The following is a 72089-nucleotide window of genomic DNA, read 5'->3' on the forward strand; positions in this document are numbered from 1 at the left end:
ACACATCAGGATTTCCAACGAGATTTCAGTCACTCTCACTCAGCCCTGCTTCCTGTAAGCCCACTGACTTCGTTTGTAAAGGGAGACACTGGAGCAAAGGCTGCTGCCTCACACTTGAACCTGGCAAGTTGATTCTGTATGGAAAATTCCCAAACCCAGACTTTCTGCCTTGCTTTATGAATTATTTTATGTGGAGCAACTGCAGATCACATTTACTTCCACTTAGTTGTGTCTTTGAATTAAGAGAAAATTTCAAATGGTGAATTGAAATTTGCCATTGCATGAATTGCATTCAAAGATATTGTTCTAGGTGCAAAGTTTGGGGACTGATTCTAAGTGTGTTTGGGGGTTCTAGGAGAGTCAACAGTGATCTAAATAAATTGAGAATATCCATGATGATCTTATAATGGAGCTGTCACATCCTTATAATTCAGCTCAGACACTTTTCCTATCCTTCTGCCCAGAGCAAACCCACTTACCTTTCATTTTAAAAGGAGCCAATAGAGATGCTGTCCTGTCTTCTACCATGAATAGGAGTCATTAATAGAGGGACAGTGTAAGGGTTGACTCTACCTGAACTCGGTAGCATAAAATTAGGAGCAATAGTGTGTGGTATTTTAGGTAAAGACTCCAGACAGGTTTCCACTTGGAATCACCACTTGCTACCTGTGGAGAACCATTTTCCGGTGTCTGTGTCTGTGTGTCTCCATCTGTAAAGTCTATGCTGCTGTGGGCTCGGTACTATTGGCACACTGCTGGTACATAGCAGGCACACTGCTGGCACACTGCTGGCACACTGCAGGCACACAGCTGGCACACTGCAGGCACATTGATGGCACACTGCAGGTACACAGCTGGCACAGTGCTGGCACACTGCACTGCAGGCACACAGCTGGCACACTGCTGGCACACAGCTGGCACACTGCAGGCACATTGATGGCACACTGCAGGCACACTGCAGTCACTTACTAATTGCTGGTCTGAAGAATGAGACCAATGTAGCAGTTCTCAGAGTTTCAGTGGAGGTAGAGCACAGTCAATCTGGGCAAAGGGTCCAGTTGAGACCCTCAGAAATCACAACTGTATCCTTCATTCATCCTGAATCTAGAGAGACTCAACCTGCTCCTTTTTCTCCCTCTCACCTTGCCTGTAGGAGCTGCTGCGTGGTGGGCTGGCTCAAGGCCATGGCGATGGTGAAATAAAAGGCTAAAGGGAATTTCCTTTCGGTGGCAATCCACGACTGAATGCCAGAACACAAAATGCGCTCACACTCCCTAATGAGCCCCCACAGGCTCTCACAACGAGGCCCATGACTAGGGACCAGGAATCTGAGGTCTAAAGGCAGAAAGCAATCTTTATCCTGATGCTGTCCTTGGGGTATCAGTACCCCGATACACGAACCCTCACACAATTGCTTGACTCTGGGGCTAAAAAGTTTGTCCTTCTACACAAGAAAGGCCTTCAGGTGCTAGCCAGGGGCAGCCAGGGCTGTGGAACATGACCTTGCCTCATCCCAGAGTTGGCAGGACTTCCCGTGGAGAGGGCAAATGGTGGTTACCAAAACTCCTGGGTAAGGTGTTGTAACTCAATGTCATGAGTTTCCAAAACCCCAGACAGTTGTCAACTACGAATGACAGGACCACAAAACGCAGCTGTCTCACTCCCGCCCACACACTGCTCTGCTGCCATGTTGCCACAGCACTCTCTGGCACAGGAACCATGGCCACCCTTTGCCTAGGGCGGCCCAGGCAGGGTAACATTCTCTCCCTCTCACCTTCCGTCCCCCCTCCTCTCCTCCCACCCCCGAGTGTGCAATTGGCTAGGACTCTTTGAGCTCAGTCAACGGAAACCTGGCCTCAGTAAACTGAAGTCTGGAGACATTTCCACAGCTGAAGCAATGTGGCCACAGCACATGCAGAGGCAGATGGGAAAACATGGAAAGTTCTTTATTGGTTTTACCACCATGTCTCCCCAGAGGCCAGTGATCCGATCCGTGGGTTACTGACTGGAGGACAGTTACAACCCGATGAACTCTGATTGCGTCGCTTCCGTATCAGAAACGTATGGATTCAGGTGTTAAGTTACAGGTCATTGTAGTTATGGGTTAAAGCATGGGTTCATATCCCTTTGTTGATAGGTGGGCTGACAGTGAGGTAGAAAAGAAACGGGGGTTATGGGATAAGACAACTTCTTAGGTTAACAGTAACTAATCAAAATGATGTCTGAGAGGGTAAGAGTGCTTGCTACCCTCTCAAAAGATGAGAGTTTAGTGCCCTAAACCCATGTTGGGTAGCTCACAACTACCTGGACCTCCAGATCCAGGGAATCCCATGCCCTCATCTGGCCTCTGAAGATACCCAAATGCACACACAAAAACAGACACACGCAGTGGTGGTGTTGGCGTTGGTGGTGATGGAGAGACAGAGAGAAACAGAAAGATAGAAAGAGAGAATAAAAAAAAAATCCATTAAAAAAAAAAATGTCCAAAGGGCCGGGTGGTGTTGGCAGCGCACTCCTTTAATCCCAGCTCTCAAGAGGCAGAGCCAGGCAGATCTCTGTGAGTTCGAGGCCAGCCTGGGCTACAGAGTGAGATCTAGGACAGGCACAAAGCTACACACAGAGAAACCCTGTCTCGAAAAACAACAAACAAAAATGTCGAAAGAATTGTACCAGGTATAGTTCCCTGGAGACGAACACCAGCCTGGGGCAGGGGCTGGGGGCAGGGTGTCTGCAGCAGGACCAGCTGGTGAGTGGGCAGACAGAACCGTGATGATTCCAAGGGCTCCCCGGGATGGGCATCAGAAGCGCAGCTACACCTGGGTTGCGGAAACAGTTCTTCCCCAGGAGGGAAGAACACACACAGGCTGTAGATAGGGCAAGAGTGCAGGCTGCTGACTCAGGGCCTGTAAAATGAGCAAGCGCAATTGGAGTCAGTTGTGGAGAAAAGCTGCACACTCGCAGGCTCTAAAGGGAGCCTGGGTGCTCATGCCGGGGGCTTATCTATGATGAGTTTAACTCTCTCCGGAGCCTCACCAAAGAGCCGAGGCATCTGAGACTCTGAAAACGTCAGCGACTTCCCTAAGCATATAGAGTCAGAAAGCGGGAGAGCTAGGACTAGACCCTGTCACTCGGCATATAAACTCCCTCGAACCCCCATCATCACATGACTCGAAAGAGAGGAAATTATCCAGATGCACAATTTGGTGAAGGGCATGCTGTATTTAGATGAGGCAAGCAACTGAGCATATCCTTTATAGATGAAGCATATGGGAGAAATTGGGAAGACCGGCCGGGGATGCTGTGCTGGGACTGGCCTGGACTCCTCAGGCAAGGAGAAAAAAAGGAAGCCAGCCAGCCTCTGGTTGTATTTTAGCCAGGTGTTTTGGAGAAGGGAGGTGGCTGCTGGACCCTGAGGGAGAAGTGGATTCGAAAGGACAGGAGACCTCTTCAAAGCTACTTCCCGGAAGAGATCTACTTAAAACAGAGACAACAGCAAGTGGGACCTGACCTGAAAAACTTCAACCTTCCCCATCAGTTTTGGGATGAAGTGGACGCTCCTAGCAGGCCCCACAATGCCTTGCGGCCGCACTTCTTACTGTCTTCTCAGCCACCTACCCCTGAGCCTCCAGACTGCTCCGTCATCCGTGGCTCCTCAGCAGCCACTGTTTTTCTTTGCTAGACTTCTTTCTCAAACCTGGCAAACTTATTCACACGCTTCCAGGTCCAGATCCAAGGTGCTCCCAGGTAGGATGGCTTCCGATTGTCCCGTGGCAGGGCTTGATCGTGGCTTTCTAGACAACTGTTCGAAGACACGTTTATGAAACCACAGTTCCCTTCTTGTCCATTCCTGTGACTCTCAGGGGCATTGATACATCAGCTTCATCTTTGAATCCTAAAGATCCTGTCTTTGGTACTTGGCATTTAAAGGATGCTTCTTAACCAGAACCATTTGCCCTAGCATTTTTTTTTTTTTTTTTAGACCAAGAAAGCACAACCAGCCAGTTTACCTCTGTTTCTCCTCAGCTTGATACCCCACCTCTGTCTAGAACCCCATGGTTTACACATACATGAATATGGACAATGCAGCCCCCATGTCCAACATTCATCTACCTTCTCTCACTGTAGACAGCGATGCTTGGCTACTCCTAAGCCTACAGTTGTGCACTCCAGTGATACAGTATGCTGTCAGGGTATGGATCTGGAGGAGAGCCCTGCACAGGCTCCAGAAACGCGCTTGAGCCATATGGATGGGGACTCTGCCATCTTGGAAACAGAAACGTGGACTAGAATCGAAGCTCGTGGTAAAAACGTCTCTTTAGCGCTATGGTCTTCTTGACTTGTGACTGGGGTGTGGTCCAAGAAAGGACAAAGTCAAGCACTCCAAAGCTCATATCGCTGGGTTTCTGTGGCAGCACACTTCACCGTTCTATGAATGAGGTGAGGTACAGTGGTGACTAGGGGTCAAAAGTTAAGGCGGGAGAAAGAGGACCGTCTGAAAATGCATTGTTGTAGAGGAAGATGTCAACATTCCTAGGGTCAGTTGACAAAATCCCTAGGGTGAATCACAGGAGAGATGGTAAGGGAGAGACAGGGGCAGGCCAAGTGAGAAGCAGGAGGCTCATTGGTGGGAAGAGTATCTTTGTATTGTTAGCTTAGAAAAGAGGAGCCTGTGTGGGTATGAATCAGTGTTACCCCAGATACGATATTAGGGGGACAGTATCAATGGTAGGAAATACAGCACTTAGAGCCTAGGTCAGGGGTCAGTGTTGGAGTAGGAATTTGGCAGTCCTTAGCTTGTAAATGATACTTAGTGCCATGGGTGTGGCCGGTTGTACAAGGGGAAAGTGCAGCGGGCAGGCAGCTCCAGTGGCTGACACGGGAGCCACGGAGAAGCCTGGGTTATGAGGATTTTAAAGGATACATGAAATCTAGAGGCTGCTGGATCAGGAAAGCAATCTCAAAAACAGAGAGAGAAAGTCTGCTCTGTCAATCACCGAGTCAAGTTTGGGACAGGATACTGCAGGTGCAATGTCTTAGGGAAAGCAATTTCAGCAGAGTGATGGTGGCCGAGGAAGTGGGGCAAAGATGAGGTAGAGATGGTGTTAGCTTAGTCCCTCAAGAAGTTTAGGTGGGGAGGAAAAACCAAGCAGGTCCGGCCTGAAGTTGACTTATAATTTGAGGATAGTTATTATGCTGTGGGCTCTTTCTTTCAAATGAAGGCAAACCTTCATCTCTATCCATCACCATGCATTGATGCATTGATGCATGGTGATGGATAGAGCTGAATGCAAAGGAAAAGATCAAAGACACAGGAAGTAGGAACTCAACGGAACAAGGTTTCTGGTACAGAGAGGATTCCTGCAAAATACAGAGAGAACCAGGGTCAGGAGGCCTGTGGGGTAGTGCTGCTTTTGGAATCAGCCACTAAGGAAGACGTCTGAGGAGCAGGGTGGGAGGCAGGAGGGGTGGGGTGGGGGTGGAGATAGGTTGGCCACAGCGCAGCCAGGGTGAAGCTCAGCCAACTTCTCAGAGGAGCCCTGAGGATGGGCAAGCCCTTCAGGGTTATCCCAGGTTAGAGTAGGGCCAGGCCCTCACACTCCCACACCTACCAGAGTGAGCCATCTTGGGAAGGGAATGGGGCCGAGGGCAAGGTGACCCTGTCCAAACACGGCACTTCCTGAAGGTGGGCAGCAGCTGAAAGCCATAGAAGCACTTGTAATACTGACGAAATCCTTCCATCCTGAGGAGGAATCTGGGCTTTCCACCTGCAGCAAGCAGGTCGGCTCCCACATGTGAGGCTGAGTCAGTAGGAGAGAAATACGAGATTTATTACACAAAATGGCTTCACATAGTTGGGGTGGGGCAGCAAAGTAAGCCTGAAATCTACAGGCTCAGCAGGATGTCAGTAAAGACAGACAGACAGCTCCTGGGTACAGGCCACAACTGCTGTCCACAGAGAATTTCTTCACCATCCATGAAATCTCGCTTCTTTTAAGTTGGTTGGCCCAGGTCCTCCAAATCTGGACCGATCAACCTTGTCACCTGCCTTCAGGGAGCAGGGCCCAGGGCCCAGGGTTTCCTCTCTATACTTTCTCCCTAGCAGTGAAAACACATCCAATTGACCTTATCTTCTATCTTCTTTCTACCAAAACACCATGGCGCTTTCTTTCTGGCCCTTGACCCCTGGATTTCCTTCCCTCCCCAGCACCTACCTGGACTGCTCAGAAGACAATGGGATGCTATTCACACCCCGCTAAAACTGTTGTCTCTGGAACTCCAGCCCATTTCCACTCTCCTCACACACCGTGAGGGCTGAGTACAGGACAGATGGGGAGACTGCTTTCAGAACAACTTCCACAAAGATTATAGTTGCCACACCTGAAGTGAGAGCTCGGCTTTGAGTGGGGCCTCGTGAGGAACGGTGCAAAAGCCAATGCCACATCTGAGGCTGATGTAATTCGGGGCCTGGTGAATTTCTGTTCCAGACTTTGGTTTACAGGTTTAAAATTGGTCACATGTGATCTTCAGCAGCCTGGGATTTGGGGCAGAAAGAGGGTCACTGTCCAATGAGTTTTATGTTTTTGCTTAATCAAAGGTTCCGAAGCCCCATCCTTTTTACTATTTTTGGACAGAAAGTAGGCCTCTGGTGTTTCATGAGAGTGAATACATGTACCCCAACCTTCACCATAATTAAAATGCCGAGGAAGTCATTTGGAATGACTCTGTTGTTTGGGCAGTCTTCCAAGATCAAAGGTACAACTGCTGAGATGCCAAGCTTAAAAGTCATCATCTTTACAAGCAACTTCCCATGTGAGTGATTACTCTGCATGTAACAGCAGGTTTGTATCACCCAAGCTGCAGCCAGCATGAGCTGATTCTGTCCCCTCCTCCTCTGCCATCTCTTGACTTCCTCCTTCTGACAGAAATGTACCCTAAACCCAAAGTCTACAGAAACAGGATCATGCAAAATTAGTTCTCAGGGATTGGGGATCAGGACTTGGGAAGCAAAGCATGAAACCTGATTTTAGGGGTTTGTCCTTGGTTTTAAAACAATGTCTCCTTGGAAGCCAGCTTCCCCGGAGTGGTACAGAAGTTAAATTTTCTCTTTACCTTGGGTTTTCCTGTCGTCATTTATTAACAGGACTTCAAAGTTCCTCTCCTAACAGCCAAATTGGAACAGGACAGATATGAAAAGAACCAGTAGGACGGAACAAGTTAAGAATTTGGAGGTCATGTGTGTAGACAAAAGACACAATAGCTAACATGGTTTGGATCACTTCATTTTCCACACATGTGATCTTGTCTGAAAATAGGTTTTACTTAGAGTACTTACGATTTTACCTCTAATAAAAATAAAAGATCGACTACCTCGTTTCTCTGTCCCTGTTTCTTACCTCTCTCCTTCCCAACTCTCCACCAAGGACCAGTAAGAGACGTCGTAAGGCGGGGCTCTAGACAACCTATTCCTTGCCTGATCTGCCAATCTGGCTGGGACTGAAGTAGTACCTATGACTGTGTCAAGGCTATCATCACACCTAGGCACTTCTCAAAGGCAGCCTACATCTCAGGAGGGATGTGAGGGACCGGAGCCTTCAAATCACACAGCCCTGGATGTTAGAGGTGGTCTCAGAGGATCATTTTAATAGGAGGACAAACATTTCCAAGACACTTCCAGGCAGATCACTTCTGGGCACGTTAGATGCTGCTGGAGCCAGCAGCAAGTGGGTCAGAAAGTCTGGCCCTGCCCAGAAGAGCTTCAGCAATTATTTAATTATACCCCTATCTATAGTACTCCACCTGAGAATCTGGGCCATGGAACGGGCTCAGCACGAAAGTGCTTTGGCCTGGGGTCTTATGGTTTGAATATGAAGTGTCCCCCCCACCCCCAGGCTCATGTCTTTGGAGATTCTGTCCCTAGCTCTTGGGGCTGTTTTTGAGTTTTCTGAATCGTTGAGGCAGGAGGCATGACTTTCAGAGGTGAGGGGCTGGGGGCAGTTTGGGAGGACTGTTTGCAGCCCTGGCACCGGGTAACCAGCCCTGATGCACACTCCCGCTGCCATAGACCAAGCCCTCTGCCATGATGGATACGTCTCCTGCACCATGAGCCAAAATAAACCTTGCCCTGTTAAATTGCTCCTGCCCGCCATTCTGTCTCACTGAAGAAAAAGTAATTAACAGAGTAGGAAATGCAGTTGTCCTGGGATAGCGAATTTGACAAATATATTACAATTTTTTTTTTCTTTTGGAATTGTTCCTAGAGTGTCAGCCCCCCAAGGGTATTAATCACACCTTATTTTTAGATGAGAGTTATTTACCTTGATGATAAATGACTTCCGAATTTTTCTCATAATCTATTTTTTTTTTTTATCCAAATAAATTTTGCCAAAGCCAGAGAGGTTATGAGCAGAGCTGCAGGGCTGTAAAGGAAATTCCTTGGGTGTTTTGAGAATTGGTGGCAGCTTTGGGGATGGGGGGAGGGGGAGGGAGGTGGAGGATGGGGGGGGGGGGGCATGTTCTTACAGGGCATAGAGAAGAAAGACCTGGGATTTGAACTCTCCCTTGGATACACTACTCATCTTCTTTTGACACTAATGTCCTAGTGCTGAGTTTGAGAGTGAGGTAAGTATACGCTCATGTGTAAACAGTACTCCACTCATAGAACATATCCACAGCTGAGCTCTCCTCTCTCCATAGACGCTCTGAGAACAACTCCACTCATTTAGACGTCTGGATGTAATAGTAACATCACCGCAGCTAAGTCTACTGCATAACAACCACGTGCCTTTCTCTGCATGCCTTATACGTGTGTAGTTAGTGCTCACATGTGAGCCCCACATGACAGAGGCTAGCATTGTCCTGTTCTGTATGTACTTCTTTTTTCCCATCCTTCATGATTTTTTTTTTTTTTTGGTTGTTGTTTACTTATTTCAACTAGCTTACAGACTAGCGAATTTCTTTGTGGCCTTTCCTATCCTTGGATTTTGTTTCTCCTTAGACCCTGCCCCGCCCCCATCTCCCTGCTCACTCCATCCCTGCTGGACCCTTCCTTCCAATCCCAGTATTCTCCTTTCCACGTTCACATCACATGTGCTTGATTACCCTCTCACCCCTCCTTCACAGCTTCGTTTATAGTTTCCTCATCTCCCAGCTCCTCTTAGTTTTCTGGCCTCCGCCCAACACTTACTCATGCCTAAATTTACATGTTTAACAATTAAAAACTAGGACCTATATATGAGCAAGAACATGTGGTGTTTGCCTCCCTCTGCCTGGCTGCCCCGCTTCACATAGTATTTTCTAGCTATGTCCATTTTCCTACACATTTCATTTTTCTGTACAGCTGTATAAGATTCTGCTGTAAACATATACCATGTTTGCATTACCCATTCATCTGTGGATGGCCATCGATGTGGGTCCGTTCCCGTGCCCCTGTGAATAGAGCAACAGTAGGCATTGGTGTAGAAACTGAAGCCCTGAGAAGCTAACGGACATGCATGTAAGGCCAACTTCAGAATCGGGTTTTCCAAACCTGGGACTCTCGATCCTGAGTCTCCATTCTTGGTGCAAGGTTCTACTGCATCTGTTAAATCATTACCATCACACTTGATGTACTTCTCAAGCTTGAAGTGCACCCATACGTGCGTGTGTGTGTGTGTGTGTGTGTGTGTGTGTGTGTGTGTGTGTGTGTGCGTGTGTGGGTGGGTGTAAGCACACACTCCCGAAGAGAAGTATCTAGGTAGGGTCAAGCCTAGACTGGATGTGAACTCCTCCAGCTACTCATACTCCGACCACACCCCCTAGTCTGCATATGGAAGATATTTTCCAGATAATTTTCTTGGGTACAAACAGAAGGCCCCTGGCCATCCATCACCAGCAACCACGGCTGCAGGCTCTCATGGGTATCACTAAGGACCGAAGGGCACATGCAGTTTTTGAATGGACCTGAAGGTACTTGTTCTTCCTAGTTTGCTGTGGTTTCATGCTAGCTGTCTCACATAATCCCATCTAACTGACGATGACATGGAAAAAGGATGGCTCCGCAGAGGTCACCCAGCTAATAAGTGGAGAAAACTACCCAGTCAGCGTCCTTCCAGCTACACTGCACAATCCCCTCTCTTCCTCTGGGAGTGAAGCTGGTGTCTACACTGCCCCCTGCTTTGGTTTTCCCTTTCACCCTCTTTTGGGAGGCCTCCCTAACTCCTGGGGTGAAGAAAGCAGAGAGCTGTATGACATCAAAGAGAAAGCATAGAGCCCTGCGGCTGGGCGGCTGTCGTGGGTGGAGTCCCTGCCTCTTGGCCTTGAGTGCCCCAGAAGCAGCTAAGTGACCCATTTTTCTTAGTCCTGCCCACACGGCTTCTACTGTTAATTGTGAGTGGCCATTGGCTGACTGTAGCAGCACAGTTCCAAACGACCTAGCAGTGATCACCCTGGGACAGGGTAGGAGAAGCTGTCAGCAAAGGCGCGCTATCTACCTGTCTGACTCCCGGCCAAGAATGAACACCCATTCCCAGGCCCGTGCCATTCTTTCTGTTCTTCAGTCTTACTATCTGTCTGTCTGTCTTCCAAAGAAAAGAAAGAGAACTGATGTTTAGACTTATGAAAAAGTCTCTCTCTCTCTGTCTCTCTCTGTCTCTCTCTGTCTCTGTCTCTCTCTGTCTCTCTGTCTCTGTCTCTGTCTCTGTCTCTCTCTCTCTCTCTGTGTGTGTGTGTGTGTGTGTGTGTGTATGTGTGTGTGTGTAAAAGATGGCTTAATACTGTGCACATTCATCTTGTCATTGTGCAGATAAGCTTGGAAAGTGGAGCTGGGAGGATGTGTGGATGTATCTCAGGCGAAAACAGGACTTATTTGTGTAAATTTTGCCCTAAGGGGGAAATATCTGTTGAGAAAAACAACATAAAGCGTTAGTTACATTTTACTCTAACTGTGCTGGTTATGTTCAATATCATCTTAGCATCTTTTACTTAATCAGTCTAATTCAGTATATTATGACATTCCTCCTCCTCTTCCTCCTTCTCTTTCTCCTCTTCCTCCTTCTCTTTCTCCTCTTCCTCTTTTCTCCTCCTCCCCTTTAGTTCTGGAGATAGAATCTAGGATTTGCTATATGAGCAGTCTGCCTCTGGGCTATGTCCTATCCCAATGTCTTTCTTTCTTTCTTTCTTTCTTTCTTTCTTTCTTTCTTTCTTTCTTTCTTTCTTTCTTCCTCTCTCTCCTTCCTTCCTTCTTTCCTTCCTTCCTTCCTTCCTTCCTCCCTCTCTCCCTTCCTTTTAAATTAACCTCTTCCCTTTGTCGTGTGTAGATGGACTGAAGACTCCCCTGTGAACATAGGGCCTTTCCCATCACCCATTGCACAATGGTAGACAGGTGCCATTCTTTCTGGCCACCCACTGCCCCGCACCCCTTCCTCTTTTAAGGGAATTCTATACCCGAGAGTTGAGCTTCTTCTGCATAGGCTGAAACTTCCTGCGACCATACTCCTCATCTCCCTCACAGACACGAGTCAAGCTTGAGTACAGCTGTGCACGCATGCGTGCATGTGTGCCTGATTAAAAGACGAGCCAGATGCTTTCCATCAGGGGGTGATTTGAGAAAGAGAACACCCAGAATTCACTTTGGCAATAAGTGTTAGGCACAGGGTAGCCACAGCTGGGTCCTAGAGACAGCCGAGTCAATAGCCTCAATTGGCATCTGAGGAGGAAAGCCAACAGGACAGGTGGAGGAGGCTGTAGTGTTCGGGTGTGGCATGGCTTAGCTGTGGCACCTGTACTGAGTGGCTGTACAGTGGCGTCATTGCTCCTAGCTATATAGTCCACTTTCAACCCATTCTCTGGGTCCCTTAGAAAGTCTTTGAGCTTCTCAGTGTCCTTTCAGTAAATTCCTGTTCTTCCTAAATTAGCCGGAGCCTATTTCTGTTGCTCTCAACAAAGCATCCCGAGAGATGCAGTGTGGAAGCAAACAGGCTATGAATATTTGTTAAGTGACTAATTAAGAATTTCTGACATGCTCCCCTGTCCTTATGAAATTCAAGACCTGACCTCTCAGAATATGAACAAACAAGGGGGGCAAAAATGGACACAGACTATTTAAAGAACAGAGAATTAGGGGAGTTTTGCTGGAGGGAGAAAATTCATGTAAAGAGCAACGAGAAATGAGGTTGCAGATTTCAGTTGGGGAGACAGCGGGAGCAGGGCAATGTTTAAGGAGCCACGTGGAGGAACCTCACATTTGCGTCCAGAGTTGGGCACATGTGTGCAAAATCAAGGAGGCTAAGTTGTGCCTACAATCAGTCTCTCAGGGATGTCTTTAGCACAATATTGGATGTACCATGTAGAACTTATACACAAACACACACATAGATTATTCACAAGGAATCAGTAACTTGGGTCATACATTTTGGAAATAGTGGGCCAACTGGATTTTAAGAGCTTCCCCTGGCTAGGTGACTTTGCAAGAGGGACACAGAATTGATAAAGGGGGAAAGTGTCAAGAGTCATTTGAGATATAGCAGAAGATTTTACTCATCTCAAACTGTTGATAGGGGAAGACTCCACCCAGGGGAGCCATCCTGGCTTCCTTTACCCATCCATCCATGTGCCTATGCATACACTCACTAAATCAGTCCAGACGAGCATGTTGCAAGCCTTGCTGCTTCTTGGGGTGACAGAGTCTTAATAGGAAAATGAGCCTTGGTCGATGGCATGCCCTTGCCTTGAAGTCTCAGTACTGGAGACAACATCAACTTCAGTAGGAGTCTAGACTATGTGTGATGTGGGCTCAAGGGGTGTCCTGACATTGGAGGGACAGTCTCCAGAGTAGGAGACTAGGGTCCCACTCTACTTTTGTCTTCTGTGGCTGAATCACTGTTCCTTCAACCAGCTGTACCTGGGATGCACAATGCCCAGCCCATGGACTGGTATCAGATGTGAGAAGTAATCACTAACAAGTGCAATAAGGGGTAATTCTGGCCTCAGTTTACTTATGTGTGAAATGGCAATAGTAGTATTCTCACCTTTAGAAAGAGTCAATACACAGTGTGGTGGTTTGAATAGGAATGGCCTCCATAGGCTCACATATTTGAATGCTTGTACACCAGGGTGTGGCACTATTTGACAGGAATAGAAGGATCAGGAGGTGTGTGTTGTTTTTCTGGTGGCTTAGTGACTGCACCTGAATCTACTGATATTTTAACTACTTGTTGCACCTGTGCAGCCCGAAGACCACACTCTATTGCCTAGATCAAGGCCTAGTGGGATTCCGGGCCTACCCATGGCTACCGAAAGTCATTTTTATCTAAGTTGTTCTATTTACCAAAAAAGACTTGGGAGTGGGATGCTGGGGTGAAAACCTGCTAGCTCAGAGAAGCTGAGAAGCAGCCAGCTGACCTTCCTTTTCAGTCAGAGACCCAGCAGGAGAGAGAGCCTCTCTACACCCTCACAAACCAAAAAGGGCCCCGAATCTCTAAGTCCTTCCCTACTCCTTTCTCTGTCATTTATCTGCATTGCTGCGTCCTCCATACTCTCAATGGCTAATTCCTGTCAACTAGTCACTGGCTACATCCCCTGATCCAAGGTTAATTTTATTAACACAGTCTTGGAATTTCACAGTGTCATCAAATATCCCACAAACAACAGGTGTGGCCTTGTTGGAGGAAGTGTGTCACTGGGGGTGGGCTTTTAAGTTTCAAAAGTTCATGCCAGGTCCAGTTTGCTCTCTTTCTCGGCCCGTGGATCAGGATGTAGCTCTCAGCTAGTGCTCCGGCACCATGTGTGCTACCATGCTCTCCATCATGATGATAATGGACTAAACTTCTGACACTGTAAGCCAGCCCCAAATGAAATGATTTCTCTTATAGGCATTGCCTTGGTCATGGTATCTTCACAACAATAGAACAATGACCAAGACACACAGTAAATGCTAAGAACAGGTATGCATGTCTAAGCACTCATGTATGTTACCTGTCATTCACCTTATTACACTATATATGTATTAACTCTTAATTATTTCTTCTTAATTAGGAAATAAGTTTTCTTGACAATCTTTTTCTTTCTTACGTTTTCCAGTGAAGATCTCAAACTCAACATTTAAGACATTATCTCTGTAGAACAGTGGTTCTCAGTCTTACTAATGCTGAGGACCTTTCATACAGTTCATGCTGTGGTGACACACCCCCCCTCAGCCATAAGATTATTTCATTACTACTTCATAACTGTAATTTTGTTATTGTTATGAATCTTAATGTAAATATTTGATATGCAACCCCCAAAGGGGTCACAACCCACAGGTTGAGAACTGCTGCTCTAGATAATTGTTTGGGTTCACATATTTGCCACACAGTAGCTGATGCTCCTCCTGAGCCTATCTGTTAGATCTTTGCTAAAGGACACACTTGGAAAAATGTTCAAGGGAAGCTTAAGCTCCAAATCTCCCAACAGAGCTACACCTGTATTTTTTTAAACTCAAACCTAGATATTAGGTGCTTAGTTTGGATAGATATAATAGTCAAGTCCAAAAAAAAACAGGTCTTGACCATTCCTAAGTAAACAAGGTTGTAAATGCAGGTTACCACAACCTCGGTAGATACACCAGAACTCCTTCTGTAAGTGAATTACAGGGACTCCCTGTACTGCCCCTGGGTCTTTAACTAGGGTATTTCTTACTAGCCTTCATCCATAAAGGAGTTTTCTTTTATCCTTATTTTTTTGTGATTTGGTCAAGGCCAACAATCAATCTTGATCCCCATCTCAGGTATCAGAAAATAATCAGAAACATCGATGTCCCAGGTGCCTCGCTTAAAGCTATGTGTGTTGGTTCATTGGTGAGCTTAGGTGTGGTGGAGATTGCACAGGTTTGTCTCTGAAGTCCACCATCCAGAAGGACTATTCTGTTAGCTGCTGATGTCCCCTAAACTCTAGGGAACTGACTTCCACTCAAGGCTGGGGTGAGGCCAAGCTAATAAGCCAGACGGTCTTAAAGCAGAGGGTCATAGGAGCTGAGCAAAAGCGTCACAGCATTCACTCCTGGTTCTGAGTATAACATCTTAGTTGCTCAGAAGAAAAGAGCCTTGTAGGCACAACTGTTGCAGTCTGTAATCCCAGACCAAATGGGATACAGAGCCGAAGATGCTGGTGCGTGTGAGTTCTCAGTGCCCATGATTTTGTACACACCCTTGATTCTCTTTCCCATCAATAACCAGTAACCTCACGGGGATGGCATTTTTCCTTGCTGTTGTGAGGAATGGCCAAGGTCACATTCCAGAGAAGGATGGTTGCCTTTCAAAGCATACCAGTCTTGGGGAGAGATAAAGAGAGAGTTAATATTTGAAGACATGGCCAACTTCATCAACTAATAAACACATCTATCTCTGCTGCTGTGACTTTGCCTCCTTCCCCAGAGAGGTGTTGATGAGAAAAGGAGTAAGCCTGTTCGGACTAAGAAAGGAACGAAGGTTTTATAGAATTTAATCGAGGTTTTCCATGGCTACTCTTTGTAGTCTGAGGCTGTGTGGGTTTTATGGGCCCTCTAATGAGTGTTTTTTTCTTCTTCTTCTTTTTTTACAGTGCTGTGTGTCTTGTTCAAATTTTGAACAGCCTTTCTCCTTCCCAGTTCTAGAAGGAAGGGAGAGGGCAGAAAAGAGTCAGGGAGGATGTCATCCACCATCATTGTTTGAATCAAGGGATCTTTGATTCAGAGCCAGATGGGAATTTGTAATCCAGCTCTCTCCCTTCTTTATTCAACTCAGGAATTAGGTGCACAACACGCCGACAGACAGTTCCACAACTTTGCTTGGATGTCTCAAATGCAGGAAGCCAAATACTGTAAGCAACTCTCAATACTGCTATTGGAGTGACTTCATTTTTTTAAAAAATTGTTTTTTTATATTGATCCAAGTTGGCTGTTCACAACATTCCTTCATTTATCTGGTTCTGTCTCAGGAGTCATGTGGGATAACTCTCCAAGGAAGGAGGACAAGTAGCAGGTCAAAGTGAAGATGATTGTTGCTTTGGAGCCAAGTGTTCTGACTTCAAATCCCAGTTCCTCCCTGGTTTCAATGTGTAGTTGTGTCTCAGTGGAGAGATTAGAACATCATTTGTCCCTTGGTAGACACACAGTGCCAGCTATTGGCAACATTATTTTTATCATTTCATCTTATATACTCTTTAAGAAAAGTCATACACGGAGCACTATAATGAGTGCATTCTGGAGTTATGTTCAGTGACTACCATGATTGATAACTAATGTCTTCCCAAGGTGAGGTAAAAGAGAATCATGTCACATGTGGCAGATAGTTGTTATCTTTCATCCAATCCTACTTTCTCAGGTTAGCCTTTGTGGTGGTTTGAAAACAAAACAAACAAAAAGGCCTCCAAAGGGAGTGACATTATTAGGAGGTGTGACCTTATTGGATTAGGTGTGGTCTTATTGGAGGAAGTGTGTCACTGTGGAGGTGGGCTTTGAGGTCTCATATATGCTCAAGCCACGCCCAGTGATACAGTTTATTTCCTGTTGCCTGCAAGATGTAGAACTCTCAGCTACTCTCTAGCACTGTGTCTGCCTACATGCTGCCATGTCCGACCATGATGATAATGGACTAAACCTCCGAACTGTAAGCGAGTCATCCAATTAAATGTTTTTCTTTATAAGAATTGCCATGGTCATGGTTTCTCTCCACAGCAATAGAAACCTTAACTAAGATAGACTTCAAATATCTAATGAAACAGGAAACTATATCTCATCTCCACCTCCTTTCCTCCAGGATAAAATAACCAATACAATTACTAAAGACTGTAAGTTATAGAAGAGGCCAAAAGTTGGGTTTTTGATGAGTCCCCAAAATATGATTAAAATAAGGAAATGGGAGAGCATTTGATCTTTTCCTTGCCTTTTATTAAATACCTCTAAATGCTCCTGGTTGCTTTTGCTGCTAGCCAGCATATAGTGTGCTGGTATAGAGAGAACCTAAGACAGGAAGCCTGGAAATGTAACACACTGGATCCCATTCCCTACAAATTCATGTGCTCCTCACATTGGGTGGGTGTGGCTGTGGCTGTACTTGGAGATGGAGCCTTTGGGCCCTAACTATTTAAGTGAGGTCTTACAGGTGAGACTCTAATGAAACATAACTGGTGCCTTATAAAAAGAAAGAGATGATCGTGGATGGACGCACACAGAGGAAAGACCAACAAATACTGAGCATTATAAGACAAGGAAAAAAAAAAAAAAACCTCCCTAATCTTACCAATACCTTAGTCTTCCAGACGGCAGTACTATGGTATAAGTTCCCATTATTCAAGCCACCCCACCTGCAGTATTTTGTATGGGACCTTCAGTAGATGGGCACAGGGAGCATGGACTCTGGACCTGATTTTGATGTTCACTGCAGATATTACCTTGGAGTCCTCTGCCACTGTACATCTCAGTGCTGAAAAGTGTCGTGTCCCTCCTGAATTATCATCATATACTTTTATCAGTCTGTCGGAGAATGTGTAGTATGCTCGGAGTGATAGGAAAAGTTTTGTGAAAGGTGGACTTATAGGCTTCAACTGTGCCTCTTTTGGGGGACTCACTGGCCCCTTAAACAGTTATCAAACATTTAAGAGCAACTTCACCTTTCTCCACAAGGGTCCAAGACCATCTCACTCTCTTCTACTGATTGAAAATAGGAGTCTCTTGCCTCCATCACAAATACTATCCAGGCTCCTGCTCTTCTTCAGTACACATTTCTTCTAAGATAGAGGTTAGGATAGTGGGTGTAAAGACAAATAAAGACAGGTATGTCTGTCCTAAAATTCCTAAATCTTACCATGTTTAAAGTTTCCCCAAAAGGCTGGGCAGTGGTGGTGTACGCCTTTAATCCCAGCACTCGGGAGGCAGAGTCAGGTGGATCTCTGTGAATTCAAGGCTAGCCTGGGCTACCAAGTGAGTTCCAGGAAAGGCACAAAGCTACACAGAGAAACCCTGTCTCAAAAAACAGAAAAAAAAAGTTTCCCCAAAAGAATCCTGGGGTGATGGGATACACTAGTAAATTTTGGAAGTAGTGTAGTCCACCCACTCAAGCATTTCAAAAACCTTTAACACCTTGAACAGTCATAATTACCATGCATTTATACTCACTAGGGTTTCAGTAAGGACTGGTGGTGACTAATTGCAATAATAGCTCCAACCGTCAAACCAATATTTAATTCTTTTCTAAAACAGTTCAGCAGACTTACTGTCCAAATAAAATCACCTCTAGCATTTAATGTTTTGCCTGTGGATCTCTCTGATTAGAGCCAGAACTTTAGAATGTACCTTCCCAAATCAGCTAGTCCATCAGTTGTACTTGGAAAGAGAGGACTGGAATTTAGAATAGTGTGCTAGTTTTCTCAACTGCTAGAAAGTGGCATAATTTACATTCAAACTCCCATGCCCTGGCTCCACCCTAGGGCCCTACATGGGCCTCCACTTTGTAAGGTCAACTCTTACATCGCTGTGACCAAAATACTTGACAGAAACCAGGGAGTAAAGATGTGTCTGGACCAATGCTTCAGATGGTTCACTTCATGGGAAATTGTTCCCATGTGCCACATCAGGGCAGAAGGGATAGCTGTTCATATCATGGCTGATCAGGAAGCAGAGTAAGATAGGAAACAGCCAAGGATGATCTACTCACAAGGACCTGCCCTTAGTGACCTTCTTCTTCCAACTAGACTCCATCTCCCAAGGTTTATGGAACCTTCCACAATGACACTACTGGCTAAGGACCAAGCATCTAAAACTTGAATGTGTGTGGGAGCAGTTCACAGGTTCCTGCCGTAATAATCAACCGACCCCAGATGGTCCACAGGGCACATCCAAACATCAATGTGATTCTCATGTGAATGAAGAGGTAGAGAGGAGCAGATATGGTTGATAGCTGTGTGCTATGCTTCTAACAGAGGGAACTACTTTACTTCCCCATTTCTTTTTTGATTTGTTTTGTTTTGTTTTTGTTTTCAAGACAGGGTTTCTCTCTGTAGCCCTGGTTATCCTGGAACCCACTCTCTAGACTAGGCTGGCCTCGAACTCAGATATTCATCTGCCTCTGCCTCGTGAGTGCTGGTATTAAAGGCATGTACCACCACTGTCCAGCCTCTTCCCCAATTCTTGATTTTAATCCTAGTCTCAGAATAGGAGAACAGCTTCTGTGGAGGTCTCTGAAGTTGACAAGGCTCATCCACTCAACATCCAATAACAGACAAGTATCCAAAAAAGAAAGGAAAACATCTTTCCCTACTTGGTCCTGCATGACCCTTAGTTCATTTAGGTCTTCTATTTTAATATAGTCTCTACCTGTGTGTTTTCAAAAGCCATGAAATACTCCAAGTTTTAGGATCACCAAGACTGATGGTTTGACCTAATTTACAAAAATATTCCCCTAAAGGATCAGTTGATTTCCTGTCACAATAAAAACAGACCTTGTTAGAAGTCAACCAGTCTTCAGGACAGGATTGAAGTCAAATGATGCCTTTGGCTTTGGGACTTGGCTGCTTTCTCAAATCTCTGACACTCCCAGATTACACCCTCCCCGCTCCCTGCCCCACTGCTCACCCCAAATGAGCAGACTCTTTGATTTTCCTGCTGATAATGTCCTCAAAAGAATCAACCAAAGTATTGTTATCAGCCGTGGGTTTCGGTTCTCATTTGTGTCTATATTTAGACACAAACAGACACTGTTGGAAGAAAATAGTCTCTTTCCAGTGTCCTGGCTGGGGGAAGGGCTTGTTTTTAAGTGAGTTAATGGAGTGTCTCAGCTGGAATTCCCCAGCGAGGTCTTGATGGGGAGGGAAACAAGTCAAAGTTTACGGACTGTGGACTTTGCTGTCTGATGGGATGACTAAGATGTTGATGATTAGTTCTCAGGCTGATGGCCACCTACATGGTCTCCAGAGATCTTGGGCCAGGCTGAAGATGGGACAGGGCTGGGGACTCGGTTCATGGACGTATTTGAGAAAAAGTCCAACTCTTGTGTCCTACTAAGAGTCAGTAGGTAGGCCTGGTATTGATAAGCACGGTTTTAAAAGAGCTGATGCTAAAGAATGTCCATCCATACTAAATAACAGCTGAAGCCTGAGGGTCTAAATTAAAAAGATCCTGGAACTCTTGGCTATCCAACCCCATCATGCCAGTTTCCTGTCTCTGCTGGTTTTGAGAAATTATTTTTCTTTCTTTATATCATTTTCACGGAATAATTTCTCCAACAGAATTCTTTCTGTTTTTACTATACTGTGTGCAGGGCCCAGGGCACATGGTTATCTTACTACAAGTGAGAAGGTCCATTCGCTGATTCAGAGTAGACTACTTCTTAGGTGGGGAGGGAGGGTCAATAAGGTGTTTTCCAGGGGAAACCCCAGCTAACTTGCGCTAATGTGATCCTTCTCCGTCCATTCTCTACCACCCCCTAGCTTTTCAAACACAGTGTTCAAAGCCCCATTACCCCTCCCACTGCCTTCCTCACCATGTGATTGAAGGGATTCGGGAGATTCAATCTCCAAAAGAATCTGCCCTCACTCAATATTGGTGATGCACAAAAATCACTTTTTCTCCCCAGTTGCATCTGTTTTGGGGGGAAGGGGGAGCAGGGACAAAAGTGTAAACCCTTAGAGAATCAAAATATTCAGCAGTTTAGAGAAAGAGAAGTTGGGACGTAGGGAGAGATGGAGAAACCAACATGAAGCAGTGTGCACCCTCTCCAAATTTCTATGTGTGGACCTCGAATCGGACTTCTGGTACTGGCCCTGACTGGATGTTTGGGCTACACCGATCTCTAAAGTAGCCTTATCATCACATCCCGTGTTCCCAGAATTGCACAGGTCTCTTCCAGTTGGCAATGGTAAGATAGTTTTACTTTTAGCTGCCTGAGACTTCTGTCTCCACACTCATTTCCCTGTCTGCTTCTCTGTTTTGTTTCCTTGTTGTCCTGTAAGGGTTCAAGTGGGGATGAGGGCGGAGACTTCACCGTGAACATCGACTTGGCAACGATTTCATAAAAACAGCTCTTGTCTTTAATACTTCGAGATGTAGCTGCACTTTTCAATTCCGATTCTCATTTAGGATTCCCAAATTCTTTGGGAAACAAAAACTAAAGGGAGGTGGTATTCCTGCATCCCTACAATCTCATAATTCTCTAAACAATGTCTTCTTTTCCGTCTATCCTGACATTCAAGAACTTCCACATATTGTACATTTAATGCTCCGTTATCTGAGCCTCTGTTACAGTGAACACAAATTGTAGCATAGAGAACAGATAGCACGTGCCGGGGGAGAGAGAGAGAGACAGTGGGAAATTAGTGACTCAAGCCTGCAGGAAGAGAACAGAGGCTTGAGAGAACCGTTAAAATTTCTTCGTGTCTATCTGGGGCACTTGGACAAAGGGGAGGTCCTTAAACCCAGAAGGTCAAAAGAGGAAATGCAACTTTTTTTTTTTTTTAAGGCTAAAATGAAACATGGTTATAGCTGGTTGAGAAGCTGGATGATAGATGAGCCTGAACTGGAAGTGGGGGTAAAGACAAGGGAGGTGACAGGGTGGGGAGCAGAGAATAAATTAAGGAAAACACATGGTCTTCTGAAGAGGACGTGGAAAAACCAGTTCTTCTAGGATAAGGCCTTTTGTATCTCTCCCTCCACCCCCACCCCCACCCCAAACGGGAAGCTCAGCTGGAGATGTGAGGAAGCTGGAAGAATACCATGGAAGCCCAGGTTACCTGACAGGAGGGAAGAGCCCCGGGGGAAAGCAGACAGCGGGGGAACAGGGTCACGTTTTTCTTGGCATTGGGATATTTTCAAATGAGTTATTTTTCAAAAGTTTCCAAGGAGGATCCTTTACCAGTTTCCAGCCTCCGTTTGGGATTTGAAACCTACAGGAAGCAAAGACCCTTCCCATGACCTCTTTTCTTCCTCTCTAAATTAAATTTGGATGCAGAGAGGGTAAAGCACGGGCTGGAGGCTTTTGCAGTGCCTGCGAGTATGGTCTTTCCTTAGCACTGGCAGGGACTGGTTCTGCTCCCAATTAAGGGCTGTTTTGGCAAGTGAGGGACATTGTTTTGGGGTTTGGCAAGTTGTTTAAAGATTTGGCTCTCATGTCCTTTCTTCTGTAAAATAAGAAGTTTGGGCTTAAACCATTGTTTCTTAACTTTGTGGGAAGGTGGTCTGAGACCCCTTCTGCAAATGTACTGAAGGCTGTGAAGCTATACCCAGAAGCATGCGCATAAACCAGCTCACACGGAATTCTTCAGGCAGTTCTCAGGGCTCTAAAGCACGGTCAGTCTCTAAAGCACGTGGTGTTCCAAGTCATTTGCCTCCTCAAAGAAGGCTTAGACTTTTTAACCTTTTGAATTCTGGCATTGAGCAATGGCAGGTGAGCAGAAGTGTGACCCTTCTCAGCTGGAGAGTCTTTCCCTTGTGTGGTGGGTCAGCAACACTCCCAACATGGTTTTTCCTCAGTCCCAGCAGTTAGGATGGTAGTGACATAGGACCAGTGTCCCCAGATAGTCTTGGATTATCATGTGACACGTGGAAGAAGTAAGCCTTTGCTGCAGAGGCTGCGTTATTTCCTGGGTTCATTGTCACCACAGTATAGCATAGCACACACAGATTGACACATTCCCTGTGTCATCTGTCATCCCTTCATGGTCTCTGATGCTTTCTCTGAGTCCCACGTTACTGATCCTAAATCTAAGTATTTCTAGTCTTTTTATTTTTTATTTTTTTGCCCAGAATGTCTTTAAGTCTGTGAGATGAAAATTGAAAATGCAATTTTAGTCTTGAGCCACCTACCTCCTTAGTCTGGCTCACAAGAGATATTCAATTCGGAGTTGTTGAATTCAGAATTCAACCAGGCTCCACTTCGAAAATCAATGAGCTACCAAAGACTTGGTTAGGTTTTCCATAGGGTCCCAGGGGCAGAGGAGCATGAAGGGACTGTCTGTGAGCACGCCCACTCCATCTCATTTTCAGAAGAGAAGAGAAATCCAGCAAATAAATACCAGCAAACTCCTAAGTGCTTCCAATGGCAAAAGTCGGTCAGAAGGCAGGATGTCTGTCTGCACTTGGCTTCTGTTTATGGATTGTGAAGTTTAAACAGAGCCCTCCATTTAGAATTCATCTGGCCATTAAAACTGCTTCCCAAGTTATTATCTGCAAGGAAGTGGACAACGTTCGAATCTTTCTCTGCAGCGGGCTTTATGGAGAGGGGTTTTGCATGTGTATAATTTGCCGATCAATTTTACATTGCCAAAACAGAAAATGTCTGTCAAACACAGGATGAGGCTCATTAGAGAGATGCAGTATTTCACAATGGAGGGGAGGATAAACAGACTGCCCAGAAAGAAGGAAACAAGAGACTATTCAGGAAGCAAGTGGAAAGGGCAGAAAATGATACGGTGGTCACAACAGACCCACAGCTACTGAATGTCACCGCTGTTTAGTAAATGCTACTGAATGGGTCAAAAAAAAAAAACAAAAACACTTTTTTTTCAGTAATTGGTGGGTGATGGTAGCTCATGATCAAGGGCCTGATAAGTGAGTAGTCAGCAGAACAGATGTCTCCATCTTCTCCCGTCTAGAGGGTGTGCGATTTTCCCAGCTGAGCATTTCTGAAGTTACGATGTGTCCACCTAACATAGAGACCCATTGTTGAATGGTCCCTATTCTCCACAGAAGTGGCTGACTTGACAGCATAGCCTATTGTGAGTGTGTATGATAGAGAGAAAGCAAGGGAGGAAGGGAGGGAGGGAGGGAGGGAAGAAGAAAGGAAGAGAAAATGTAAGTAGAGTCTAAGTAATAATTAAAAGGCCAACTATTACATACAGAAAACACAGACTTGCCATTTAAGATGCTTTAAATTGATTTGAATGCATCTTCGCGTGATTCAGAATTCAAAAATGAAACAGGGAAAGTCCTCGTCTTGATTGTATTTCCATCTGAGAACTTGTTTCCCAAGCTGTTTCCCCAGATTCTTGTGTGTCCTTGCAGAGTTTGCCCCTTTCAGCGCTGTCCCTTCGTGTTTAATCTGACCATGGACCGTGCTTTTCTATACCTTGCTCTTCTGTTTCTATGGAGACGCCTGTATAGAGTTTCCAATCTCCCTTTATAGTTGGGTAGTGTTCTGGTTTATATATGTGTAATGGTTTACTAGACCCATCTCTTTAGATGAATATCCTGGGGCCAGGGAGATGGCTCAGTGGGTGGAAATACTTGGTGCCAGGCCTCATGGCCTGAGCTCAAAACCTGGGACCTTAGGTGGAAGGAAAGAGCCAACTCTGCACGTTGTTTTCACATGCGCACCACACACACACACATGCTAAGATATAATACTTTTGTTTTGTTTTGTTTTGTTTTGTTTTTGGAGCTGAGGATTGAACCCAGGGCCTTGTGCTTGCTAGGCAAGTGCTCTACCACTGAGCTAAATCCCCAACCCCTATAATACTATTTTAATGAGCATCTTAGCCCTATCAAATGTCTTGCTATTAAGCACACCACTGGAGAAGGTGACAGGACACTTGCTTCATTGTACAAGTGTGAGTAGGAGCCATCACTGTGCCAGAGAGTGTGCGCTTCTCCAGGCTTAGCATGACTGCCTGTTTGCCCAGAAACTGCCCTTTATACCCTTGTTCGTGCAAGACACTGCCCATTCTCTACCTATATATATAGTCCTCATTTTTATCTTTAGTACTATTATAAGACCAAAAAAAAAAAAATCACCCCAACCTCAATATACATGAAGAGCCTATTGTTCATCTGCATATAGTTCAATAAATCTTCACAAATGAAACACACTGTGTGAACACCACACAATTCAAAAACCAGGGCAGGACCACAGCCCCAAAGCTCTTTTTATTACTTCCTTATAAATAGTCCAGTAGCTTTTGCCTTTATTTGGATGTGAAGCAATGACCATTGAAAAATAATAATTTTAAATTGGTTTCACAGAGGTCGGGCATCTTCACACGCTTTCAGGAACTGCTTGTATTTCTTTTTCTGTGGGCTGGCTGTGCCTCCCTCATATCTTTGGCCCAGTGATAGATTAGGATGTTGGTGTTCCAGTCCTTGATTTATGGAAGCTATTTGAACGACAAGGAAATCCCTGTCTGCAATGAGAAGATAGAATTATGGGGCAAATTCATCAACTGAGGTAGGCTCTGAGAGTGAGTCTTCAGAGTGTGGAATTCTAGAAATGCAATAGTGAATTAAACAGCTCATCCACTGGAGACCAGCACAGCCCTCGGTGTTTTTATTCATCTAGATAGAGGCTCTGTGGCTGTTCCCCACTCTCTTCTGTTCAGTCCATTTCTGCTCCTGTCTGTTCCCAAAAGCCTTGGGCAAGTAGGTAAAGGACTTATCATCAGGTGTCAATCAAATGTTGAGGGTGGTATGTGACCAGCGCAAAACCCAGTCAAAGGAAAAACCTGGGAAATAGGACCATCCAAAAGGACTTGGGGAACTATCTGGGAAGAGGCCTCTAGCAGGAGAGAGTTTCCTGGTGACAGACCCCCTCTGCATTCCCAGACGGCTTGTCCAGCTCAGCCCCCCTCCTCCACCTAAGGCCACCATCACTGCGCTCTCTGCCCACAGACACTGCACAGAACCAGCCCCCTGAGGAGTGTTCACACAGGAGGGCGGTTTCCTCAAAAACAAAAGCAAGTGGGAAGGTTTTTTTTCTTCTTTTTTCTTTTCCCACTCTTCTCTCTCCCTCTGACTGGAGGGTAACCTCACACCACATGCCTTCCAGCAAACACTCATCACCCGATAAATCATGTGACCCCTTCTGTTTACTTAGAGGTGCTGGCCCTGGCCCTGGCCTCTAATCCAGTCGCTGGTCTGCAACCAATTTCTGAGTGGTTTTCGCTGGAAAGGAGAACTTGTGAGGACCAGATAAGGCAGCTTACTTATCTGCATGGAGAAACCCCCTGGGGCCAGGCAGGGAAGATGCTAGGAGAGGCAGAGGAACCCAACACAGAGGTTAGGGAGCCATGGTCCAGAACAAGCAGCCCTGAGGAGTTCCCACACAGTATTCAGAAGCTGCAGCCGGTCTCCCAGAAGGGATTTTCAGGTCTGTTTTTGCTGAGTGCTTGGCCAAAACCTCTGCTTGAACTACTTTAAGCCTAACTTCTTTCTTTCCTTTCTTCCTTCCTCCCTCCCCCTGCCCTCCCCCCCCCCTTTTTTTTTTAAAGACTGCTTCCAATGTGAAGCAGAGGTTACTTTCGAGGAGGTAGAAGCCTGGCTCTTAGGCTCGAGCAGTGTATCTGAGTGGGCTTGAGAAGGCCTGGAACTGACTGACTAAGGATGAGCAGATGCTTCTGACCCATCCCAGGACAAGAAATATGAATGGCCAAGAAGTTAGACTCCACAGACAAGGAGGGGCAAGAGTCCCTAGGAGTAGTGTTAGGGTTACTGACTTTGGACAACTATGATTCTCAAATCACCATTTAATAAAGTTGTAGGAGATGGTATGCCAGGCTATGACATGAACGAAAAACCTGTATAGTACCATTGTCCCACCTCTTTTAGTCGGTGTATTACCTATCCAGTCAATGCCTAGTTTCTCAAGATAAACAGATACTTCATTCATTTTTGTTTGTGTTTGTTTTGAAGATTTATTATTTTTATTTTATTTATTATTTTTACTTTACATGGGTTTTTGGTCTGCATATATGTTTGTACACCACATGGGTACAGTGTCCCAAAGGCCAAAAGAGGGCATCAGACCCCCTTGGAACTGGAGTTACAGATGGTTATTAGCCACCATATGGATACTGGGAATTGAACCCAGGTCCTCTGGAAGAGCAGTCAGTGCTCATAACTGTGGGGCCAAATCTCTCTATAGCCCATGTTCATTTTATCTGTTTAAAGCATTATCCACTTGGATAGCTCTCCCAGAGCAGATGTCGTGTAGAAGGAGCATGGGGCTGGAACCACATCAATGTGCTGATGACTTAGGACTGTACAGAGCCTGAAGAGTGTGGGATGGGCGAGGGAAGGGAAGAGTGAGCTGAGGATTTTTCTGGGCAATTTTTTCAACAAAACCATTGCTTCTAATTTTCAGACTTAATTTGAAAATGTGGCCGGCCCACTGCCTCTGGACTCCATTTTTTTTTTTTTTAACCTCTGAATGAGTTGGGAACCAAGAATTCAGCTACAAGTCGGTCCTGAAAGGCTTGAGAGAAGGCTAGTCTCATGGCCAGAGCCTGGATTGCAGGCCAAACCCTCCAGATCAGGAGCCTCCCTGAAGGCCTGTAGAGACAGCTCAGGATGCTAACAGGGGAGGTATGTGGTACCCAAAGACATCAAACAGTAGTCCCTCTCCAGTGGAGATCATGACCCCATTGTGTCCACTTTGACACCAAGACAGTGAGACACTTTTATATAAGAGACCATGACGGTTCAAACACTGTCAGTGGTGACCACTGCAGAGGGTAGACCAGAAGGCCATCCTCACTGCTCAGAGCTTCCCAGCCTTGATAATGCAGAGCGCTTTCAGCTGATAGGTAGTAGGATATCAAATTCAAACCATTTTGAACAAGGCATCATTCTGCACAACACAATGTCAGGGGGATTCTTGGTGATCCTCTTCTCCCCGTCTTGGTCAGGGAAACAACATGGCTGCTTCCACAGTTCCAGCGTGGTAGCTCACATGGTCATATTCAAAGATGGGAAGGAATGGAGTTTTGCTTCATGTGCCTTTTATTTAGTTGGGGGGACGTTACCATACACACACCACACCACACCCAGCTCAAGATAGTCCAATCCACCGTCATGTGACCATTCTACTCTGTAGGCAGACAGTATGCTTAGGTCTGCTACCCTTGTTACATAAAGTTTAAACTGGTTATCCGTGTGAACCTTGGAAAGGGCTGAAATTCTCTGTGTATTCCTGCTGTCTGCAGCCTGCGTGAATAAAATCATGATTGTATCAGCAAACAAGAGACAAGTGTGATGGCATCTGAATGGGCCCCAGGTTGCATAAAATCATCACCACTGACAGGCTTCTAGTAATTTCTAAAGAGTTTCTGATACCTTCAAACTGGACATTTTATTTTATTTTATTTTTTTACCCTGAAGCTAATAAAGCCTGAGCCATGGGGCATCTTCAAAGAGTCCGGTGTATTCAGCAACTTTGCAGTATCCGTTAGACTTCCAGTCTGTTCCACTCTGAGTGCTTATCGCTTTAAAAGGGAGATTATTACCACAGAGAATGGACTGGAAACCGCTTCGCTGACAGGTTTAAGAGTCTTAGTAAAATAAACAGCAGAAAAGGCAAAAGCGTGCAAAATGGTAGGCTTCTCTCTCCTCACGGGGCTCAGCCGGGCAGAGTGGGAGCCTAGATCAAAACAAAACAGATGAGTTGTCAGACCAGACAGAGCTTGTACTGGGTGTAGAAGGGAGGCTGGGGCAGAGGCTGAGATGGGCTTTTCCTTCCAGTCTCCTCCTTCTACCGAGGCAACCGCCACACCAGCAGGCTGCCCACCATCCCTGCCCATCCGGTTTACGATTCAGACCTTCAAAGAAGCCTAGAGTTATGGTTCTGCTTTCTGGTTTTCCTATGCACAAAAGCTACACAAAATGACAACCACAACAAAAAGACACTGAGTTTCGCTTGAACTTGACTTCTGGGGCTAATTGAAGTCGTCTTTTCTTTGAATCTGGCAGAATCTGAGGTAGAACCGGTTCATGTAAATTTACAAGCAACTTGAAGAGGAGTTTTGTGTGTGTGTGTGTGTGTGTGTGTGTGTGTGTGTGTGTGTGTTCCCAGTATTTTCCAAATACATTGTTGAGAAGATTACTTTTCTGTCTTTCCCTGACAATATTTAGGTATATTGAGAATTAAAAGTGCTTCCAGGAATCAATGCCGCCTTCTTCTTCTTCTTCTTCTTCTTCTTCTTCTTCTTCTTCTTCTTCTTCTTCTTCTTCTTCTTCTTCTTCTTCTTCTTCTTCTTCTTTTAAATACTGGCAGCAGTATTTCCAGCCAGCTCAGAGAGAAGTAGTAAATGAGAATTCCTAACTCAGACTCCCAGGATGGAGAGGTGCTACTTTTTGCTGATGTTTGCAGCACATATAAGTTATCACTGAGCCCGTGGTCAGTAGCTGATGACGTAATGCTTCTGTTCTCAAAGGTGTTCGGATCATTCAGGTAGAAGCTGTCCTTGAACATCCAAAGTTCAAGAACTCATAGGAGGATCTGAGGGTACTGGGGAGCAGAGGGACCAACTCGCTGAGAGAACTGGAATCTGTATGACCCCACTTGACTCCTCTCACATCTACCCTCGGGCTCACTGGGCCAGCAATGGCGAAGCCCTTCCAGAAGGTACAAAGTTGTCAGGCGGGAATTTGAACTCTGACTTTGTGCTCCTCACGTGACACTTGGTTCTTTTGTCCGTCATCACCATGACAAAATGCTAAGCTGGTTTCTAAAGTGAAGAGTTTTAGTTAGCTCACAGTTCTGGAGACCTCAGCTCGGGGGAAGGCCTTACGGCAGGCAGGCAGGCCCCCGTGGCAGTTTAAATGAAAAATGTCCCCTACAGACTCAGGCAGGCATTTGAATAAGTGGTCCCCTGAGAGTGGCCCTTTTTGGGGAGGTGTAGGAAGTGCCAAACTTGCTGGAGGAATATGTCCCCCGGAAGCAGGAAGCGGGATTTGAGAGCTCATAGTCTTTCCCTACCTCCAGTTCAGGGTCTGTTGTGGAGATAAGATTTGCCAGCTTGCTGCCACGCCTCCCTCACCCTGCCTTCACAGACTCCTCTCCCTTTGGAACTGTAAGGCCAAATACTCTTTCTTGCAGAAGTTGCTTTTGGTCATGTTGTTTTATCATAACAGAAAAGCAACTAATTCAGAGCTTAATGGAGGGAATGAGCCAGAGAGCTAGATAACATTGCCACATGGCCACATAAAGACTAACCCCCTAGCACTTGAACCCTTGGGAGGGGGTAGCATCCGAATAATAGTGGCCCTAAAAGTAGAGACTCTGTTTTCTAAACTTTGATTTCCTCAGCTGGAAAGAGAGCTACAAAGGACAGCGTGACCAGTCCAGTGCCCAGCCTTCATATGCTCTTATAAATGCCATTACTGATATTGTTTAATCAACCATCGCTAGTTCCCCAGGGCCAGAACACTGCACAACAAAGAGATTTGGCTCAAGGTCATTTTGAACCTATTTTTCTGGGCCATAGATCCTGAATCCACGAAAACTCATTTACTTAGCCATTGACCTCAACCCACTCCCTCAGTTCCCATAAGTGTAGGTTGAGGTTAGGTCAGTCAAGGACAAGCTCCCAAGATGGGGGTAGGGAGCTTCGCCTCATCACTCTTGCTGCTTATTATGTAATATATATAAGGTTTACTTTATACTAGCCAACCTACCCACCCCCAACAAAACAAAAATGCATGGGAAATAATGAAGGATAGGTTTAAAGATGGAGTCAGGTTGCAGGCGTGCCTCCTTCCAGAGCCTCGGTGTAAGATGGAGGACATAGCTCCCCTGGTAGAGCTAGAAAAGGCATCTACAAACTGTTCACCATAGAGAGGTGAGTGGCAGTTGGTGCCAGGATTCTGGCTGTCAGTCTTACTAATGGGTATATAGTTTCCTAAAGTGTGCTGAGAGCAACCACTCATTAAGGTGTGCCAGGCTGTCCTCTGTGCCCTCTACATGTGGTATTGGCTTCAATGTCTCAACCCTATAAGGCAGATAATATTAGTATTACCTCACTCTAGTGATGAGGGCAATGAGACTCTGCAAGGTGACAACAGGTATCTATCTCAGGCAGTGTGATACCAGATACTCTAACAGGACCTTGGGTGACCTCTCGGATGACCAAGTCAGTTAGGGGAGAAAAGACAAGCCTACTTTGCCAGCCTCCCCTCTGGATATTTTGTGGAATAATCTGGAGGTATTTTGGTTCCTCCAACATGTCTTAAATACGGTCAGAGGAAGACCTATGTCCTTCTTACAGGAATTTCCCACTGGTCCTCCGTCAGAACACGGTCCAAGAATGATTCGTGGTGAACAATGCCTTGAGGAAACCGTGTGAGAGTTCCGAGGAAAAAGGCAGAAGGCCAATGTCCAGATTCAGGCTACACTGACCAGACTGGGTCCTGTAGCGATGTTCTGACACCCAACAAGAGCAAACATGTCTTTTTTTTTTTTTTTTTTTTTTTTTTTTGCCAGAGCTGAGAACCGAAGCCAAGGCCTTGCGCTTGCTAGGCAAGCACTCTACCACTGAGCTAAATCCCCAACCCCGCAAACATGTCTTATAAACTGAGTGTAAATGCTTGTCACAGGAGGCACAAAATCCTCTCCAAGAACAGTCCAGGAACAAAATGCACCTGTGGTAAAAGGCCCTCTGCCTTTTCTCCTGGAGCCTCTCCCACAGTTCCCCCAAGGCATGGCTCACCATGCATCATTGTTTTGACTGTGTTCCAACCGTCCTTCTGGGATGAGACTAAGTCTTAAAACATAATATACTAATAACATTTTTAAGATGTTATTTTTAATGATGCATATATGTGAGTGCCTGTGTGTGAGTTGTCCACGTGAGTGCAGGTGCCCAAGTTGTCCAGAAGAATACAATAGGGTACCTTGGAGCTGGGGTTACATGTGAGTGTAAGCAACCCAGTGTGGTGCTAGGATCTGAACTCAGGTCTCCGTGAGAGCAGTGTATACTCCTAATTATTGAGCCATATCTGTCCAGCTCCACCGACAGCCATCTTAAGACTTCTTTTTAAAAAGGAAAAGTCCAAAGTTCTAAGATAAAAACCTCAGTCTCTTGGGAAGGCCATGTGGCTTCACACAGCGTCTTCTGTGACCTTCCCTGCAAGTAGATGAGATTGAGAATCACTGAGGAGATACACCTCTAGATTTAACTGGGGAAGAAAGAGCCACCCTGGATGTGGATGGCGCCATGCCGTAGGCTGGGACCTGGGACTGAATGATTTGGAGATGGTGAACTGAGCACCCGACTATGGTTGCCATGCTGCCAGCTGCTCCAAGCTCTTGCCTCCACAGCATTGCTCCCCACACCTCGCCTCCCCTTTCAGATCAACTGCGCACTCTAAGGAACCCTTCTGTAAGTTTCTTTTGTTACACCAATGAGAAAAGTAACTAATCTGCCTTTGAACAAAAGCAGACTCTTAGACAGGTCTTGATACACTTTGCCAGGTGACCTCTCTGGGCCGTGGCTTCAGCACATGAGAAAACAGACAAATTAAACAACACAGAGTGAGCTATTGGGAGATTGCCTGATTCTTGCTGTGGGTCTGATGTTTTTTTTCCCCAGTGCACCCTACTGTCAGGTGTGGAATGATAGAAAGAAAAGGGACACAAATGGCCTGTAGGAAAGGACGACTTTGCCTTCGATGGGTCCAGAAGACCAACAAGGGTTGAGCTCTGCAGGCCACTGGTTGAAATGGATGCCACCACTGGCTTGCCATCTGGGACTCAGTTCCTCACCTGTCAATACGGGGAGGTGAAAGTTCCCGAGTAGATGTCACCTAGCCCACACCCATCCACCCACAGACTAGTGCCCGTTTACTATGTACGTCCCCAGCACTCTGGGTTCCCTGACTGGAGAAGCTCCTGGCTTTACGATTCAGTGTTACTAGACTTTCTAGGGGCTGGAGGGCCAGGGTGGGAAAGAAACGAAAAACAGCATTCAAGATGAGTCTCCATGAAGTCAGTAATAATAATAATAATAATAATAATAAAAGAGTTGTTCTCCCTCACATGCTCTCTGTGAAAAGGAACGAATCTCTGAGCTAACGCCTTTCATGGCAGCTGTTGTTTGTACACTGCCTGGGTGTCTTTTGACCCAGAGCTCATCACACAAACAATAGCAGAGGCAAAGGAAAGACAAGCTATTGTTCGGTCCTATTTATAGCCCAGTGTTGGAAACAACATGAAAATACCGTTAAGGAAACTCGGTAGCTCTCTGCTCCAGGGTATGTATATAGTTTGGGTGCCAAAGGCATGGAAACCAGATGCTGGAGGAGATGATCCCCTGGAAGAGCAAAAGGGAAGCATGTTGGAATTCTACAGAAAAGGGGAGATGTAGGTGGAATCACTCTGTGATACCCAGCAAGCCCTTAAAGAGAGACCTTATGGTCCTCTGTTTGCTAGCTGTCAATCCAGACACAGCTGCCTGGCGCTTGTGATGTCTAGGACTCAATTGCAATCTCTCTCTCTTCCACAGACTCTTCATGTGTAAGACAGAAAAATTAACAGTGTCTAATTTACAGAGCCATGATGAGAACCCACTTAGGCTTCAGACGTGTAAGTCACACGTAAATTATACAGAACTCTGCATGTACCAGGGTCTCAGTGTAAGAAGATGTCTTCATCATCCATAGATCTAGATGAAGGAGCACCCTGAGCATCCCCCACCCCCATGCGCACACAATCCTCATTATCCACAGATCTAGAGAGAAGCTCCATGAATCCGGAATTACAAATGTCTATCGTCACCGCCATTTCAAGGAAACTGAGGTGCGGTCTCCGCCACAGGTGTGGCTCCTCCTCCGGGCAAACCTACCTGAGGACACTGCTTCATTCTCAATAAACAGACTCTGGACAAGGTTCTATAAACAGGAAGTCTACGTGCCTTCAGGCTGGGGAATATGGTTGTGCTTTGGTTGATCTCTGGGTACCATGTTGTTCTCATCTGTGGGACTCCTTTGAGCCTCTTTCCCGTATCACCAGTTGCCACCCTTTTAGATGACAATGTTATAGTGATCAATGAGTTGAAAAGAAAATTGGCCACCTGCCATATTTCCCCTCTAACTCTCTTCTCCCACTTGTCAGCACCAATGATGACCAGCGCTGTATGTAACAAGACCATGAATAAATGCGTCTTCAAACAATCTAGAACTTTAATTAGGGGAAAAATCAGCATGTTGTAAATTTAACTATTTTAAAGCAATTAATTCAGTAGCCTTTAGTAGACTCCCATTTGGGGAGACCATGATCCATCTGGTCCATACCATGTCCATCACCTCCAAGAGGGCAGACCCATTAAGTGGTTACTCTTCATGCCTCCCTTCCCCACACCCTGTTGTCTGTTTCCATGGGCTTATCTCTTCTGGATCGTTTATGTGAACAGAAGCATAAAATGTCTTGCCTTTGTGTTTGACTTGGTTTTTGCTTAACAGTGTTTCAGAGCTTTAGCCATATGGTAGCATGTATCGATGCTTCATTCCTTCCCATGACTGAATGACATTGCATTGTGTGTCTATTACTATCCTTGGTGTGCGGATTTGTCTATTGGTAGACCGATTCCACCTCTGCCCCGTTGTGAAGGTTGCTTCAAAGACACTGGTTTATAAGTACTACAATATCTATTTTGGGTTCTTTTGATCAGAATTACGGGAGTCATACAGCATTTCTATCTTCCGGACCCCCAGGAATCACTGCACTACCACTGTTTCCCATTTAGAAGGAGGATCTTTGGTCTGAAAAAAATGAGTCTTTTTGGTTAAAACTTTCTCCTTTCTGGATCAGATTGAACAGTGAGGTGGAGCGATTGCCCAGCAGGAGGAGGAGACAGGATCTCCCTGATGCTTTTTTAACCAGCTCTGCTCTTTGCAAACTGCATTCTGCTAAACCAGGGGGAGAACAGGAGGGGTAAGAGAGGAGGGCAGCACTTACAGCTCACCATACGCAGTGGTTTCAGATCCTAATCTCTCCCTTGAATGGGGACCATGACAGTTATTCCTCATAGCAATTGCCCACAGTCTTGGGGTCACCCAGGCATTTGTTGTTTGTTGGACTCCAAGCAACTAGAAGGGAAGTGTGTGTGTCTAAATCCTTTAGATCAGGCCTTCCAGGACCATCTGCCCTAGATGCCAGCAGGTGGACAGGGCAGTAGGCAGAAGAGCCTACTCCTGAGGGAAAACCCAGAGGTTTAGGACACGTCTGCTCCTGGGTGGATGGAAGAGGTCAGAGTGTCAACAGGAGACAGGGTAAGCCAGGCGGAGCCTGGGTCCAGGCCTGAAATTCTACAGTTCCCTAAAAGGATTGACCCTGAATGAGACTGGGGTGCTGCTGTGGTTTCAGCGTTTGTCTTCATGGGCTGTGATCGTAGCCCACATTCCTCCTCAAGTTGCCCAGTGGTATGATGAGAACAACCGAGTCTCAGAGACAATACGCAGTCTGTTCTTTAGAAAGGGTCACTTCTTGCTTTCTTGGAGTAGTGAGTGGGTGCATAGGGAAATCCCAAGCTGAGCATTTCAGAAGAAGTGTGAATATGGCCGCTTTCATCGCCTATCTTTGCTGGGGGCTCCAGCCACTCTTTCCCCTGAGATGTGGGAGAGTTCATGGAGAATTTGGAGAAATCCCAGACCCTGCTGGGGTATTTTCATAGCCAAGGGAGAGGCGGTTCCCAGTAAAGTGTGGCACTTTTCTTCATAGTGCTGAGTAACTTAGGTCTCAGACCACCACGGAGCAACAGGGGTTCTTCGAATAATTTCTTTGTTCCTTTGGGTCAAAGGTCAACTTTGTCCCTCCTCTATAGGATAATCAATCCGAGGACCTTGTGCCTTCAGGATAGAATATCTTTCTCTGTTTGCCAAGTCATTGCCCCTCAGGTGGCAAGAGAAGAAATTCCTTCCCAGCTCTGCCCCTGCTGCTAAAGGCAGAACACTAAGAGAAGTTTGGAGATGGTGATGACGGTGATAATGATGATGATGGTGATAATGGTGGTGGTGGTTGGTGGTGATAACAGTGTGTGTGTGTGTGTGTGTGTGTGTGTGTGTGTGTGTGTCTGAAAGTAGAGCTTTGGTTTCCTTGGGGTATCCTGCACAGGAGTCAGTACCTGGTACTGCAAAGCACACACACACAGCGAAGCTGTGACCTGACCTCCCCAATCCCCGTTTTGGACATTGTGCGACTTGTATGAAGGACATCCTGGCTCCCAGCTGACCACCAGCTCCTTCTGTGACCTGGAGACCCCATTCCCTCTTGTCCTGCCCCGCTGGCCACAGGTTCTCAGAGTCCCCTCTCTTCCTCCTGCAGCCTGGCCTTCCCAGACCTTTCCCTCAATAGATAGCTCCCCCAAGGCTCTCTCGGGGTCCAAACCAAGCATCCCAGGGACTCCACAAATGAAAGGAGATATCTTGTCATAGAACAGCAGCAGGGACTAGTGCTCCCTGGGGAGTCTGGGCATCTCAGAACCCAGGGATGGCTGCTCTCAATTCTTTTATTTGTCTTTGCAAAAATAACACCAGTCGCAGGAAGTTAGGGGGCCACATTTCAGGACTGTCATTATACTTGTTCCTGGACCATCCTGCCAAAGAGGTTAAGTCTTTGCGCCTGGAACAGCAACTCAAAGCTCTAAGGGTTTAGTAGGGCGACAACCGTCTGTGTCTTTTTGCTTTTGACTGAAATCCACCAGGGAGGAGCCACCCCGGGGGACTGTCGGGAAGGGCTGTGCCAGTCGGTTCCCATCACAACCTAAAGCACCAAGCAAAGGCCAGGGTGCACCGGGCTGTCCCCCCCTCCTCGCCCCCAACCTCCCCGGCAAGAGTGCGAGATCAGAGATCAGGGGGCTGAGCTGTGCCAGCATGTGCCTCAGTCCTGCCTACCGGGGCGGCAATCCGCACCCCTCCCCACCCCGCTGCTCTGGGAGCTGTGCCGTCGCCGGGGGTCAGTCCGTTGCCTGAGTGGCAGCTTCTAAGGAAGGAAGAAGCGTTTGTCCGCAGATGGCTTATCAGCCGGCTTTCCCGTGGCGGAGCGCCACTGTTTTCCGGGGACGGCTGCCACCCCCGGGATTCCCAGCCCCGGCTGCCGGGTGCCTGAGAGCCAGAGCGGGATAAATAGGCCATTGTGAGGCCGCTGCGATCCAGGTTTCTTATCAAATGATCCACCAGAAAGAAGAGAGATTCCGCCCCTCTGCCAGTCACCTCAGCTGCTTTTTGCCTCTTCGCGGTTACAGTCATTTCCAGTTTTTGCAGTTTTCCAGGGAATATTTAGAACTCGACTTACTGGTCGGCGTCCTGTAGGAGGTAGGGACCTCAGGGGGCGTGCCGGCCAGTAAGTGACTTGCACCGGGGATTGTGCGTGTCATCATGCTTCGGGGCATGATGCTTCTACCTCACTTCCCAACGCAGACACATTAGGAGACAGCAGCACTGTATCAAATCTGCAGAGCTGTAATTTGGGGGCTTTTATAAGCATTTTTTTTTTTAAAGCTTTGAACTAACTGGTTTACGGACGACACTTGAGAGGAGAAAACACAAGTGGAAATTGTTCATTCAATGGAGACTACTACAGATTGTGGCAATTTGGGGGAAACCCAGCGGGATTGATAGTGTCTGCTTTTGTAGCTGAAGCAGCTGCGTGACCCAGGAGGGCCTGTGAGTTCCTAGTGCCCTACTTGTTTGCTAGACGTTGCTAGGCATGGCGGGTGCCCTCGGAAGGGGACCTAGGCCTGGCTGAATGTTCTCCGGTCAGTCTTCAAATGCTTAATGTTTGTTTCCCAAAAGGTCCCTGCATCTCCGCTCTGTGTTGTGCTCACATGGAGCTAGTTATATAGCCAGGACAGCCAGCAGGAGCTCCAGTTCATTTGAGTGAACCCTAGTAATGACTTGAGCAGTTCCCCTTTGGGACAATAGTCCTCAGTTGGTCCATAAGCTGTTGACTTCTTTTTTTTTCTTTTTACATTGGTTGTTGCAACGGTTTAAGATTGGGCTACAGACTGATGGGGTTCCTAACATGGAGGACGCTTTCCGAAACTGGCTCCCTAACAGAAGCAGAAAGTCTGTGCAGACCAGACTGGCTCCATTCCCCCTGCTCACGGGTCTTCTGTTAGGAAACTTGGACCCTGTACACACAACAATCTAGTGCTTTCCAAGATGCTCATCTGTGCTGGGGTTCCTTCTCTTCCATTTCCACTCTGAACTGCCTAGCTTCCAGATGTGCAGACTAAGCAAGGGATTTGAAATGGACTCATCCTAGGAAACCCCTAGACCAGTGGTTCTCAACCTTCCTAATGCCACCAGCCTTTAATATGTCCACCTTACGTTGTGGTGGCCCCCAACTATAAAATTATTTTTGTAGATACTTCATAACTGTAATTTTGCTACTGTTATAAATCATAATGTAAATAACTTTTGGATATAGAGGTTTGCCAAAAGGGTCATGACCCACAGGAACCACTTCCCCAGACAATGGAGAGCATGGGGACTTGGAAAGAATAAATCATACCCATTGACTGTGTTGTTTATTTCATCTAACACTTTTTATAGTGTTGCATGTCCCCCAAATTCATAGGTTGAGGTCTTATCCCCAAGTGTGATAAGATTTGGAAGTGGGCTCTTTAGGAGGGAATTCACTTTAGATGAGGTCACAAAGGTGGCGACCCCATGGTGGGGTCAGTGTCGAGACACAGAAAGGAAGAGGCATCAGCGGTCTTCTCTCTTTACCACGTGAACACACAGCTAAGACAGTTATTGGCCTGTAAGAAGGCATAGGGCCTTCACCAGGACCTACACTGGCTTGTGCCCAGATCTTGGATATCCAGCCTTCAGAACATAAGAAATAAATGTCATTGTTTGTGCCACTCAGCTTGTAGCATTTAGTTATAGCAGCCCATGCTGAGTAGATGCCCAGATAACTCTTGAGAAATGAATGTGTGACTGGGCATTCCCAAGAGACAGGTCGGTAAAAGTGGGGTAGTACCACATCAACAGGAAAGGTGCTGTTTCTCTAGACATGGTTTGCGTGAGAAACACTTATCTCTGTTTGAAAGGATCAAGCAAACTGAGCCCCCCTTCTTTTGCTTGCTTGTTCCTTTGCTTATTAATTTGTAATTTCAGTTTTCATTTACTCAACAAAAAGTGTATCAGGCAGACAGATATGACATTGGGATACAACAATAAAGAGATAATTTCCTGCCCTGGAGGCAGTTCAGAAAACTGGGGCTATAAAACAGATGCTAAAGAGTGGGGTGAAACACAGAACAAAACATCCAGCAGGTATGTTGCAGGGACACAAAAATGCTTAGCAGAGTCTGTTTGCGCATCACTCATGAATTCCCTGGGAACCCAATGTCATTCTTAATGAACTTCATTCTGTCAATAGATAAGAGAAGATAATTAGGATGTTTGGACACTGTACACATGTTTTCTCAGTTGAGACAAGCGATATGATTAATTGAGTCTGCCTTGAAAGTCCATTATGTAGAAACTGAGAATAAATTGTTGGAGGCCATGAGAAACATAGAGAACAGTGGGAGTGTGATCCAACCATTCTCCTAAGCTTATCTTCTCAAAAGCGCATAGCCTCCAGCAGCCATTCTTCCTCAGGTTGGCCTTCCTGTCAGCACACACTGGGGAAAGGGGAAGAGGTTTGCTCTCCCTCATTGGTTGCATCACTGTTGTTTGCTTCAACAACTTACAGATGCCAGGTACCCCAGATGACTTCTAGAGGATGCTAATAAACCGCTAGCATTGATGGGGGGTGGCAATGGTGTATTATAGTTGAATTTTTTAACTCTTTACTCTTTGAGGGCCAGCCACCCAGCTACCAAATAAATAACAGATGCTTATTCTTTCTTACGAATGTCCGGACTTAGCTTGGCTTGTTTCTAGCCAATTTTTCTTAAATTATCCCACCTACCTCTTGCCTATGGGCTTTTACCTTTATATGTATACCTGTCTTTACTTCTTACGCCGTGGCTTGCTGTGTAGCTGAGTGGCTGGCCCCTGGAGCCCTCCTCTCTTTCTCATTTCACTCTCCAATCTCCTCTTTCCAGATTTCTCCTCCTATTTATCCTCTCTGCCTGTCAGCCCCGCCTATCCTTTCTTCTGCCTAGCTATTCGCCATTCAGCTCTTTATTAGACCATTAGGTGTTTTACCCAGGCAAAGTAACAACAGTTTCACAGAGTTAAACAAATGCAATGTAAAAGAATGCAACACATCTTTGCATCATTAAACAAATGTTCCACAGCATCAACAAATGTCACACATCTTCAACTAATATTCCACAACAGGGTTTAGCAAAGCAGTTTGTCATGGTTCCTGGGGGAACCAGGGAGAGGCTCTAAGGGCATCAAATGTAACCCATTTGACACTCTCTAGCCTCCGTAGAGAACCAACATTCCAACCTAACCAAAACATAAATAAATTAATTCAACTGTACTGGTCAACTACCTGGCCAAGGGAACACCCCTCAGGAATGTGGGGTCACCCTAGGAATGTAGGCTTATCTTAAGCCTTACTAAAAGAGATGGGTGGACTAATTATCTCTTTAGCAAGATACTGTACTTTTGTTTCCAGAATTCCTATCCCCTAGCTCAGTTCCATGACCCCCATGATGTTGGTTGGGTCTGCCCAACTTCCTGAGTCCAGACTTTCTTTTTTCTTATCTCTTTCAGATGCTGTCCAGAACCTAAGTTTTTTGTTTGTTTGTTTGTTTGTTTTGTTTGTTTGCTTGCTTTTCTGGTACTTTGGGCTTCCTTACTCTTTATTCAAAGTTCCTATCCACACCATGTGGCTACTTGTCTGCTATGTGTCTGTCTTCCATACCAGCTTAACTATAGCAGAACCCCCCTTCCCCAACACACATACCCCGGACCCTTTTCTATGTTCCATTTTCCTCCTCTGGGCCCCTGCTGAGATTTACAGCTTAAATGTCCTAGGATTTTCTTTTAAACTCTGATAAAATTGTCCTCTTTGAATAAACTTTGACTCTGCTTGACTTTCAAACTTTTCCTGCCTTTTACAAATTCATTAATTGGTGGGGATAACAAAACCATTCCTACACACCGAGATGGTATCAAATTCTCCTCATGGAAGACTCGACACTTCTGCTCCACTTCTTAGTGGCCATGCTTGGTCTTTTCATGTCACAGAGACGCCAGCTTTTCAGTCCCATTTCCAGAAGCCCCTCCAGGTTGGTGGCGCTAATGAACCCAAGACTAGATGTCACTTTCTTGGCTTGGGGTCTTGGAACCCTACAAATACATTGAAATAAGAGGAAGGTGACCCTGTTGGGCCAGCATGATGACAGGAGCAGGTCACAGCTGAAGGAGAAATGCCTGGGGCTGATGTCAAGTATGACACAGAATGCTAGAAATAGAATTCAGGTATTCTGAGGGCTCCTCAAACATTTGTCCCTATGTTTAGAGCCTTCAGCAAGGTTAGTTGGGGGACAAGCGGAGCAAATCAGCTGGCAGTTCTTAAAGGAGATGTCTTCTTTTTTTTTCTCTGTAAGAATCTGAAGGCAGAATGCCTAGACTGCACCTCAGTCATCTCACAAGGTTGTTTGTGGTTAAATTTAGCTCCTTCAGCCTGGATAGTCCCTTGATCTGGCCTTGACCTGAATGTTTGGCAAAGTTGTGAAATGAAGGCAAGACTAGAGGGAAACAATAAAGACAATGAAAGGACATCCAGGGCAACACTCTGGGGCTCTCAGGTGTGGGAGTTACAGCCCACAGAGCACAACCTCAGCTGGCCTTCTAGAAGGCAATCTGAAATGTTATGCTATGGTCATTCACCATTGATATTGACATAGTATCTTTCCAAGTAGCCAGGGCTGGCCTGGAATTCATACCAACTCTCCTGCCTTGGCTTCCTAAGTGGTGGGTTAACAAGCATGTACCACCATGCCTTGTTTTATTACTGTCACTGGGATAAGACAAGTGAACACTGACTCTGATGGAGTCCAGGAAGGGTGTTTTCATCCTACAGGGCTGGAGAGCACTAACTTCCGTTGGGTGGGGTCAGATTTGAAAAGAGCAGAAACAAGAGAAATAGGAACAAAGGCCCCATCTCCGACTTTTTGGAAATGACAGCAGCCTTCCCTTGCTTGGCATGGAATCACCAAGTCACCACAGTATTAAGTGGGTTGTGTGTTTGTTCTTTATTAATTCGTTGTGAGGCAATGACTAGCCATGGTGCTGTAGACAAATAAGCCACAAGTTCATCTGCTCTCTGGGAGTTTATCATACCCATGGGAGATTAAGGAGAAAATGTACATGAACTTGAGATTCAGATGCATTGGGAGCTTAACTGAGGACCACTGGGTGACTCGCTGAACCACTTTGGTTGGTACAGAATGAGCCAGAGAAGATTCAGTTTGTGCTCAGTACTTTCAGGGAGCTCAGCAGAAAGGGGGCTAGTGATGAGGCCAAACTGTCCACGCCAGGCAGAATACATACCCCTAAATCTCCCACTTCAATATAAAGATTGCCTTGAGGAAAAGACACTTGAGAAACAGCAGGTGCAAGAAGGGGCCTTCTAATCTCCCCCATGCCTGCCTTTGCTTATAGCAAACCAGAGATGAGACTCCTGTGTGAAAGATGCCCTCCCTGTACCAGAAAAAAAAAAGAAACATTCTTTGATGGGGATCCGAGCCAAGAGAATTCTGTACAAACAGACCTTGCTAAAATAGTTATCTTTCTTTAGTTTCCAAAAACAATTGAGTCATTTTGCCAGGCTAGCTTTTTTCTGTTGAAAAAAGTGTGTAGATTCTACATTTCTCAGTGTCATTTCCTGTATGCTCTCCTGTGTCATACAAAACAAAGTGAACTGGTATGCTTTGGTTGCATTGGACTCAACAAGAATTTCTGAGAGAATAGAGTTGAAGCATTCACTCTGCTTACCCCATGACTGTGCTCAAGGCCCTCCCCCAGGCTTGGCATGTATCTTGTGGAAAGATGGCATTCCAGTTGCTAACAAGTAGGATTAGAACTCTGCAGTGCACTGCTATGGTAGTGATGGGAGTGGGCTCTCTCCAACATCCCTGGGATGTGCAGTCTGAATAGTCCTCATCTCTCCATCATCCACTAGGTTCTAGTCCTGTGGTGTGGCCTCAGCATCCTTCCTGAGACCAAGTACCAGTAATAGAGATAAAGGTGAGAGTTTCCAGAAAAAAAAAAATTGTCTGAAAAAGTCTGTAATAGTGAGCCACAGAGAGATAGTGTCTATTGAGAACCTAGGCTTATAGTTGATAACAGAAATAAAGGCATACCGATATATGGGTGATTTTTGGCACTGTTAGGGTCTGTAAGTCCCCCCATAATAACATACACAGGCACTGTACAGTCTATCCAATGTTCCTAATAATGAACAAAAGTCTTAAAAGCAATAGGCAGAGAAAATTTCAATCTGCAACAACTGAGCTAAAATTTTATATTTCAGCTATTTCTGAGTATTGACTAAACACTTAATCACCCCCCTAGCCCCACAAACAATCTAAAGAAAAAGGAACATGCTCCTCTACCACATTTCAGTCCATGTTCTTAGGCTTTCGTCAAATGTCTGTCAAAATAAAAGCTTTATCCCAGTGTTCATTAAACTTACCTGGCCACGAGACACTGGGATTGTGAATCATTTGTTAACTTCATACTGGACACTGATAAACACAAATGTGTTCAGAACACATTCTGAGGGTGCTAGATACATGTTCTATGCGTTATTCCTAAAGTACGAGAAAGGCAATGACTCTGTACTGTCTTTACAGACTCTAACCTCTGCAGGATATAATACCAAAGTATTCACAAGTAATGAACAGAACCTTGATAATAATTAACCTTGATAATAACCCACTAGTTCAACATTAAACTCCGTTGCCTGAACAATGTACTTATTGATAAAGTTAACATTTTAGTTACAAAGTTATCATTTAAATTGAATAGCAACTTAAGAAATGGACTTATTACATCAGAACTTACCAGTGAGACTAAAGAAAATGAATGATAGATTTAAGGACCCCATGCTCAATTATTAACATTCTGTCTTACTCAGAGTCAGGTAGTAGTAGAAGAGTAATAAGAATCTGATGTGCACACACAGACACACACACACACACACACACACACACACATACACAGACACGCGACACACATACATAACCCAACATACAACACATATACACAACACACACAGACACACACACACACTCACACACACACACCCCTGAGTGTGCTGTGCATCATGATTCTCCATCTTCAACATTTACATAATAGTAGCTGCTTCAGATTGTTCAAGTAACCCAAATGCCCACTAAGGGATAAATAGACAAAATGTGGTATGCACACAGAATGGAACAATTATGATTATCGTTATTCTTCAGCCTTAGGAAAAAAAGGAAATTCTGAGTCAGGCTATAATGACTTTGAGGACATTGTGTTAAATGGGATATGCCAGTCACAAAGAGATGGATGCTAGCTTCATCTGTATGAGAAAGTACCTAAGGTGCTCAAATTTGTAGAGGAAAAAAAAGAATTGTGATCCTGGGTTGGAGGGGTGGGGGTGGATGAATAGAAGAATTATTTCCTTGTTTGTTTAATTTTAATAATTGTTGTTTAATAGACAGAGTTTTATTTTATGAGAGATGATGTAATGGATATTGCTCAACAGTGTGGATATATTTAATGTTACTGGCGTGTACATGCAAAGGTTTGATATGGGCTGAGGCCGTAGCTTAGTAGTACAGTGAGTGAGTGCTTGCCGTGAACAAGGCCCTTTTTCAGTGTCAACTGAGATCTGTCACCAAGTGTCCCCCAGAACAATTAGGATGACATAGCTTGTTACTTTGGTTTCACCTCAATTTTAAAAAACGAACACGTGCCACTGAACACACAGAAAGTCAGTATTTATGGGGGAATTACAAACACACATCTTATCATTTTTCTTTATGTTAAGCTACTGCTCTGAATTTGTGTAACAAGTTCCAGAGGCTGCACATGAAATAACACCAAGATACTATATGCTACTAAATTGCTCACTTAAAATAGTTAAGTTGTTAAATTTTACATCTATTTTGGCACAATTAAAAAAAATCTATACAAGCTTAGAAGTGTCACAACTACAGAAAGAGAAACCTAAATGGACTTCATTTAAATATTTTTGAATATTTAATTACTGGAAATAAATGGGGTGGGTGTGTGAGTACATAGCATAATACACTATGGTGGTGGTGAATGTAAGCAGACGTTTTCTGTCCCTACAACCCAGTCCCAAATAACTGACTCAGAGGCTTATATGAATTATAAATGCTCAGCTAATAGCTCAGGCTTGTTACTAACTAGCTCTTACAACTTAACCCATTTCTATTAATCTATGTACTGCTCGAGGCTCATGGCTTTTACCTCTATTCCACCTTGTGTGTCTAACTCACTTTCTGTTTGGCTGGTGACTCTCTGATTCCTCCCTTCTCCTTCCCAGCATTCTCAGTTTGGCATTCCCACCTAACTTTATCCTTTTTAGCTATTGACCAGTCAGCTTGTTTATTAAACCAATCACAGTGATATATATTCACAAAGTGTACAGGATACTTACTTGTTTGTGTAGTTATAAGACAGGGTCTCATGTATCCCAGGCTGGCTTGAAAATGGATATGTGACTGAGGATGACCTTGAACTTCTAATCCTCCTGGTTCTACCTCCTGAATGCTGGAATCACAGGTGTGAGCCACCGTGCCTGGTTCTGTATGCTCCTGGGGATAGGACCCAGTGTTTTCTACATTTTCTACATGCTAGGCAAGCACTCTTCATTGAGGTCCATTTCAGGTAACCCCATAAAACACACACACACACACACACACACACACACACACACACACACACTTTCTTTTTTTTTTTTTAAGTTGACTGCCCATATGTACATCCTTTGAATTTCTCCTGAACTTCAGAAGATAAAACACTTTTGGAATTTCTATAATTCTCACTGAAGGTGGTAGTATTTCATTATTCACTATGGTAGAGAGCACTGGTAGTCACCAACATCTCAGATGTTTTTGGATTTCTAGTAAATACTTCATTTGGATTCCTGTGTACCAGGGAAAGTCATGGGACCAAGTCCCATCACAGTGCCAGCACTTCACCTACAAGCTGTGATCCCTTTCCTACGTGCTTCTGTTGCTCTTTTGCTGGCTAAGTAGAGTGGATTCCAAAGACTGAGAAGATGGAGCTGAAAGATGGAACAAGCCTTCATGCCCCGAATGACTGTATGGAACCAGGTCCTGCTGAGCCCTGTAAAAGGACGTGACAAAAATAAGAAATAAACTTCTTTGTTGTAAGTCACTGGGAGTTTGGTCTTGTTCGCCACTTAGACACTCTGATTAAAACAACCACGGAAGGTGCAGCAGAGATAGGATGTATACTGACAGACCTGGAAGCTGGAGGGTCAGGTAGGCAAGGGAGGTGGAAAGTATGTTTCCTGTTGCTTAGAAACCATGTAGCAAATGTGTTTACAGAAACACAGACTATTCCTGGTCAACAAACATCTTAAGGGAAAGGCACTTTGCTGGGTCTTGGACCAGAATGTTAATGCCTCCTTTGGGCCAAACAGAGCAGATGCAGGCAAAATCAAAGTGAAATGTTTCTCAGGGGAAGGCGGAGTGGAAGTCAAGAGGGAAGACTCAGCTCCTTTTAGAGTTGTTGTTGTTGTTGAGACAGGGTTTCTCTGTGTAGTCCTGGCTGTCCTGGAACTCACTCTGTAGACCAGGCTGTCCTCAAACTCACAGAGATCCACCTGCCTCTCTCTCCTGAATACTGGGGTTGAAGGTGTGCATCACCATTGCCTGGTCCTTTTAGAGTTCTTGTCCCACAGTCTCGAGATTTAAAATTTATTATTAAGCAATGATTAATGTTGACACAACAGGTTCTTAGTAGCTCCCCCCAAAAGTGTCTATGCTGTCCTGCTTCTAGTCTCTTCCTGCCCTGGAATCCTGGCCTGTGACACAGTGTGGACTCCCATTGGTTAACTTCACTCTGCAGGCTGGAGACCTGGGATCCACAGCCCAGAATTAACAACGCGCCTTGCCTTGACTTGGAGGGAAGCCCTGGCTCCTGCGCAGGTAAAGATCTTTGACCAATCATGCTGCTAGTCCTTTGTCCTTTCCTGTGTAGAAGGACCTCCCAGAGTTGTACTGATGAGTACAGTATATCTCCGCAGCTTTTATGACTCCCGGTCAAAGTCTAGAGAGCACATTTTGTTATGACTCGTTCATAAGAAAATGTAACCTCATCATGTTGCCCCCGGTTCCACACACTCGGGCCACTGGTCCTCTCGCATTAACGTGGTGTAGGGCCTCACTCTTGTCTCCTCACTCCCCTGCCTCTTCAGTTCTGAAGAGAGTCTAGTTCTTTCTCGGCACTTGCAACTCGCTCCTCTTCTGTTTTTGCACACTGTGCGCCTAACCTCCCTCGAGGCTCGGTCTAGAAGGCACCTCCTCAGAGACGCCTAGAGCAGACCTCCCTATTGGTCACCTTTTCTGTCCTCTCTGCCCTCTGAGCCCACCCCCACCTAAAGCAGCTCTTCCTATTGGTCACCTTTTCTGTCCTCTCCACCCTCTCAGCCCGCCCCTTCCTCCGGTCATTGCAGCTACATCAGCCTGGTCCAGGTGTGCCCTGAGAGAGGTTACCTGGCCTCACATGTTACAGTTCCTGCTTCAGAGTTTCTCTGATGCTACAGTGCCCTCATGACCTAGAAATAGGAAATTAGTTTATGGGCCTGCGGGAGCTAATGGATTGACGTCCATCACTCATCCATTGGGTGGGGCATTTCTGAGGTTATCTACATGGCTTCTTGGTATCCAAGCAGAAATGTCCCCATGGCCCACAGCATTGTCCTTAAGCGACCCACTAAATCTTCAGTGACTCCTAGTGTTAACATTTTTCCTTTGTTTTCTTTTTCCTGGCTGTTGTCTTTTGGATCCGCTTACAAAACAAACTACCTGCACGCAATCCTTTGCCCAGCTCCCATGAGAATTCAAGCTGAAAGCATCTCCCTTCCTTATTTAATGTCATACGATCTCCATTTCTATGTTAGCACTTACTGGAGCTTATATTAACTCTATTTATTTCTATGATTCTATTATATTTGTATTCCATCTGGACTAGATGTAAAATGTCAGGGGCTGGAATCTCCTCTATCTTCAACTGTATCTTCAGCTCCTACGGTGCAGTTTTGACAGGTATGTTACTGCTAAATATATATCAATGGATGAATAAACTTAAAAACATGTTTTAAGAATTGCACTTGCATCTTAGGCCCTGAGAAGTCATGTGGCATGCTAGTTCTGAGTAAATGATTTAGATTCAGCCTTTCTGCTCATGACTCACTTACATTATTATTCAGTCACTGTAAGGAAGTTTCCATACCAGACTGGGCTGCTATCTCCCATTTGTTGATAAGAGTACTTGGTACACAGGATGATTATGGTGGCACACACCTTTAGTCCCAGCACTCAAGAGGCAGGGGAAGGTGGATCTCTGTGAGTTTGAGACCAGTCTGGTCTACAGAGCAAGTTCCAGGACAGCCAGGGCTGTTACACTGAGAAACCCTGTCTCAAAAACCACACACACACACACACACACACACACACACATACACACACACATACACACACACACACACACACACACACACACACACACACACGCTACCTATGGAGCACTTAGGACAGTGCTTGCTTGGTATATGATGAGTACCTAGGACTGTTTAGTGCTTTCTAGAATCTTCTCCTTTCTAGAGTCGTTTATGGAATTCAGATTGAAATAGTCATATTTTAATATAACATTTAATATTCATCAGGTCTTCCAAATATGTCATGCCTTTTGACATCTTATCCAGGAATCTCGGGTTGAACAGCATTGGAAGAAGGATACATGTCTGGGAATCAAATGACTTAAGTATGTGATGCTTTAAATATCTTACATGATTTCATTCCTCCCAAGATGCGCTGTGGGAACATATTTGAATTAATTAAGAAATAAAGAAAGCCAATGTTTATGTGCAGCATGTTAATTTCCTCCTCCTCCTTCCTCTTCTTTTTGTGTCTTTTAAGGGTTCTGTTATTCCTACATGTTGCATTTAAAGTTGTAAATTAGACACAGCATTTCATGCTCTGAAGTGCTCTTCTAGGATCTGTACTAACTACTGACTCAAAGACCAAATGTTACTTTAAGAAATGTTGCTAGGGGTCTGGAGAGATGGCTCAGAGCTTAAGAGCACTGGCTGCTCTTGCAGAGGGCTTAGGTTAGATTCCTAGAACCCACACGGCAGCTTGTAACCAACTGTGATTCCAGTTCCTGGGGATCTGATGCCCTCTTCTGTCTTCCAAGTGCACCAGGCACACATGTGATGCACAGACATACATGCAGGTGAAACACCCAAGCATATAAAAATTTTAAAAATTAATACTTTTTTTTTTTGTTTTTTGAGACAGGGTTTCTCTGTAGTTTTGGAGCCTGTCCTGGACTAGCTCTGTAGACCAGGCTAACCTCGAACTCACAGAGATCCACCTGCCTCTGCCTCCTGAGTGCTAGGATTACAGGCATATGCCACCACCGCCTGGCAAAATTTTTAAAAATTAATACATTTGGGGGGGCTTTCGAGACAGGGTTTCTCTGTGTAGTTTTGGTGCCTATCCTGGAACTCGTTCTGTAGATCAGGCTGGCCTCGAACTCACAGAGATCCACCTGGCTCTGCTTCCTGAGTGCTGGGATTAAAGGCATGCACCACCACCGCCCGGCTTAAATTAATACATTTTTATATAAAAGAAATGCTGCTCTGTGGCTGAGGAGATGGCCTAGCTGGTTAAGTACTGGCAACACAGCAGATTTAAGTCCAGATTCCGGCACCCACCTAAAATTTGGGTATGGTGGTGTCAGTAATCCCAAGCCTGGAAAGGCAGAAACAGACAGATCCCTGGGCCTTGCTGTCCAGCCTATTCAACCCATCTGAAGAGCTCCAGATTCAGTAAAAGACCCCATCTCTGAGGAAATAACCTGCAGAGTGAGTGAGGCCAAAACCCCTGCCTTTTCCTCGTCCAACCAGGCCGAGGCCTCTCCAGGTTGGGGGACCTCCTGCCCCATTAGTTCTGGCTTTCTGTGCAGGACTCTGACAAGGAACTGTGGGTCTTCAAGTCTGAGGACTGTTTCTACTTTGGTTCCATCAAAGTTCCTCTCTTCAGAGATACCCCAGAGAGGAAAACCCAGCAAGATTCTTTGGTCAGGGTTCACAGGCTAAGCTTCAGACAACTTTTTGAAGTCATTCTTAAATCAAGGAGGGAAAGAAAACAGAATTTGGGTTTTGTCCTGTTCAAAGGTTCAATGCAAGACAAAGGGGGATTATGTCAGCACGTGGGAGGCAGTGATGGTGATGTCTGGATGTTATTCTTGGGAGGCTGAGGGGAAGGAAGAAGGCAGTGCTGAGATTCTTCTGCCATTGTTCCTTGAGCTCCCTATTTGCAAAATTGCTCACCCACTCCCCTCCTGGTTCCTTCTTCACTTTCCCTTCTGACTAATCCCCATCTGTATCAGAGCCAAGGCAGGTGGCCAGGTCCTGTGGGTCAGGCCTGGGTAAGGCAGGCGGCGAGGCAGCATGGCTCTGGGACACAGGCGGCAAGGACCGAGGGATTGAAAGTCTTAGGAGTTTTCTTCTAAAAACAGAGGTGTAGTGTGTGAGAACGAAGCCAGAGTTCTAACCCAGGGGAAGTATGGAGGGAGAGCTTAAGACAGGAAGTGGGCTCTGGCTCTCAGAGCTCTAATTTGAGTGTTTGTTTGCTTGAGTGGGGACAAGTCGTCTTCTCCTTGGTTTTCATTTTAGTTTGGAAGCTGGTAATTCTACAGGAGATGATTTAGGCCTTTATGTAATCTAGTTCTACCAATGTTTTAGCATCATATAGTTTCTGACCCCCTATACACACACACACACACACACACACACACACACACACACACACACACACGTGCGCGTGCACAGAGTCAGCAAGGAAGCTGTATGGTAGCATTAGCTACTGAAGTATGATTTTTGTGTGATTATTTTTTAAGCATATGAAAGTGATATTTAATCCTATTCTTTATTCCTTCAGGCTGGACTTACCCTAACCTCTGTACGTGTAAACGGACAGTAAGGTTTTCTGAAATCATGGGTGCACATAAATGTAAGAACAACAGTGCGCTTAAATAACAAGCTACTTCTGCAGAAGTTCCTCTTGGCTCTCCCATGGCCATTTTGTTTAGTTATCGCCTCTGATTTCTTGCCGCCCTGCCGTGCCTGTCCACATTGCAGCTCGAAACAGAATTTTGAGAACACCTCGAGGTGTTTTCAAATGAAGTCAGCAAACAGCTTTAGCCGACACCTTCAGTGTGGCACAGGGACACAAGCCAATACAAACAAGGAGTGGGAGAGAGGTTTGCTGATAGCTCTGGGCACTGAGACCTCACGACTGGTTGGGTGAGGCAGACTAGAAATCAGGCAGTGACATGCAGGAGAGCCAGGGAGGGTTCAATCATGTTGCTTCTTGTAGACGCTCCCTTCACAAGGAAAGCAAATTCTAGAAGAGGTGGAGCCCTCCTTTGGTCAAAGCTGGGGAAGAAGCTTGCCACCGCCAAGGTGGGCTAGGGACCCGAGATGCTGACTCAGCACCTTTTGCCTGAGGTCTCAGCGTGGTAGCAGAGCTTGGTCTGCGCTTCCTTGCCTGGTTTTATTGTCAAGAGCTGCAACAGACACTCCAGCAATAGCCAGTGTGTTCATTAGTATGCGGATGGTACCACTGCAATGAGGTTCTTGAGAGTAGTATGTTGACTAAGTGTTTGCTGAGTACTTTATACTGTTGAGAATACGGTGCCCTGTTCTGATTAATATTCTTCAGTTCAATGAGAAGTGGAGCTCTTCAAGAGCTACATGGTAATCCTCAAAAAGTACAGATAAAGTACTTAAACAGGGCCTAGACCAAAGTTGGAACACATAGCAGTTGCTAGCTCTAGCCACATTCCTTGTTATCCCACAATTCCATGGATTCCTGGTGGCTTTATATGGGAAGAAATCTGTTTTTATGGTGGTCTAGCCTCCTAGGGGAACACTTTGCATGCAGGGCTGGTCACAGGTTAATAGACAACAAACAACCCTTAACCAGAATAAGACTCGATATACAAATACTTCACCTGTCTTGTCTCTTGGGTGAGCCAGTCAGAGACATGTTTTACATCATTCCATAGGGGTTTCCAAAATGCCTGACCTCCAAATGTCACTATTAGCAATGGTCATTGGCACATCCTGTACTGCTTCTTCATTTTCCATGGTTCATTTCCCCGACATTCCTGACCTCCTGGGATCACCATCCCAACTACAGATGGATATTCAGTATCGGGTTCTGGGAAGTCTGTGCTAAAACACTGTGGCCCTTGCTGCACCCTTCTTTGGTTATAATGATGTTAGGATGCACTCTGAATGCCTGCCCTCCCTCTTCCTTTTCCATGTACTGCTTCTTTTCAATGTCTTCTTCCACCTTCACACACAAAAGAACAAAAAACAAACAAACAAACCAAACACACACACACACACACACACACACACACACACACACACACACAAGAATGGATCAGATGCAGGCTTTTGTGCCCTCCATATCTAGTCCCCGAACACAGACGCATACACATACATGCACACACAAATATACACAGAAACCCAAGAAAGGCAAACCACAAAGATGTGGGATGTTGTGTTTGAGGCTTGCTATCCTGCCTGGCTTCCTTCAACTTGTTCTGGTTCCCTGTGGGGACTGCACATATGGCATAGTGCTTAGAGCTGTGCCTGGGTTCCAACGGCTCATGAAATCAGAGATAATCAGTAGGCCCTAGGCCCGAGCTCTGTATCCTGTTGTGTGGGATACTCATTCTCTTTCCACTTCCTCCCCAGGCAGCAAGGGGGTGGAAGTGTTTTCCATGAAGACAGGAAATATCTTCACTACTGCTTTGTGAACTGGGTTCACAAAGAATTATCCTAAAAGAGCAGGGCCATTGGGTGAGGAGAGATGTGTGGGCTGGATTTTCAATGAGCAATTAACAATAGTGTTCTGTGGCCACACCCTGCAGTTTCACACAAGGGAAAAAACCAACTTGGCGAAATCCGTCTGCATTACCGTCTCTAAATGTGCGCTCCAGTGTTCCCTTCTTCAAGCTGTGCTATCATTTCACTGTCTTAGTTGCACAAGATTATGTGCCAAGAAGCAGAAGGCCCTTCCTTGGCTGGCTTTCATTGTGTACCAATTTCAGTCATGACAGTTGAGCTATTAAACAGAAGCAAAACAGTTTGAATTTCAATCAGTGTGGGCTCGGAACTGTGAGTGACTTGTAAGATACATGAACTCGAGACTGCTCGCTCTTCTCTTCATAAATCACCTTGTATGTGTGTTGGTGACCAAATGCATCTCATCTCACAAAGTTTCTCCAAGGCCGGTCACCTCGTACCTGTCAATGAATTCACTCACAGACGGCAAAGTATGCCATTCTGAGTCTCCCTGTCTTCCAGTGATAACTCATGGGGCATTCTACACCATGAATCATTGGCGGAGGGAATCAGCCATCAAAATTAAAGTGAAGAAAAGAAACGAAAACACAGGAAGTGAGATTCCAATCAGATGTCAGTGGAGCAACACAGCATGTTGACACTGGGCCATTTCAACTTCCCCTAAGCATGCAGAGGAAATGCTCCTCACAGGTGGAGACTCTGCCCTCTTGCTTCCTTTCAATCTTCTTGCAGCAGTTAGTAACTGGTGTACGAAAGAATGGCCCAATGGAACATCCAACACAGGTCAGAGACCCTCTGCTATTCCCCTTTCCTCCATTTCTGGATTCCCTACATCCTTAGGAAGTTCCAAGAAATCATGGGGATCGTTTTACTGAAGTCACTTTTATTTCTGTCTGGTTTGTACTTGCCCATTAAAGTGCCGGGGTCTCTTGGCAAGCTTAGCATTTTTCATGTAAATAATTAATTCCTCCCAATCTATAGAAAAAATAGGGCCTCAACAATGAAGGGGAAAAAAAAAAAAGAAGAAGCCCCACAGTTTCACTACCGTATATATCATCCTGGTAGGTTGGTTATTTTAAATTAAGTCTTTGGAGGTCACCACCTGCTGCCTGCAGGTTTACCTTGGCACTTGCCTAAAAAACCAAACCTGTTGCCAAAGAGAACACAATGGCCTTCCGTGGCCTCCCTGAAGTTACATTATCTATGGTGGTAGAGAGGAATGTAACTGTATATGGTTGGACTTGGATTCCAAAGGGAGTAAGCTGTAAGCTAATATCCATTCATCTTCCTCCAAATCACTTTCTACCCCTTCTAAGTTGCCTCTATTCCCACCCATGAAGAACAGTGGAAACATGGAAAAGACACTGGGTGTTGGGAACTCACTCTCTTTGCAGGTTACATACATCTGCAGATCTTTTTCTCCTGGTAATCTGTCTTCATTAGTTCACTAGTCAGGTCTTCAGAGGGAGAAGATGCTTCCTCCCCTTAGCTCCCAGGATTTTTCTCCCTAATCTCACAAAAGCCTTGTAGTGGGTATTATCTTTCAATTTCATGGACCAGGAAGTGGGTTCTAAGTCCAGACGACTCTCCTGAAGCACCTGCTGGCCGTGAAGACCCCTCTGATGACCAGATGCACCTTCCTGTCAACTCCTAGTCTTTGCCTTGTTTGGTTCAGGCTCCACTTCCTATTCTGAGACAGTAAATTTCTATGCTTCTGAAATATTCAGTAAACAGACTAGTAGTAATAATCATTAACATGGTTAACAAGACGCCATGTAACTCTAACCAGCTGCTAAATCAGTCCAATCTTCACTTGCTGTGAAATGAGTAGTACTTATCCCGGCTCATATTTTAAGTGTGTCAAAATTCAAACAGGAGAGCAGATAGCATGCATTAAACCCTTCCAAGTTAAAAAAATAAAGGGGGGGGGGCATTCAAATTATAATTATTCTTTTTCTAACTTTTTGAGTCAAAACATTTACTCACTTCCATTAATCCTGAATTGTTACAGCTACCTTAAATATCTAGAGTTGAAAACCAACACTTTATCTCTGGCAGAAGTTACTATCTGCCTTAGTTAAGGCTGAGGGTGGGCATGGGGGTGGAAAAGTCATTGTTTTGCAGGTTTATATGGAAAACCTAGCCCATTTCCAACATTCTTGGGAAAGGAAAAGGGAGGCCGTCCTATCAGATGTTTTGGAAGGAAGGTCGCTGTGGCGTGAGCTGCAAGTTCTAGATGGGAACTTTCCAAAAGCACTTGTATTGATTCGTGTTGAATATTCATGAAGTTGAAACTTTCGGTCTCTAATTGCCCAGACTCCCAGGCTGGCACACTGCAGCCAATAGCTTTCCTGAGGGTGGTTCAGCGGTGGTGTTTTTGTTGCACTTGGCATTGTGTGTGTACCGAGAGCCCCTCCAGAGCCTGGGCATTTAAGGAGCATTGCCTCCAGGGGCTGTTTACTCTGGACTCTGTCCAGGATGCCAGACTCCTCTGAAGACACGATGTCTCCTGACAGAAGCAGAAAGACAGCTCACCCACACAGATTGTCCCCCTCAGTGTGCACCTCCCCGCTTGGGTTGGGTTTTGGCCCTGGGGTGATCTGGAAGACCCCAGGGAAACTTGAAGAGACATGGGCATCTCATTCCTCGGGCCCTCAGAGAAAGAGCCATAACAGCTTCCAAAGAGGCCAGTAGAAATGTTTCCTGGGGCAGCTGTGTCCCGAGGTTCCCACAAAGTTCACACAGTCATTTAGTCAGTGACTAGATGCAGCTACCTGCTCTCATGAAGCCAGGACTTAACTACAGGAGTGCTGCCATGCAGAGAGTTTAAGGGAAGGTACTGCCCAGCTCCCCTATGGAGCTTTCTAAAAACAAAGGGTGTCTCCTTCTTTAAAAGGAGAGAATGTGGCCATGAGTCAAAACATCAATTAAATGTACAATTGGCTCTGTTTACAAGACCAACAGAGTCCTGCCTTATTTACTGAATAATACCAACATCAACACCAGGCTATCGGGCCCTCACACTGACCCCTGGAACTCAGTTCAGCTTCTTTCTCCTTCAGCTGTAATAATATTCACTGTGATGTGAGCTCCACCAACATCTTTAGCCAGAGAGGAAGTTTGTTTTGGCTGGTGGTACTCTAAAATGGGGAAAATAAAGCTATTTTTCTTGTTCTTCCTCTGGATTAGGTTTCCGTTTTGAGTTAGATATTATAATTACCTGTACTTATTTACATGTGGAAAATGCAGCCTCACATGTTTAACCACATCAGATGATACTTGGAGATGATCATAAACCATTTCCAGGATTGCGTCATCTATTTTCTTATTGGATTGTTTCTCTGTGCATAACATTTACTCAGGAATCTATGTGGCAGGTGTGAAAACTCACTTATAAGAATGCAGGTTGGAGAAGCTAGGAAAGTGCTACCCAATAGGAAAGGCAACAGTTGGAGTCAAGAGGGGCACATGTGTGCAAACGTTTTCTTATGGGGTCTGACAACATAGATGTAGGCTTGTATGCCCTGTTTGCTTTCATCACATTTGCTCATCCTTGTCACTGTCCTCCAAAAGCAGCCAAGGACAGCTTAAAGCGATGAGCAATGTGGTGTTCCAATAAAATGTTATTTCAAAATGGGCAGCTATACATAGGCATGCGATTTGCCAACATTTGAATTATAGCATAATTCATCCGATGTATGCATGCATGCATTTGATGTCACATTTAGCTGGAAGTGGTGTGAGCAAGAGATAGGAGCCGGTCAGGTCACATTTAGAGGCCAGTCATACCAAGAGGAAGGTGTGGCTTCTCATTATCGCTATTTCTCCAAACCATAACCTGCCTATGTGAGGGTATGACCACAACGCCAATCCTTTCTGGACAACAGCTTTGAAACTGGATGTCTGAATTTTCATGATGGAAATGCATTATATCTATTCTTCAATTTCAGCCCATCTCCTAAATGACATTAAGGGCAAATGATAGGTAGCCAGACAGAGATCAGGGTCTTAGAGGCCATTGAGAATGTACCCTTTCCTCATGGTTAGCATTAGATCCTACCTACTGTTTCCCTGGTAACACTAGGAAGGTAAACATCAGTTTTGCTCCTGATTAGGCCTTCTGGTCAAAAGAATGGACTATTTCTGGCCCTGGGTGAAGGCATGGCACTCTGATCTGCTCTAAGATTAAAACATTACATAGTACTGTCTCCTCCCTTAATTCAACTGCATCTGTCAATCACCTGGCCAAGAAGGATGATTTCCCCAAGCCATGCTAAAGAGATGGGAGGAATAATTATTCCCTCAAGAAGTTAATGTTCTCATACTTCTAGAAACCCCTTTCCATGAAGCCACTTACAGAGTTTCGTCCAATGCCCCTGACCACTTTTCTGAGTAACTTTTCCTTATTTCTATGTATCTCTTGTTCTTTCAGGTATTAGCCAAAAGCCCCAGTGTGCTCTTCCAGAAACCCTTGGCTCTCTCCCCCATCTCTGCAGCTTACTCTGCCTCTTCTGCCATGCAGCTGCTTGTGGACCTCCATTGCAGAACCCGCCTGCTTTCTTGAACCCTAACTTGAAAGGCATGTTTTAATCTCTTCTCCTTTCCCATCCCCCTACCCCGCCAAGCTGGTGCCACGACTATAAAGCTTGCTCACCCAGTTGTTTTCACTTACACTAGGATAAAGTTGTCCTTGAGTCTATTTCTAAATTCTCTTAGTAATGAGACTGGAAATGTCTCAGCATTTCTATTGTTGTGATAAAGCTTCATGTTCAAAACTAGGGCTGACTGAGGAGGAAAGGTGTTTCTTTCTACAACTCTCAGGCCATACTCTATCTCTAAGGGAAGTCAAGACAGAAACTCTACCAGGGCAGGAACCTCAAGGCAGGAACTGAACAGAGGCCTTGGAGGAATGCTACTTACTGGCTTGCTCTCCACAGCTTCCTCAGCCAGATTTCTTATACTACCCAGGACCACTTGCTCAAGGGTGGCACTGATCAGAGTGGGCTGGGCACTCCCACATTAATTTTTCATCAAGAAAATGCCTGACAGGCTTGCCCACAGGCAATCCAGTAGGATATTTTCTCAACTGAGGTTTCTTCTTTTTAAATGACTCTAGCGTGTGTCTGGTTGACAAAAAAACTAGCCAAGAGATAATATAAAAGGGAATTTCAAATTTCCTGGTAGGATCAATGGAGGAAAATTCAATTAACAATATCCAAAAATTGATAAAAGGCTATTTAATATGAAAAATTAAAAAGAAGTCCTGTCATCGAGAAGTTCTAGGGTTGCCTGATTACAGCAATTCAGTGTTAGCTATAGGCAAAGAGAGCCCCTACTACCAACACACACACACACACACACACACACACACACACACACTTACAGAGACATACACACTGTACACACACAGACAGACAACACATACACACAGGCACACACAGATACACTAGACACACTGACACAGACACATGCACACACACACACACACACACACTTACAGAGGTATACACACTGCACACACACACACACACACACACACACACACACACACTGCATGTATAATTTTACAACCTTGGGCAGGTAACCTTTCGCCTGACAAACAGACAGACAGATACACACACAGGCACACATACAATGCCCCCCCACTACACAGACAGACAGACAGACACACACACACACACACACACACACACACACACACACACACGCACGCACACATAGATACACATATGCTGCATGCACGATCTTCCAACCTTGGGCAGGTAACCTTTCACCATGGACTTATACTTATGGTAGAAATGAGTATGACATTGTAGTTTGGATATGAATAGCCTCTCACAGGCTCGTATTTTGAATGTTGGAGGAGACAGGTCACAGTGAAGAGTTTCTTGATGGTAATTATCTCTGTTTTCTGGTTTGTTCTATTTCCGTGTTGGTCATCATTTGGATAGTCCTCCTCTGGCACGTGTTCCTGTCTCCATGATGTGGTACCCAATACATGGGCCAAAGTAACCATAGATCAGAAGCTCTAAAACCACGAGTCAAATTAAACCTTAATTCCCATGTTTCTCTCAGATACTGTTCACACACACACACACACACACACACACACACACACACACTAGCGAATATAGATGGCAAGGATTTCCCCTGCTTTGTATATGTGCACCATCAAAGGCTAGTGTTTAAGAGGTTCTAGAAAGTTCTTACGGAGAAGAACTTAGGTTTACTCTCTTCTTGCAGCTGCCAGCTTTAGGGAATGTGTTTTGATCTTAGATCAGCACCCAGTCTCACGCCTTCCATATAGTGAGATCTCCATAAACCTTAACTGCAGATAAAAAAAAAGAATCTAAGAGCCTGTGGAAGACTGGAGTGAAGAGAGCAAGGAAGGGAGAGGGGTAAATAACACATCACCTCGTGATGAAATGAAGTGCTTGAGAGATATGAGTGAGGCTCTAATAACTAACCTGTGCTTTAAATACATGTAATATATAATGTATGCACGATGCTCTAAAAGTCAATTAAATATTCACTTTGGCTGGATGATTTCCAGAAGCTCCTCCCAGATACAAGGGAGGAGATCGTGTGATTCTGAGCAAGGGGCTTTGTGAACCTGGAAGTGGAATAGAAACAGATGAACTCAGCCTCCAGGAACGACAGCCGTTCTCCCAGGGCGGTCCCAGAAGGTGCACATTTGCTGTCCCTTTGTCACCTGGAGTCTCAAAAAACACCCCCAGCATAGACCAAGCCGGCTTAGACAGTCCAAGGTTAAAACCGCCACTGCACAACCTGAATGCAGCGGGAACTATAAGAACCAGGGCATCTGGTGGTCATTTATAAGTAATGCTCGCCTTTCCAATGGGCTCTGATCTCCCAAAGATTCCTCTCTCCCATCAGTGGGAGCATTGCCAAGGCACAGATCTCCAAACTGGGCCAGAGACACTAGAGTCGCTGGCTGCAACCTCTTATCTCCGATTCTTCTAAGAATGTGGGACGCTGTGTAGAAGCATTTATTTCTCCTCACCAGGAGTAAACTAAAAGTTAGTGTCCATTTGGGGGCTGAGGAAGGCTTTCTAGAGTTTTAAAATGTATTCCTTTTTATGTGTGTTGGTGTTTGGCTGAATTTATGTCTGTGTGAGGGTGTTGGATCCCCTGGAACTGAAGTTACAGACAGTGGTAAGATGCCGTGTGGGTGCTGGGAATTGAACCCAGGTCCTCTGAAAGAATAGCCAGTGCCCTTAACCTCTGTGCCATTTCTCCAGCCTCCTGGCTCCCTAGATTTTAATGCAGGTGGCTCCTTCAGCTTTTATGTTGTCTAACTGATAAAATAATTACATGGTGAGTCCAATACTACTTATTACCTAACACTGAATATCCTACATATGCACTGAGGGTTGAGGGTGGGCCATTAAAACATGACTGCCCTTTCTTCACTGAATCCTATTGAACTAGAAAGAGCCGTTGATGCCATCTCTCCCTTGCACCCTTTCTTCAGATCAGTCCCTCAGCACAGCCGCGGCCACAACAGTGGTCTCTGAAGGGCCAGTTCAGTTCTATGGGACCAGGCAATGTCACTGTAAACAAGGCAAACAGTAGTCTGGCAGCCAGAGCTGTGCTGAGGCGCCAGGTCTGAGGACTGGTCTTGTCTCCAGTAGTCCGTGGGGTTGTTATGTTCTTTCCCTGCTGAGTTAAACTGGAAACATGTGAGGCTCACGAGTTCCCTTACTCTCAAGAGTAAAGGCAAGTCTCTCCAGACTTGCTATCACTCAGGGAGAGACAAGGATTTGAAAGAATGAAGTTCAGAGAATAGCCCTCCAAAGCAGTGACCTCTATTTTTCTAGAAAGTTCTAGCAGTCACAATCCTTATATCAAAGCATACAGCCAAACTGACATGGTAATGCATGCCTGTAATGGGAGAACTCCGATGGCTGAAGCAGGAGGATGGCAAGTTCAAGACCAACCACAAACTTGCGCTACCTGGTTGAGAACCCATGTCAAAAACAGAAAAGGAAAAATGCATAACCACACAAGTCCTTTCCTGCCCTGGTAGAGGACAAGTAATGTAGACTGTAGTCGGGCTTCTGCACCAGAGGTTTCCATATTACTTCTGAAAGACCTTCAAACAGCAAATGATAAAGTTGGCCCATTGATGGTGGGGAGAGTCATAGTAAACTCATAGCATGAGACGCAAGAAAGCTACAAAGTAGTACTTTTCCATGGGGTGAAGAGAGACACTTTTCGCTTTTCATTTTGTAAATGGACACCTTGACATAGACCTGTGCAGGGTCTATGTGGAGATAGGACTCATGCCTCTTTCCAAAAGCCAGAGTTGGACTTGAAACGCCTGTTAGTTCACAGTAGGACTCTACAGCTCTCTCTGGTCCCCACGATTCTTCCTGTGGCCTCCATACCTTCCCGTTGACTGCTCTGGTGTCTAATTGGATTGGTTTCTCTAATTAAAGAAGGAAAGTTCCTAAGGATTCATATCAGCATGAAATCTTTTAAAATGCATATTTTGTGTTATAGTAGAATTTCATATCTGGGATACAAAAAGTCCACTGCTCTCAAAGAAATTGAGGCACGACAAACCATTTCTGCTGGAAATAACCTTGAAAGTGGGGCTTCAAAGAGGACACTTGACAGGGCTCAATCTAATCTCCATGGCTGGCTTAGGTTAAGATGGCAGGATGAATCATGTTTACAAAATGTTTAGAAGTACTCGTGGGCCAAGAGAACAGGGGAGAAAAGTGGATAAGGTCACTTGCCACCAAGCCTGATGACCTCAGTTGAATCCCCAGAACCACACGGTATGGTAGAAGGAGAAAAAATCAATACTAGAAAGCTATCCTCTGGCCTCCATTCCAACACACAAAATAAATAAATGGAACAAAAATATTTTAAATAACAGGTCTAAGGAACTATCTCAGTCAGTAAAATGGCTGCTTCTCAAGCATGAGGATCTGATGTTCTGATCTCCAGGACCCATGTAAAAGCTGGGTGTGGAGGGGCAGGAGCCCTTGCCCTGGGTGGTAGTGGAGAGAGACAAGTAGATCCCTGGAGCTTGCTAGACAGCTGGTCTAGCTAATTGGTGGGTGCTGGGTTCAGTGAGAGATGCTGCCTCAAAAAAATACGGTGGAGCATACCAAATGTCAACATCTAGCCTTAACAAGCATGCACACACAGGCATGCGTATACATTACACACACATAGGGAGAGACACACACACATAGGGATAGACACACACACAGACAGACACTCTGTGGTAGTATTGTGTTCCCCAAAATATTGTGCACCCTAATAAACTTATCTGGGGGTCAGAGAACAGAACAGCCACTAGATACAGAGGCCAGAAAATGGTGGCACACACACACCTTTAATCCTATCACTTAGGAGGCAGAGATCAATCCTGATCTCTGTGAGTTCAAAGCCACATTGGAAACAGCCAGGCATGGTGACATACGCCTTTAATCCCAGGAAGTGATGGCAGAAAGCAGAAAGGTATATAAGGTGTGAGGACCAGAAACTAGAAGCACTTTGCTGGTTAAGCTTTTAGGTTTTTGAGCAGAGCAGTTCAGCTGAGATCCATCTGGATAAAGACTCAGAGGCTTCCAGTCTGAGGAAACAGGATCAGCTGAGGAAATGGCAAGGTGAGGTGGCTGTGGCTTGTTCTGCTTCTCTGATTTTCCAGCATTTAACCCAATACCTAGCTCCAGGTGTGTTTTTATTAGTAAGTACCTTTAAGATTCATGCTACTGACAGACAAAAACAGACAGAGACAGACAGAGGCAGACAGAGTTAGACCAGCAGCCTGAGATCAGGGTGTTGGTAGAGTTGGATCCTTCTGGGAGCTGTAAGAGGGGGAATATACCTCTGCCCTGGATTTTTTCAGCTGTTAGAAAGCTTTGGAGCTCCTTGGCTTGTTACTGAGTGGCTCCAGTCTGTGCCTCTCCTCTCTCACATTCTTCTCCCCCTTGTCTCTATGTCTTAAATCTCCCATTGCTGTTGTATAAGGACACCGGCCTTTGGGCTGAAACACCCTCTAAACCCAGGGTAATCTCTGTAGACTCTTAATCACATCTGCAAAGATGTGTTAGCTAAATGAGGTCACAGTGAAAATATTGGGAACCAGGACTTGGACATATCTTTTTGGAGACCGCAATCTAATCTGCTACCAAAAGTGTTAGTATAGTACTAAAGCTGATAGACAAAGCCTTTTTTCTATCCCCAAGCTGCAAGTAAAATCAACAAATCGATTCCACTTCGTGGGAAGGACGTATTCCTCGTGGAACTTAGTGGACCCTTAGCTTTGTTTCCCCCCTGCCCCCCATGGTCCTGTGATTATTGGCTATAAAATTAGCTGCACATACAAGTGGCCCTGCCTTGTCCCAGCTGGACCAACCCAGAGGTAAGTCAACCCTAACACATGTGTCGAGGTAGAGTAGCAACCTGCAGCTGTGAGGTCTGGGAGAGAACCATATCAGAGCTTTCTGTGAGTAAGACACAATGCTCAGCAGCAGAGCGGTGCGGGTCTCTCTGGAAAGGAACCCATGCTGCTTATTGTCCGTGTGGCCTTGGGAAAATCTAATGGAGTGATCTGGTTTCTCTCTCTGCAAAGGAAAGGTAACAATGCCTTCGATATCTTACCAGGGTGTTGTGTGAATTTGCTGACACCCGTAAAGCTCCCTGGAAGTGAAGAGGCTTACATAAGTGCCTGGTATTATTCACACAGCAAATGTTTCCTCCTGAGAAGAGAGTCACAAACGGGACCATTGTGTGGCTAGTGGAACGTGTTCAAAAGTTTCCGTTCACAACTAGTAGATCAAGTTGTGGGTGGCTGTATGGACCGTCTGTGCTCATGCCAACTTGCATCCCCAACAGCAGCACAACGGGCTATCTTGTAATGAAAAGCCCTACTGTAAGAGACAGCCGAGCCACGGCGTCAGTCACCAGGACAGTCCTGTAGGGCAGGCAGCTTCACATCTACCCTTTCTTACAAGAGAAATGTGACAATGGCAGGAACCGCGGTCACATGGGACTCCAGCATGGCAGCACTTGAGACGCAACTCTCTTCTTCCAGCACGCTGAATTCCCAAGGCTGAGTGACTGAGGAAGATTCTAATTCCCCTCCTCCTTTCTTCCCTCCCTCCTTTCTTCACTCTCCCCCGCCCGCCCAGGAAAAGCCAGAGTCGTAAACTAGACAGTGTGTAGGGTTTAACTAGCTAGGGTTCAGGTTAAGGGTGCATTGGCTCTGGGTGTAATTCACTCGGAGGTGTGGGAACTGTCTAGACAGAACACCACTGGCCCACCCAGCAGACAGGAAAAGATTGCCTTTCCACCATTGCTGACCCTGGAAGTTCTCCAAGATGTGTGTGTAGGGGGAAAGGCCTTCTTTTAGGAAGGTCTAGGACTCCCCTTTGGGTATTACGTCTGGAAAGGCAGCAGCAATTTTCAATCAAATAATGGAAGACTGGCGACTGTATCCGTTACTTTTCTCATTTTTGTGCCGAAATACCCGATGAAAAGCATCTTGAGGAGGAAAGGTTCTGTGGCCCCCGGGGGACAGTCTGTCGTGGCAACCCTTCCTCACGGTGGACAAAGTAACAGTGGCTGGAGTACAGGACCAGCTGGTCACAGAGCATCTGCCATCCGGAAGCGGAGAGCTGAATGAATGAATGAATGAATGAATGAATGAATGAATGAATGCCAGTGTTTGGCTCCGTGTCTCGCTTTCATTCAGCTGGTGCTCCACCCTATGGGGTGTGCCACCCTACAGAGGATGGGTCTTCCCACCTCAACTAACACCGTCTGGAGACTCCCTCACAGATGTGCCCAGAGGTTCCTGTCCTAGACGATTGATAGTTTAGACAGTTATTGAAGATAGCATCCTTGTGTGTTTGTTCTGAAGCAAGGCCTCACTCGTTCTAGCTTTAAACTCCTGACCCTCCTGCCTCAGCCTCCTCAGTAGCTGAGATTACAGCTTCACACGACCACAGCTGGATTGATTGGTAAATTATAGAAGAACTGAACCACAAGTGACTTATCTATTCAACTATTTGAAAACATTTTTTAATTGTATGGACAAAATGGCATCCCCTCCCCTCCCCGTCCTTCCTTCCAGGCATAACAATGAGCTTAAATCTTAAAAACAGTTAAAGACCTTAGGACAAGAAACCAGAAAAGAGGACCAGTCTTGGTAGTTTCTATTTGAAGTGGGGCAAAATCTTTTGATTTTACTACAGAGGACTTAGAGGAGTATTTTGTAAACCAGCCACCTCGGCAGAAACATTGCCAGTTCATAATAAAGGGATGGCCGTGGGACATGTGAGCAGAGGTTGCCACACTTCTCAGATACTTCATTGGCAAAGGTGCTCTCTTGTTTAAGAATGATTCAGAGGGCTTCAGCATTACCCCAGGGCCTTTTCTGTAGAGTGGACCTTGGTTTCAGTAAGTCAGAAAGCAGCTGCCCAGAGCCTGTGTGGAGGACCCCACCTAACAGAGTAGCAGAAGGGGTTGGGAGTTGCTCCTGAGTGTGGAAAGCATCAGGTTAGTGAGGATGCTTGGTTCTAATTCAGAGTTAATCCCAGATACTTGAGCCTTAGTTCCAATGGCATTTCCCTTGCTAGGATGTGGAATTACTTGGGACTTACCACAAATCTCTTCCTTCCAATTTCTCCACTTTAAAATGAGATTCCTTATCTTATGCCTTCCCAATAATTGTGTTTTGAAAGCATACAACATCTGGTTTCATTCTCTCACAGCTGGAGATTTCTGCTTTGGGTTAATGACAACTTGAATCTCATTCACATCTAATTAAGATAATATTTAAATGCAGTCGGTTATAAAATTAGTTCTCGAATGAGTTAGGAGTTTTTAATCAGTGGGATGAATGGGTGTGTTTCCATGCAGGAAGGATATGAATGGGGTAGGTGGATGCCAGAGGTGGAATGTTATGAACTGAAAGTTTGAGTCCCCCACAGTTCTATGTGTGATGCAGTCTATTTTGTAGCATGTTATTTAGCTTAAATGAAATCACAAGGGTGGGGCTTTCATGGCATAATTAGAGCCCTTATAAAAAGAGAAAACAGAGTGCACTCTCTCTTTTATTTTTTAAATTTATTCTAAGAGGTGAGGACACAGTAAGAAGGTAGCCATCTGCAATCCAGGAGGAGTCCCTCACCAGGAACTGAATCCATCAGCTTCTGGGTTTTGGGTTTCCTGACCTCCAGAACTGTGAGAAATCAATGCCTGTCATCTATCAGTCAGTAGTATTCTGGGATGGTGGCACAAGCAAAGTCAGTTAAATAACAGTCCTTATTGTTCTTCAAGGAGCAAGTGTGGCCTTGCAGGGATGTAACCTCTCGACATTGCAACAGACACTGCCATCTGCAAAGTTCAGGTTGGAGAATGGTTTAAAAAAACCACAGAAGAATTTCTTCATGTTTTAAGTAAGCTGACGGCTTTGTGTTGAGTTGCATTCATGTCCATCCTGAGGCACATGTGGCCTGTGGGCTGCAGGTGGGACACACCTGCAGTGAATCTATGAGATTTATAATGGCATTACTTGTAACTGTGAAAATACTTGTAACTGAAAATGATCCAAAGTGCTATGTCTGCATAATAAATGTGTCTATGAAAAACTGTGTCTCCCCTAAAACAAATGAGATCAATCAATATTTCTTGATGTGAAAACATGTTCAGCACACAATAAATGAGATAAGCAGGACACTATGAACAGTGTACTGTGCGCAGTGTATTATGTACGATTTGATACAGTGTGTGCTTTGAACAACACCCTTTACCAACAAACACATGCATTTCTGTATGTGGAAATATAGATGCATATAAATTTCTACATATTACACACACATACACAAGTCACACACACACATACACACCTATGAATGTATATACTTGTGGAAAATATGCACGTTCTGAAATGATAAGTGGTCGATGAATAATAAGGTTACTCAGAAGGGAACAACACAGGATTGGGGAAGAGGAGAGTTTTTTTCTACCTATGCTGTTTTAATTATCAATGAGAATCTATTACTTGTGTAATTAAAAATATTACAATGAGTTACGATGAGGCGTGTGGTTGAAACAAAAGGAAAGGAAAATTATATCAGAATTTTGTTTCTCTTCAAGTCTGCTGTTTTACTCGATTTCATTAGGGATGGAGACTTAGAAATGGAGATGGAAAAGGTCCTGGTCTGTCTCTTGCTGCACAGTGGGCGTGCTGAAGGACATGGCGTGTCTACAGAGCTTAAGATAATGCTCATTCATGCTGAGGCATTGGCTTTTGCCCATAAAAGGAGGAATTACAACATCAGACCCAGATTGTTCCTATTTCCAAACAGCCACAAAATGTCAACATAGACTGTCAATCACTTGCTCTCCATTCTCTCACAGATGCTCCCTGGAAGCCAGGCCAGTCGCAGAACACAGATGCAGGCAGGCACTGTTTTGACAACACTGGGTACGCCTGTGATTAGGAGTCAGGATAGCGTAAAAATGATTAAGATGTTCCTGAAAGAACACAGAGTACACCTCCAGGAAGGATAATTGCATGGGCGTCCCTGCTGCATTCACCTCCTACCCAGACTCTGCCATGGGTCTCCACCTCCTAGACAACCCCAGCTGAGAGTTTCTTGTAACGTCTGCTTATCTGTTTGTGACAGGGTCTTTCTTCCTAACCCAGGCTAGCCTCAACAATGACAATCCTCTGTTTCCTAAGTACTGGGGTGTTTGGCAGCATACCCAACTTGCCATGACATCCTGGAATTCCTTTCCGTATGCTGGAGCCTGTACTTGGGACCTTTGCTTGCTGGACAAGCGCTCCACCGTGGAGATGGAGGGCTAACATCCTCTTGCCCTCCTTTTTGGAAATGAAGTTCCAAGTGGTCCAGGCTGGTCCTGATCTCATTAGGTAGACATGGATGTCCTTGAAGTTATGATCATTGTGTTTCTCTGGAGGGCTGGTATAGGCCACCAGGAGGGGGTTATGTATTTAGTGCCAAGTAGTGAACCCAAGGCTTCCTGCATGCATGGTAAATGTTCTACTAACAGACTTACCTTTTCGATCATAATTAGGTAAGAGGTGTAGAAGGTTCTTGGAACTCGGGCAGAAAGGCCAAAGGATGTCAAAATAAATATGAAAGTCCTCTTCTATGATCAAACAAATAATCCTTAAATAGGTAATAAAACCATCTCAGTAACACCTTTTAAACCAGCAGATGAGCACGCTCTATGTTTAGCAGCACTTTGCAGGATGTGGCCACTAACAATGCACTTGCTAAATTTTCAGTTTATAAAGCTACAAATCATCATTTAGCTCACTCAACTTGAATTAAGGTGTCCTGGAGTAACTTTAATTACACATCTGCCTAATTACCAAGCAGCTGTCTTTTTCCTAGAAAGGCATTCTCACTTGTGAGCAGTCCCAGGACTAGGTCACACCATCTTACCTTGTGATGAAGGAACAAAATCAGGACTGCAAATCAGAAGCTCCAGCTCATTTCCTGGGCCTCCCTGCCTATCAGAGTCTGCCATCCTGGTTCCAGGACTATGGATCCATGAGTGCAATTCAAGCAGCCCCACCTCTACTTCAAAGCCTCAACCAGAGTGTCTCTGCTTTGATCTGGGTGCTACCGGACTTTTTGAAGAAAGATTTCAAAAAGGAAGAGGAAAATTATTCAACAGTCTCTTTTCAATAGATATCCACTGTGCTCCTAGGATGCAACTGTTTGGGGTTCAGAGGACCTGGCAGCAATGATATCTCGTGTCCTTGTGGAGTTTAACTGTACCATCCCAGTGAACCTGGTAATCACCAAGACTTCCTATCAGATCCAGCATCCTGCATCTCCAAGACACATGGAGCAGTTGTCCTGAGCATGCCCAGAGAAGTTTTTATCCATAAAGTGAAATGTCCAGTTGTAACTGCAAACAGAACAGACTGACCATCAGAGAACCTCTAAGGGGTGTGTTTTACCGATGAAGCTCAGATTCATTGCTTTGACACTGTCATTGTTGTTAAACCTAACTTGCTGTTCTGTTTCTGATTTTTGTTTGTTTCCTTGTGCTATGCTGACAGAATAGTGGAGGGTAGACTGTGGTGTAGCTCAGTGGCAGTGTTTGCCCTGCATATGTGAGGCCTTGGGTTTTATCTCCTTAGGCATAAAAGGAAAAGGAACAGAAAAAGGAGCTGAGATTGGGCAACTTGTGAAAAAAAGAGATGTGCTCCCTCTGGCTCTAAAATCTGGGAAATCCAAATCCCAGGTCAAGAGTCCACATCTGTTGAGAGCCTTTGCCCTATGTCATACAGTGGTAGGAGGCAGAAAGGAAGAGAGCAGATCCTAGAGGGAGGGAGGAAGGGAGAGAGGGAGACAGAGAGAGAGAGAGAGAGAGAGAGAGAGAGAGAGAGAGAGAGAGAGAGCTCAGCCTCAAAGACTCAAGCTCTTCAATAGTTACCACTAAGCCATCCATGAAGGTGGAACCTTCATGAACTATCTTCCTCCAATCCCCTCTACAGCAACACTTTCACTGGGGGTTACATTTCTAACATGTGCTTTAGGGAAATGCATTCACAAAACAGCAGTGAAGCCATTTGTCTTTGATCTATAAGATGGGGTAATACTAATACTGGGCTCATGAAGGGCTGCAGTCAGCATCAAAGCATATAACATGCTCAAAGCCTTAGAGCTCTGTCTGGAGTGGTGCAGGCAGCATCACATGATATTATGTTATTATGATGCTATTGTTATGATGTTATGATTATATTGGTTATTATGATGTGTTCTTCCTACCTTACATCAGGAAGAATGTAATTGGAAGCTCCTATAAAATGGCCAAGAGCAGAATTCATCATAAAGTACCACTAGCCTGTGAAGCATTAATCTAATTAATCTCTATCAATACAAATCAAGAGTCAGATATCAGGATAAGAAACTGAAAGATCAGAAAGCAGGGGGCAGCCACCAGTTGCTTCCTATCTCTACTATTCCTCTGTCCAAAAGGGTTGAGATCCTCTCTCTGCCCTGCCTCACTACTTCCTGTCTCCTCTCTGTCTATCCAAACGTCTATGGTCCTCCAAACCTCTATGGCTAATTTAGGTCAGCTAGTGGCTATCTCTGCCTTCTGACTCCAAGCAAGCTTTATTTGTCAGAACACAATCAAAATATCACACATTTCCCCCTCTTTGTCTAAATAAAAAGCAAAGGCTTTAATTAACATAGAAAAACTATATACAATAAGTACAATAACTCTATACAAATATATACTGGCAAGAATTACATTAACAGTGTCAGTCCACTTGCATTTGACAAGTTCAGAGAAAATACTCCATCATCTATCCTATCTTGATGAGTCCAAAGTTTTGTACCTAATTCACTTTCTATCCTAACTTGCACTACCAACCCAAACTATCTTTTTATTTCTTTCAACCTTATACATTTTATTCCTATTTTGTGAGTTTCTTTTCTGAATTTGATAATAAGGAAAACTAAATAACTATATAACCACCTAGTCTTCAACCCCATCAGAGACCTGAGAAGGATATAATGCTATCTGAATAAACAGGAAGTATATTGCAAACAATTTCTAAAACTAAGAAAAGATAAAAACAGCTAGCTGCCTGGACAGTCCTCCAAGGTTTTTCTATAATGCTGAGGCACCTATCTTTGGTCTGCAGGCCTACAATATATGACAGACTTTTCTGTGAAGCAGGATTGTTGAAGGACTGTCTTGCCTCATCTTGGCAAAGTTTGGCAATCTCTTTTCAAACCTGCTTGTCCAATTTGGACAGCATAATGTCAGCAGTCAAGGCAAGTGCATTTTCTTGCCCAGTGGCTAACTTTTGCCACAAAAAGTAAACTCTATATGGAGTTTCTTCCATGCCCATCATCTTCTCTGAAGTAGATTGGTACTGCCACAAGCAGACATGTCTCATTGTCACAAAAAACCTTATGTTATTAAAACATCTTAAATACCATATTCTGTAGATCTCTGAAGTGTTTGAAGACCACCTGACTATATAAACATATCTGTTTGACTTTGAAAACATACCTAGCATGAATAAAAGTTTGATTGTAATAGATGACTAATTACTAAGCTGTGTTTCTTTATTATCCTAAAAAGTTTATAATAATAACTTTCAAGGACTAGAAATTTACATTGTTAAATGAGCTGCAAAGGTACAATACCTTAAACAAGAGTAGAAATGTATGTACAGTATGTTCTAACAAAAATAACCTTAAATTTGCATCAATATACAAAAATATATTAAACAAGAATAGAAACATATTTACACTATAACAAAAATAACCTCAAATTTGCATCAATATATAAAAACCTATACCAATGTAAAATATTTAAGACTAGTAGTTGCTACTTTGGTTTAAAAGTAGATTCAATAATCTACCCTTTTATCCTATCATTTCTATATCCTCCCCTTTTTCTTTTCAGAAACAGTCCCTAATCTAATCTCCTTTGTTTAGCTTTTTTCCTGACCATTACCAATAACAATTTGTAATTAACCCCCATAAATGATGACAAATATCCATAACCCACAGAACAACCAAAAACTGACTACTTCACCTCTTGGGAATGTGGGTGTTATGTTTTTAAAATTATTTCCTGCTGTCTGGGGGCAACAGCATCTTTAGGGGACCCTGAAAAAAATTGGGATAATTGTCAAGTCCTGGGAGAAGTAGCTGTATCATTTGTTGTCCAGTCTCTATGTAATGGGAAAGTGCAGGGCTTGTCTCAAGGCCTGGCTAGAGTAGTCTGGATCATCTCAGCTAGCCACCTTGAAATTATCCTCAACAGTTTGTAGTCTAAAGCCAACCTTTTGGTGGTGTTTGTCAGCTTAGTGGCATTACCACAATGCAGATGGAATTGTCATTGTGGGGCCCCATCCCCCTTTTGGAGACTTCAAAGGTCACTGTTAGGCATGGTCATGGTTCACTACAGAAAACTTAAACATTTTAAATGTCATATGTGGCAGACCTTGAAGAGGTTAAAGGACTATAATTTGTTATGTACATCCAGAGTACAAAAATTTAATTCCTAGTTACCTGATAGAGACTCAAACCTGAAATCATGTACAGGAAACTAGATGAAGCCTTTTTCTAGAATAAGTTATTACTCTACATGACCATTAATATCATGATAAAAGTTAAAAATATGTATATTAATTTTATAAATTTTGAGGTAATATTTATTGTAGCTGTAAGCTTCTCTGGTCCTGCCAGGCCCTGTGGTCCCACAGCCGCTTATAAAATAATCACTCAGAGGCTTAATATTAAATGCAAATTATATGGCCTATGGGTCAGGCTTCTT

Source organism: Onychomys torridus, chromosome 15, assembly GCF_903995425.1.
Source record: "Onychomys torridus chromosome 15, mOncTor1.1, whole genome shotgun sequence".
NCBI lineage: Eukaryota > Metazoa > Chordata > Mammalia > Rodentia > Cricetidae > Onychomys > Onychomys torridus.